The sequence below is a fragment of the Trichogramma pretiosum genome, unplaced genomic scaffold (genome assembly GCF_000599845.2).
Source record: "Trichogramma pretiosum strain Unisexual culture from Peru unplaced genomic scaffold, Tpre_2.0 scaffold63, whole genome shotgun sequence".
Lineage (NCBI taxonomy): Eukaryota > Metazoa > Arthropoda > Insecta > Hymenoptera > Trichogrammatidae > Trichogramma > Trichogramma pretiosum.
Genome location: NW_019640834.1, coordinates 1 through 59,363, shown reverse-complemented (window position 1 = coordinate 59,363; position 59,363 = coordinate 1). Strand labels below are relative to the sequence as shown.

General features: G+C 38.8%; 3 protein-coding genes across 4 annotated transcripts; 1 reads left to right on the top strand and 2 right to left on the bottom strand.

Moving 5' to 3' along the window:
• Nucleotides 1–30,235: 30,235 nt before the first annotated feature.
• LOC106655919 lies at nucleotides 30,236–43,378 on the bottom strand. Of its 2 annotated transcripts, XM_014376524.2 has the most exons (3): nucleotides 42,316–43,378; nucleotides 39,191–39,227; nucleotides 30,236–36,037 (listed from the first exon to the last, which is right to left on the bottom strand). In XM_014376524.2, exons 1-3 carry the CDS (start codon nucleotides 42,421–42,423, stop codon nucleotides 35,601–35,603), a joined length of 582 nt encoding a protein of 193 aa, XP_014232010.1. In that variant the 5' UTR covers nucleotides 42,424–43,378; the 3' UTR covers nucleotides 30,236–35,600. The 2 variants fall into 2 exon arrangements, with proteins under 2 accessions (XP_014232010.1, XP_014232011.1); XM_014376525.2 differs by lacking the exon at nucleotides 39,191–39,227 and having other exon boundaries at nucleotides 35,666–36,037.
• A 6,801-nt stretch (nucleotides 43,379–50,179) lies between these two features.
• On the top strand, nucleotides 50,180–56,177 carry LOC106655909 (UPF0605 protein GA14893-like). Its single transcript, XM_014376510.2, has 5 exons — nucleotides 50,180–50,644; nucleotides 53,765–53,840; nucleotides 53,912–54,065; nucleotides 54,375–54,596; nucleotides 55,307–56,177. The coding sequence occupies exons 1-5, from the start codon at nucleotides 50,571–50,573 to the stop codon at nucleotides 55,531–55,533; spliced, it is 753 nt and encodes a 250-aa protein (XP_014231996.1). The 5' UTR covers nucleotides 50,180–50,570; the 3' UTR covers nucleotides 55,534–56,177.
• A 190-nt stretch (nucleotides 56,178–56,367) lies between these two features.
• Nucleotides 56,368–59,186, bottom strand: LOC106655908 (mini-chromosome maintenance complex-binding protein). The gene is made up of 8 exons (XM_014376508.2): nucleotides 59,015–59,186; nucleotides 58,620–58,894; nucleotides 57,925–58,293; nucleotides 57,529–57,851; nucleotides 57,275–57,451; nucleotides 56,963–57,206; nucleotides 56,724–56,894; nucleotides 56,368–56,647 (listed from the first exon to the last, which is right to left on the bottom strand). The coding sequence occupies exons 1-8, from the start codon at nucleotides 59,016–59,018 to the stop codon at nucleotides 56,456–56,458; spliced, it is 1,755 nt and encodes a 584-aa protein (XP_014231994.1). The 5' UTR covers nucleotides 59,019–59,186; the 3' UTR covers nucleotides 56,368–56,455.
• Nucleotides 59,187–59,363: the final 177 nt, after the last annotated feature.

Sequence of the window (59,363 nt, the reverse complement as noted above, 5' to 3'; positions counted from 1 at the left end):
TAAATAGGTTTTATTACCCTCAAATTAAAGGTCTTGATCTCAACTTTGACGTGAATATATTTAAAATGATCGTTCATGCTTAGTTTTGCTGTAAAATATCGAAAAACCACGCCAACATGCTGTTTTTCTTCATTTTTTGAGTATATCGTGTGTGCAAAATCCAAAATTCTTTTCGGAGGGTTCTCGTAAGTATTGGTTACTCATTATGGGTGTACCAGGAAGTGAAAACCGTCGCTAAACCCAAGGTTTAGCGATTTTAAGTGGTTTAAAACTTCAATTTACATTTTTTTTAAATTTTCCCATGTTATTTAAATGGGAAAAAAGCTGACGCGTGTGGCACTATCTAGAGTTAATTAATCGCGGTCGGACAGTGATTTTCTTTCATTGTGAGCCAAATGATGAACTTTCAAGGGGTGAGAGCGAGGATTGGAGCAATTCGGGAAATAACGGACAGTCTAATGTATACGCTCGATAACGGTCAGTCCATTTTCTTTCGCAGATCATGGTCTTATGCACCCTTGAAGTACTTATTATTGTGCGCGTCGAAGCTTGCAATATACACACGGAGCCGTACACCTCTGTTAAAGCTGCTATAGATAGTGGTAGTTCCATTTTTCCTTCTTTCACCGAGTTCACACTTTCCGCGTGTAAACGTGTTTTTTGCTGCAAACGCATTTGAGTGCCAACTACACGTTTCCATCCCTTTCTCTCTTCCATGCTTACTTTTTTCCTTACAAATAATACAATTATTATATGTTTGAGGTTGCTAGCTACGAGGCAGATATCACTTGAAGGGCCCATTATATTATCTACCGCGCCTTTGTTGTTCGCCTCTCTGGGCAATAGTTGTGAGCTCACAAGCATAGTGCAAATATTTCTGTGGCATTGGCTTATGAACACAAACTCATTGCTCTATGAACAAGTGTATATGTGCGTGAACTTGTGCGTGGGTCTGTATGTACTACACTGAATCGATATCCAATATTTTTTGGTCAACGAGAGCTTTTTTAAATGAAAATATCGTCCCGAGTACACTCACCAAAATGTATGATAACCAATTCAGTTTATTGGAAATCTCGGTATAATTTGACAAGTAGACAATTGAATGCATGATAAATCTCTAGACGCAGATGTCGTTCTGTATCATTCGCTAACCGTATAATATTCGATGAAATACAAAATTGCGCCTCGTCAAATTATTGTGCTAAATTATTTTTCAATACTTTGTATCGTTTTCGGTGATTTTAATTTTAACGAAAATTTAACGTTAGTCCTCATGAAAAATTATCAAGCCAGATTGCAAGCATTCTTAAATAATGTAAAATTCTAATAACAAAAAAGGACAGTATTTTGTGCTGGCGTGGTGTATTTTTTTTTTTTTTTTGTTTTTTTTTTTATGGTAAGTTTGAAATTAGCAACAATTCCAACTTTTAATTGCAAGCAATTCAAGAACTCACCCATGTAAGCTACCAAATTTTATTTTCTTCTGGGACATGTATGTATAACGACAAACCCTTTAAATCTATAATATGAGGTTATAAAAAAGTCAACGTAGCGTAAAAACGACTAGTACTAGGTACAGCTTTTCAGAACACGACGATTCTCGAACTGCTTGCATCACCGCTAGTCGGGAAAATGCAGCGGGGTAAAATAAAACTACCCAGAGTATGCGTTTAACTGCATCGTGACGATAAATCGGTCATTTCGGCCAGGTTACGGAACACTTGTTCTCAAAAAATCATTGAAATACTTGCGAATTCCATCAAATAAATTTTAAAAAGCTCACGGAAAATTCAGGACCATGAAAATCAAGAGTAAATATAGAAAACGGAAACAGAAAGAGAGAGAAAGAGAGATTACATGTACAAGCCAATGGCTTTTTTACAAAGCGTGACTTTGAGCGTGGGTGTAGTTGCTGTACACGTTGCCCAAACGTGCGCAGTATACGCACTCATTGCATGAAAGAAATGCTCGGCTGGTGCACTCGGTCACTTTTAACCATTATGGCTCACCAAACATTCGTTAAAAACGAAAAAAAAAAAAATAATAATAATAATAAAACAAGCTTGTGCACAGTGACGTTGAGCAACGGAGCGGCTGCTTGCAGTGCTACTGCTGCTACAGAGCGAGCGGCCTTTGAAAAACGTCGAGTCAAAGAGAAAGAGCATTCCAAGTGGTAACTAACACACGAGTGTTGGCCTCGCGCGCGCGCTTATGGCGCGGCAGAAGCTAGTCTAAGTGTCGGTGTGCCAGTGCATACGTGTATGCTGGTAAGTGTGTATGTGAAAATGTGTTGCCAGGGCCAAAGTCTGCTGTTAGTTTATATCGTCTAGCTCGACTCGCAGCGTGGATAGCCACAAATTCCATGGGAGCTCGGCAGCGGCGTCGGCAGTAGCCATAAAACGGCGCGAAGAATGGGAAGCCGGCCAAAACAATCGAAATGTTCCTGCAGAGGTAGTAGCAAACTCTCTCTCTCTCTCTCTCTCTCTCTCTCTCTTGGCTATGTATATGTACACCCACACACAGAGCCACACTTACAGTCGGACTCGTATAACAAACGCACTTAACTTTCAACGTCGGGGCAAAGCAATGTCGCGAGTGCGAGTCTATACGCGCTCTTGTGCAGGCTACTGCAACACCGCACGCAGAGATAAAGACGCCGAGACGGGAAAAAGCACGAGCAAGCTTGCTCGAGTAATAGACATTTTTTTATTCGATTGCATTATTGCGCACCAGCAGGGGTGCTTTGCGCAAGCACAGACACATGCATTGCAAAGACCGAAGGCTTTCTTTTGCTCGCGGAAATGTATGACTCGCGTCAAGGATGTGCGCTTGAGCCCATTCGTATCACTGTTCTAAAATACCGTACCATAACATTTTTCAGGCAGCGTGCAAGCTTCGTAGGGCAAATATGGAAGGGAAATTCTTGCGATATTTCTGTATATAAGCCTACGACGCATAAAAAAATCATTTCTACACTCGAATAAACCTTAATAATAAATGTTTTTTTTTATACTATCTATTTTTAATCCTTGGCTATTGATATGAATGAGCTATAACCAAGATGAAAAAACAGTTCATGACTTTTTTCAAGAAATCTATAATCCATGGAAGTTTTGCAATTATCGACGACAAGTCGCATCAATTTTTAAAAGACTTTTTTCAAGCTGCCTCAAATGATCATTTGATCAAAATGACGCGATACATTCGTAAGCTTCTTAATGTTTTGACTATGTTCGGTACACGCAAGCACCACAACGAATACGTAAATCGAGTGTCAAAGTTTCCAATTAGACCCACTAATATGATATCGAACTTCTCTCCTCCTGTCCTTCTCTGCTGTGGTGGCCAATAAATCATTTGCATTATTGCATTCTCTTTGCATCGGCGTATTTTTTCTATAGCGAATGAAAATTGCTATGTATTACGATGCGTGTCACGTGCCCAAGCGCCACGTATGTGGTTGTAGGAGTGTGTATGTGTGTATCTCAGTGTGTACCCCGAGGCCATGAGCGCGTGTATATGTCCACGTCCTCGCATAGGGGCGCAACCGCCACACGTGCTTACAGCCACTCGCTTTCGGCCTCGGTGGACGAGAAATCAAATGATCGCTCCCGCTGACCAACCAACCGACCAACCACACTACCGCCAACTTCGATCCTTGGCGATAACGAACGGTATATAGTGATAGGGACACGGCTCGTTGCTGCCGGCATCGCAGCGCGACTAGCTCACCCCATCGTGCTCCCTCACTTTTCTCGTATCTGGCCAAAGTTAACCCTTAGCTTCGTGCCTCCGGCCTCGTATAACTTTCTCTACTTGGCTACTGCTGCCTCTGCTATACTACTTCTACTAGTGCCGCGGCTGCCACCGCTACCGCCTTCGTCGTCTTTTGCTACTGTTACAGCTTTTTTTCTCCCCCTACCCCTTGCTCACTCTCTCTCTCTCTCTCTCTCTCTCTCTCTCTCTCTCTCTCTCTCTCTCTCTCTCTCTCTCGTTTTGCTCACTCGGCTCTCTCCTTCTCTCGCGCGCGCGAGCTCTACAGACTGCCAATTTACATTGAGAACGCGTGGGAGCATACCATATAGATTTCCATTCTAACTCGATATAGAGCTCGGATTATCTCGACTCACTGGCCCGCAGTTACATAATTTTTCATTTTACGTGAGAATTTTCCTCAACACCCGGCAAAATCCGATTCACCGTTTGAAACTTAATTTTTGAATATCTGATTACGAAACTTACCTCCTTTACGGAGTGATTTTATAGCATCGTCAGCTCGAAATTAACTTACTTTGGGTTCTTACTCTTCAGATACATAAATAAATTAAAATTCCAAAAGACTGTATGAAGTAGAAAGTAGTACAGATCAATATATCGCCAGACAGTCTATTTTTGATCTCAAAACACACAAGTGCACATCATCCTCGCCATTTTTTCTATTATACTTATTCGTGAAACAGAATGAAATGATATTTTGCCGTAGAATAATGTAATGCCAAGCATGTAATATCGACGCCTATATGAATTTACATTATAATCATGCAGCGCAGTATAGTACGAGCGGTAGCGGCGTCGAGTGTTGGCGAGTATACCCAGCGGAGCTCCTGGAGTCGCGCGAGCGATAAAAAATAGCGGGTATGAGTATACAGGAGTGCGACGAAAGATATTTCCTCCTCTCTGCCACGGCGATGTGTATAGGACCACAAGACGAATACTCCGTCAGAATGCTGATCCCCAGGCAAGTTTTGGATCTCGGCCAAGCCAGTTATCTACGGCCGCCAAAAGCGAAGAAAGAGAAGAAGCGAACATGCGACGAGGAAAAAGGGGCCGAGGGTGCAGCACTGCTAGTAACGCTAGTAATAGTGGAGCTGTGCAGGCATATGTATGTACGTGCGCGAGCGGCGTATGCAGAAAGAAAGAGAGCGAAGAGAGCAGGAAAGAAGAGAGAAAAGACAACGCTCCAAATGAAAAAGGGCTGAATAAAAAACCCCCTCGGATGATGTGTGTACGCGCGAAAAATTAAAAGGAATGTGAACAGATTTTCGCTTTAAAATGAATTATTACCCGGGAATTTTTCTTATGCGCGATGTGCCGTATCGCGTATGTATAGGCATGTCTACAATTAAAATGTTTGCAAGAACCCGTTTTAATATTTAGGCTAGCTCATGAAAAAGCGATTTGTCTCTTTTTCTTCCAGCTGGAAATTTGCAAAATGAAAAGCGGATATATAAGGTATCCCGTGAAACAGGGAGAAAAATAGATGTTTCGATTAAGCCTCTAGTATTTTAATGACCCTTTAATTGTGCATTTAAAATTCAAACGAGTTAATTAATAACCAGCTAGAGTAATTAGTATTTTTTAAGAAAAAAAACTCGAGTCTCAAGCCAAGGTCCGGATAGGGCTGTGAGAGCGAGTACATATATCTAGGCTGAAAACAGAACTTGGCAGGCAAGTAGCCATGAAACATGGAATCCTCTTGCTTAATTATATATGAGATATAGCTTTTTGCAGCTTAGAGTGAAAACTCTGTAAATATAGTTTTCATATGCAGGCTATTCAAAAGCGTATCTTTTACATTTTCATTTCGTTTTTAACGTTTTCACTGCTCGTTTTCTCTCTCTCTCTCTCTCTCTCTCTCTCTCTCGCTTTCACAGCTGCACTGCACACACGTTGTGTATATATATTCACGTTTTCTTAGTCATACTTTTCCTCTAACGACGCCATTGTTTTTTCTCCATTTATCATTTCCATTGGCAATTTTTCCTAGATTATTCAAATTTTCGCTACTCTCTTATCTCGGCTTCTATAGTCTTCAGTCTCTCTCTCTCTCTCTCTCTCTTTCTCTCTCAAGCACCAGCATAGTTTTTCTATTCTCTCCTTTTTGTTTTATGCCATATACGCCCTGGTGCGTTCTTGCGTGCTCCATTGAGCTGAACCCCTTTGGGGCTCTCTTTTTCCTTCACGCGCGCCAGTCTCATTTTTTTCCTACCAAGAACTAAAATGTCACGAATTTTTACGAAGCAATGAGACACGGAGATAGCGCAAGCGAGCGCGGACGAGATGTGTCGCCCCGAGTACATAGATCGCGGCACGCGGCGTAAAAAAGTATATGTACGCATATACGGCGAGGAGCTTTCACGTTCATTGTCCTTTTGATACCGTGGCGCGAGCTCGGCTAGCTGGCAGCGAATAAAGTGTTAAAAGGATGCCACGCAGTGCCGCGACTGAGACGCGAGCAGCTCGCAGCCAGCAAAGTAGCTGCAGCTCGCCCGGCCCAAGTCTCTTTTGTAAAAGTGCGCGAATATTATGAGCTCGTTGCATTAACTCTCTCTCTCTCTCTCACTACGCAAAGGATTTCTGCGGCACTCTTGATAAAAAAAAAAGAAGGGAACCGGCTTGCGAGCACGTTATTATGGTTGCCAAGATAAAGAGCTGAAAAATCCGCCTTTAATGGAGCCCACTTGAAGCTCCACAATTATATTATTTTCATTTTCTCGAGGATAACTTTAAAAATAACATTTAAATATGTAAATATGGGACGAGCGCGCGAGATACAGCGTATAGAGCAAAGCGACACCGCGCACTTGAGAATTATTTTGCTCTGTGTACAATATTTTAATGAGAATTAATGCATTAGAAAAACAAGCAAGGCATTTGGGCGTGCGCCTCGTGCACTAGCGCGTCTTTTTACTGGCATGACCTAAATGACTTATATAGCGCAGTGCTACTGCCGCCACCGCCGCCGCTGAAGCTGCTCTCCGCGTGCGAACTGCAACTCGGGAAATGTGAGAAATCTGCTGCGCAAGAGTTGATACATCCTGTGGTCGCTTTTATGCTCAGCAAAATAGTGCAGCTTATGCACTGTGTTCCAAACTGATGGAAGTCACGTACACATGCTATACGTATATCTACACACATACGCAATGAGAGAGAGAGAGAGAGTCGAGATCTTGACTGTTTGTGTATGTGTCGTGCATATATGCACGGCCCAACTCGCCCTGCCCTCCGCATCTTTTGCACACGTAATAAATTTGAGTCATCTGTACGTTCATGTATACACGTAGCGGACGCCAGATAGCGTAGGTATATAAGAATTATGTCTACAAATCTTAAGCTTTTCATTTTTGTCACAGGAACATTAACAAAAGGGACGAGTCGAGTGGGCCATCGTCGAAAACGAGGCCTGTACAACGAACGAAATAATTCTCGGCGCGCCAAATCCTATTAAGACTTTTCTTGATGGAAATTCAAAAGCATAAAAGCTTAATAAAGACGGGGAAGATGCGCGATAGAGAGAGCTGAGTACAGCTGAAGTAGTGGTGTGAACTACATCGGTGTGCGGGAGAGGGAGCGCGCGCCATTGTACACCTCCTCCCCTTCCTCGTACACTCGCTTCGGTGGAAAATTTGTTTATGCAAATTTTAAATGCTATGAGAAACGTAACTTCTAATTTCTCCACAATTAATACAAATTAAGCTTCTGCCCAGACTAATGGAAAACACATTTTAACTCTCTCACACTCGCTTCCTCTCCAACTGCGCCTGGCCTACCCTTAATTGTCTTTCCCTCACTTTTCGGTCCTGTCTTTCTTTTTTACTAGCACAGCTTTTAAAGAGTTTAAGCTCTCCGGCCTCGTCAAGTTTTAAGCTCGCGCCGAAGCCTGGACTCGAAAAAAATGTTGTCTTGTCTGCGACAAACGCAGCGGATTTGCAAATTATTTATGGCATCGATTAACGAGAGCTTCCACGCTCATACGTACATTACTTGCACGCACGCAGCCATGAAATTCATATTTTTCAACGCGCCATCCTCGGCTCGCACATTCATACGTTTTTCTTAGCCATTACAATAATACATTGGCAATCTAGATAGATTTTAGTATGCGCAGCAGGTACAATTGCTACTCGCGCATGCATGCATGCATGCCATGCGTATGCACATGTTAAGCGCAGGCACATGCGGGCGCGGGCTTGTACTTGTATTTGTACGTATATATCCACCCTCGAACGTATAGGTGAACACATATATAGATGCAAGCTCGCTCGCGTATACATATAGGTTCGCTAGACCCAAACACGGGCAGCTGCGTGTGTATGCTCTATAACGCGAACTCGTGTGGCATTAGACTCGAGCGAGACAGCTGCATGGCTTTTTCCAACGACAGAAATGCCAGCCATATTCGCCACTGCAGCGCGAATAATGCGCACATGTGTTTATACGTAGGTATATAGAGAGATACAGGAGAGCGACGAAAGCCGCGCATACGTGCAAATTTTTTTCCCCAACTCCATATTGCAACAAATGGAAACAAATATCAAAGAGCGAGGCTGAGAGAGATCAAAAAACGGGAAGAGTCAGCTGAAACGGAACAATATTGCGATATGTACTTGAATGTATCAGAGGAAAAAAAAGCCCAGTAAGAAAGTCAGCGAATACAATATCGGCTCGAATAGCGCGCAGCAAAAAAAAACAGTGAAAATAGAGCGCAAATGTTTAATTCATCACACGGTCTCGGCCGTTTACACTTGTAACCCCCCGTTTCTAAAACAATTAGTTTTATCCCTCGCAACAGCTTCGGGCGTTGATGGCCACATATATTAATGTATATTCATGGCGTACATACACACATGACGCGCTAGTGACATTGGAGCTCACGGGCGTGTAGTTACCGCCGACGGACTTTAAAAGAGACGAAAGTATGTTCCGTCACGTCAAAAATTCTTCCGCATTTTTCCGCTGTTACTCGCATGCTTACAAGAAAGAGAAAGGAGAGACTTTCAAAAACTAAATTTAAGCAAACAAACTCCAGACCTAACGTGTTTGTACACGCACGAAAGTTCAAGTAGCTAAATATATTCTGCAGCACGCATTTTTCCACAATTCTCCGCCTTTTTTTACTTGCCTTTTACAATAGCCTATCACAAAGCACGCTAATACATGACAGAATAAAAATGAGGTTAACAAATTATACAAGTTGAGTGACAGCTTCGAAAATAAATAAAAAAATTATCTGATCATAGCCTCATAAAGATTTCATCAGCATTTTGCGTTTATCCAATTCATCAATTTAATTTCGCGGTATCTGCAATGTTACGTATATATAGATTGGTGAGAAACATAATAGCCAGAGCAAAATCACGATACCATTTAATTAATGTCTGTCGTACTAAAGGGAGGAATGGCTTCCAAGCGTGTGAAATTTATTGATCACGGCTTTTTTCAACAATCTTTACTTTTTCCCTAAAAGTCACCGCTGAGTTATGTGCGCACTAGGAAACTTTTGAACGGAACTAGAAATTGAGCCTAGAGCACAGATTACACTTTTATCTTGATATGTCCTTTTTTGTTAATTTCAATGTTAACGAAGAAAATCCCCGGTGTAGACCGACTGTACGTGTTCATTATAAAAAATAGATTTTTCGTTATATAAAGTTAAATTTATTAATGATTTGTAATTGTACTGATTTGTTTAATAAATGTTGTCATCCAATATTTACTAAGTATGACGTCATTAAAGCAGCATGTGAAAATATAAATTTTACGCACGCACACATGATAATAATAATAATAACAATAATAATTTTGTTATTAAAGAATAATGGTCAAATTACCCGCACGCGAGCTTTAACTACGCGGCAAAGCTCGTGTTTATATACACATATATATCCCTGGCGTAGCTGTTTATATGCCTGTACGTTGGAAGTCGCCAGCTTGTGTCTCGTTTTGCGCTTCTCTGTTCTTCAATGAATTTCGTCGCTCCCCGTCATCGTCGCAGTATATAGTAAAGTGACCAAGTCATTGTGTCACTGGGTCGAAGCTTCAAAAGTGGACCCTGCATGTATACACACGTGTATACATAATATATACGTATAAACGCCTATCTCGCACTAGCACAGCCTCTATACCTTTGGCTCTTTTGACGTGTGCAAGTGGAGCTTCTAGCTGTTAGTAGCTAGCAGCATTTCCTCGAGACTCGTTTTTTTTTGTATAATCTAGACGTGAATAAGGGAGAGGGAAAAGAGAGATTTCTTTCGTTCATATCACGCAGCTATACGTAAGCTACGTCTGTTTGTTCACCTGCGTATATGTATACATATACGTTCTACTATTCTCCGGAGAAACAATGCCAACTCGTACACTGGGGGCTGTTGCACTATGCGCTCTATATACTCCGCCACCACCGCCTCTGCCACTGACGCTTCTACTACTAATTTTAGTGTATAGTGTACCCGCATACATACAGCGACAATGTCGTTCCTGAATAGAAACTGGTAAACGTACGGTAGACCGATAAATAGAAATCTTACCAATTTCGCAAAAAAAAAGTATATAGATTAAATCTTTGACACAGTCGTGACATTTCTGCCGGTAACAAAAAGCTTTCTCATCGGAGCTGAATTACAATTTCAGTAGAATCTTAATTTATCACAAAATGGCATAGGTAGTTCCGATCGACTGTCATATTTGAGTGCAAGAAGAATAACAGCTGACATATCCACGAAGAAAAAAGTTGGGCTTGATATCTGCAGGCTCTGCCTGGCGCAAGCTTATACATACATATCGGAGACGGAGAAGACGAAGAAACTTTTTTAATAAAGATTCATTGGTAAAGAATGAATAAGTCCGCATCGCAGCTTGCTCGTATATATAGGATCTATTTGGGTAACGAAGCAAATGATCTTTCAATCGGAAGCTTAATATGAATATATTGACATTTTTACAATGAAGTTGAGAGGCGCGCGGATTCGCCGGATCGAGCCGGCCTCGAGAAACAATTAGCCGACTGCTGATTCAGTTGCGGGGCCGATCGATGAAGCGAGTTCAAGCTTGAAATCGCGTACGCTGCTGTCTGTCTGTACACAGAGGCAGCTATATAGCAGAGAGAGAGATCGAGAAAACAAAATATCTTACAAGGTGAAGAGCCCTCGGTGCAACGAGTCGGAAACAAGCTAGAATAAATACAACCTGTAGATGTGAACAAGCACACACACGATCTTGCTGTATTATACAGCGATTCTCTCCGCACGCGGCTTCGCTAACGCATTATACGTATACGTACAAGAACGAGAAGGATAGTTTCAACACGCATCTACGTGTGCTCTCTTGCTCCAGCATATTAATAATTCAAGCATGCACTTCGGGAAAATGCATCAAGTCTTCCCTCACTATCTCTATCTCTATCTCATTCTCTCTCTCTCTTCCTTCCGCGAAGGTAATATCAAGTATACAAAGTGCACGAGTCAAAGGATACCAGCCGCGTCTTTATTTATAAGATTAGCCCGATGGAAGCAGAGCCCTACTCACTCTATGATGCCACCCCATATTTCTTCGCGCTCGCGCGCGCGCGCGTTCCTCTGGGCTTTTCTGTCTAGCTTCTGCTACTGTTGCTGCTGCTGCTACTGCTTTCTTCTCTTGTGCCAAGCAGACGTTTGCCGCATATAAGCCACTACGTATCGTCTCTCCTCTCTCGCTCTCTCTCGCTCCTCCTCGTGTACGCACTGCGATATATACCGTATACGTGATGCTACTGCGTCAAACCCTTGCTGTGTGTGCGCGAGCGAGGAAAATGTTCAAAATCAACATTATCTTTTTCCCTTTTGAGAAAGAGAGAGAGAGAGAGGAAAAAGATGGGGCAAAAAATTCAACGGGAAATTTCGAGTATTTTTATCTCTTATATACCAAACATACTTGTGACTAAAAGCTATTTTATAATAGCTCGCGCAACAGATCTAAGTATTTTTTTTTGCCCTCCAGCTTTGACAATCGAAAAATCTGACACAAAGTTTTGAATTTGTCGTGCGAGCTTGTGCGTGAGCGCCATTCAGTTTAGCTTGCAATCAGGAAAATGAAAATAAAAATGTACGCAAATCGGATTGACTCAAACGTGCATTTAAACTAGAAGAGCTTTTCTTATTTACACTGTAAAAAGTCGAATAAAAAAACTGACAAGCTTATCGAAAACTTTTTGAGTTTTTCTGTAAAAACAAAAAATTATTTTCATAATATACATTGGTGTAAATCAAAAGACGAGTGCTTCAACGAACGTATAATATATTAAACTATAATATATTCAAAGTCTATAACTTTGAAATAAAAAAAAACGGCATAAAGCGATATTAATTTTTTGTTGAATCATACCAACAGATATAGATAACCGATATCCTAACGCTAAATTAATTTCAACTTATTTATTAAAAAAGGTTTTTTTCAAACGTTCAGGGAAAACTTTATTATAATTCATTATTGCCCTGATCGATGAACAAATAAATCGTATAAATAAAATAAAGTATAAGTATTGGTTTGATTAATAAAAGCCCTGGAAAAATAAATTTGCTCGGAAGCTCGAATGTATATTACGACGTGGATGAAGAATAATCACAGCTTTCAGTGAGTAACAGAGAGAAAAAAAAGAAAAGCGCGCATTGCCTCACAGGCGCAGCGTACTCGTTGTGTTATTTGAAGCACTTACACGTCAAAGGTCTCTCGCCGGTCGTATTTTTAATTCGCGACGTGCACTAGCTCTTTACATTATTCTTTGCGCAAAGACACACGCACGCGTACGCACACACGCTCTCTGACTTTATGAGTTCACCGAGTCATCGTATTTTCTACTCCCTTTCACGATACACAAAGCCCTTTTTTTTTGTTCCAAAGCTACTTCATAGCCAAGTCAGCCCCCCCGCAGTCCATATAGCCAACTATCATCTTACCTCGCAGCCGGGCTGACGATGACAGTTTGCACCTGCAAGTCGCACTTTGACCTGCATAATACAAGTCCGCTCAGGCGAGCTTTTACACATGGACAAAAAAGGCCGGCGGCCCTGGTATATCTGCGCCAGAGGGGCCGAGAGGCTGCTACCGTTGCATTACACGTTGATCATATTATACGCGCTCGGCACATAGTTCTATATACGATACTCGGAACCACACTCACAACTCAAGTAGCTCGAGTCGACGCGCGCGCGTACACCGCAGCTGCAGCAGTGGCGGTGCCGCTGCCGAGTAATTCAATAGTCGTGCTCGCGCGCGCACATGCGGCTCCTTTCATTTAAAGGCCTTTGTCGATTTCGAGCTTTAATTAAGAGAAATTAGCGGGAATCTTAACTATCTGGATGAAGTCGGACGCAACACGCGAAGCCCACGAGTACGCGCGAGCGGCGACATTGCGCGAGTTACGCTTATTATAAATGTGTACTGGCTGGCATATGAGTTAGCCCCGACCTCGTTGAATCTTCGGAATCCGCATGATAGAGCTTTGTTGCGGGGCAAAAATAACGAAAGGCACGATCGATCCGTATTGGTCGCTAGCACTGCCGAGTGCCCTCGGTTATTTTCAATTGTAACTTCATTTGGAGGGGTATCTTTATCTTGCGTATGGTCTCAATTAAACCATTACTCACTGTTCATCCATTAAAACTCGATTCGCAATTTTGTGCAGTAGCTGTGCGGCTTAATAATTGATAAAGTGGATATTCGATTAACGAAGCTTTCTGCAGTCATGGCGAGAGTAATCGTTATAGATACGGCAAATAATGTGTTTGTGCAATCATCGATGCTTGAGAAAGCTCCTCTTCTCGAATCATTATCTATATACTTGCACTCTTGAATCTCGTCTACCAACTCCATTGAATACTATAATTGTATGCGTGATAAAATTATAAGCAGTGCTGAAACTCCTAGATTGACTTCTGACGATTTTTTTTCCATAATTTATAATCAAATTTTCATTTTCACTTCCTTCAAATTCTATGAATAAGTAATTTTACTTATTTACTGCTGCTCCTTAATGGATGATTTACGGTAGAAATTGCAAGTTTTTAATTTTTTTTTGACAGGTAATGGCGTTTGAATGGGACCTCCTAAGCTAAATTACAAAAGGTATTAAGCTCATCAGCGTAAAACTTCATACAGGCACTAGGTGAAATTAAATTTAATTTTGCTTAACGTTTAGTGAAACGTATTCGTTCACTAATTATGCTGTTCGCCGCTCTTGTTATGAATATTAAGCTCTGTGAAGAAGAAAGACGTTGATATTTCACCTGACTCGAAATATCATAAATCGCTGTCATATTTTCACGTGTAAATTCGCATAAATGCATTTGTGATTCGTTGTGCAATAATCTCTGTCTTGTTTTTAAATTTGATTTAATTCTAGTTCGAATTTCATGACAGATATTACATACCAATCATTACACGGGATAGTTTAATATTAAATAGCATAAATAGCATTAGATATCAGGGTATTGAAAATCTATATTATGATAAATATTAATTCTCATCATATCATGTGAGTAAAAATATTGACATTAAAAAAAAGCTAAATACTGTGATAGTAAAGAACTCGGAATTTCTTACGTAACCCGTAACTCGTGTAATTTAACTACTCGACCATAAGCTACGACAAGGTTTTATGAGGAAGAAATAAAACCACCATTATTTTCTCTATCTATAGATAAACTTGCCTTAATTTATTGATGTAAGCCAGCATTTAAATTATGAAACTGTTCCTTCGCTTCATTAACTCCGAAATAGCAGACCAATAGAAAATCGTATCAGAAAAATGCCGAACACATCTATTAATTGTATCTGGAACTCATTTTATGAACACGGTTATTTCTTCATTACATGAAATTAAAAGAAAATTATTAAAGATATTAGGCATTAAAATTACTTGGTAAAGAAATATCTGTATAGTTTTTACATAATTACTAATTTCAAAGATTGTCACGTATCATTTTAAACTTGTGCAATATTCAATGAAAATCACCTTGTATTTTTATTAACCTGCAATCTATTTTACCTAATAGTAATTATACCAAACTTTTGAAAAATTCATTTTGTAATTTTTTTTTGATAAATTTATAAATTTAATCTTAAGACGGAAATGTATCGACTTTTGGTGCTGAAGATATCCATACTGCCACGGTTCGGTTACTTACCGACCATCGATAAGATACCTTCTAATGACAAATATTTATGGACATTAAAAAGACTAAAATAACTATGTACAAGAAAAATTTTTTTTAAAGACTTTTGACTTCGATGATAGATTTACGGCAGTCAGACGTGAAGAAATGTATGACAAAGCTGAATCACTCGTGGTATGATTCTTTGCTTATGATTAAGTTATTAGTAGGTAATCTGTGTAACGGTAATTGTTATGATACACGCCTCATTCGAGGCTCCGTGTAATCAAAAAACGCAGAGATCTCTCTTCTTTTATCGCGTCGCCTGTACGCATCGTATGCATTACATAAATGTCGAAGGACGGCGCCGAGTTAATAATAGCATTTTGTACGTAAGTGCATACGCGAGAAGTCGTCTTGATCACGACGACGCACGTACATAAGCACGCTTGCATGTATGGGTAAGTCAGTCGTGCTGCACGTCTATGGATAATGCTCCGTGCGTGTTACTGTGCGTTTTTTCTCAACGCTTATGATTCTATACTCATTGAGTTTCCAACTGTGTATCGTTTTCATCGAGTCCGAGTGGCTAATACATGTGTACGACCGTCTGGTATCATTAATCCAGTTATGTGCACCTTGGGGGTCGCGATAATTTTCCAAAATCATTGCCGAACATCGTATTCGTCCAAAAGGCTGAGAGGCACGTAATGGCGAAGTGGATATACCCATTGCGTAACGCATTCGCTCCCGCGAGGGTATGTGGGGGCGTTCGGAGTTCTGACTCCTGAAGTGATTCACGTATTCCAGTAGTTTTCCTCCCCTACGGCTCGTGCTCTAATATTCTGATTGATTTTCTCAATCGCATTGGCCTCCATCGAATTATCGTTGCGTTGAAAATTTAATTAAACTCGCATTGAAATGCTCGGCACACTTCAATCAGTGGAACAAGCGAACATGCACGTTGATTTTTTCTTAATAATATCCACCCGTATGTGGTTTAACGTACGTGTAAAACGCTTAATCATAGTGTAGATATTTTGATATTTCCATCGGTAGAAGTTCATTAGCTTAACTAATGTAAATTCAATCGATTGAAAGATTTTTCTATTTCGCCAATTTTTACGAATAGTCGCTTTTACGAGCAAGCTCGACTGTAAATACATATGTTGAGACAATAGCTGTGACACATATAATCGGGCAGTGTCAAGGCTTCTGTCTTCCTCATATGAGGATAGTGGAAGAGCAAATAATACACTCGATATTACTTTCTATGAATGAGAAAAATTCTGATTGAAAACGAGGAGGCAGTCGATGATTTGCGCTCGCGTGGGAGCAAAGAAAAAGGAGAGAATCGATATCGAGTACGATTCGTTCGCGACCATATAGATTCGTCGCGGCAAGTAAGAAATGCCTACAGCGACTTTTGCAAGCGAACGCAAGTGCACGTGCAGATTTTGCGACGTGGCGGAAAAAAGAAAAAGTACGCATATATATATACAGGACGGAGAGAGAAAGAGAAAAAGAGAGATGGAGTGCAGCACGGCTGCACATGGGGTAGGGCAGTGGAAATTTCCACTGTCGCCCGCGCGCACGGATACCATGTGAAACGGTCAATACTCTCTTTCGCGCGTGCTGATGTCTGTACGCGCAATTCTTGCCCCCCTCTCCATGTCTCTCTCTCTCTTTTTATCTTTGCATCCTCCATCTACTTCTCCTCCCCTTCTCCTCGTCCCAATGATCCTCATTACATTGGGATTCGAGCTTCAAAATTGTATTTTACTTTTTCCTAGGAAGTTTGTGTAAATAATCGTAATTGTTACTATATCTAGTGTAGATCGAAGAGTAATTATTTTAAGAAAAACTGGAACGTTGCCTTGAGTCGCATTCAAGTTTTTTGTTAATCATGACGCAAAGAATTTATTCATCAAGAGAATACCATTTTTACTTCAATTGATTTTTATTGTAAAAGAGTATGCGTATAAGACCAGACACTGTGTTAAGATTGAGTCTCCAAACTGTCTTTTGTTACAAATACCACAATTTTCATATATAGCTCATAATATCTTTTGTGAATTTGCAAAAAGACACTTTTCTTTGTCAGCAACGTTTATCAACGTTTTCTCGCATATCGCTATTAAATTTCATTCGTCAGAGTTATAAAACGCGACTTTGATGCGATTATGTAAAACTTTTTTATTCATTCGAAATGCCAGAAATAGGCACTTTTATGTACAATAATCTTTATAGTAGCCTTAACGAGGAACATACACATAGCTGTTGTGACCATGCAAAATATCGAACGATTGTACCAGTAAGAAAAATCGCATTTTCTATGCTACTGTTTCTATATACCCGATTGTGAATCATTTTTTCTTATCAATTAATGCCTTCAATGTAAAATCTAGAGTAGAAGCTAGAATACAAATTTGCCAAACAATTAATCAATAAAAAGCAATATAATTTTAATTTTGAAAATAAGTAATCAAAATTTTATGAAAATATGATGAATTATAAATTTTATTTGTAAAGTTGACGAACAATAATTTTAACTTTTTTATCGTATGATTGAATAAAATTACATTTAATAAGTTCGTTAGTTTAATTTTGTTCAATTCAAACAATGGTTTCATAGCTGATAATTGCATAATCTTAATTATCTCAATGTTACAAGTAAAAGTACTAGACTTTTTTATCATAAGACGCTTGAATAAATTTTCATATCAGTTTGAAAAACTAAAATAGCTCTGTACATCGTAACAGCAGCTATGAAGATAGACATATTGTAATATATCCATTCATAACTTTTGAAAAAAATTGTTTGTTTTGTTCACTTAGATCAATGCAGTTACAAAATCTCATCCATAATCAAGCTCTAGATCTGTCACAAATCTGATAAATTAATCCATTGCATTAATAAAATGTGAATCATTTTATCAAACAATACGTACACAACTCAACTTGACATCAATGCAACTTAACTTGAAACTTTTTTAAATTGTTATTGTTAAATAAAATGTAGACCATCAATTCATTTTTTTCTGTGAATTGGTTAGAAGTTATATGAAAATTATGTCTAAAATTGAATTTTGACATAACTTTTCTCTAGTATTCAATGACTATGCATAATACATAATATTTTTCAATCAAAAATAACTATGTTTATGATAAATTTTCCTTATTTACGAATGCTGTTTTTTCTTCTCATTAAATTTTCCAATTTCTTAAAAATATATAACTTGCAAGGAGACTACCCGGGTCATGGATTTGCTCCAAAACTTTTTTGGGGTCTCCTGGTGCCCAATAATGAAGGTCTCTGTGTTTAGTTTAAACTCATTTTTTGTTCTTTGCATTTTTTTTGTTTAGGTGCTTCTAAATCGATATAGAAAATAACAACGACTTTTTTTATAGGAAAAATCTTTTGAGAAATGGGCCCTAAGGCCCATGAGATTAAACTAAACACAGAGAGCTTCATTATTGGGCACCAGGAGACCCCAAAAAATTTTGGAGCAAATCCATGACCCGGAGTTGGGGTGGTCTCCTTGTTACTTAATTAAGTTTTCATTTTGTCAGTTATTTTAACTGCAACTTTTAAATCCTTTGCAGCGAATTATCATCCGCTTCGATCGAACAATTTTGTCATTTCATTTGTACTAAAATAAAAGCATAATGATTAGTTTAACCTTATGACGATCTGTTTCAACAGTAATAAAAATGAGCTTTCGTTCATTTAATAATAAATACTTAATTCAATTACAGTTAGACAAGACTCAAGAGAAATAGAGGTTGCATTCTAAAAAAATTAAATACTGTAAATTTTTACACAATTAAATAGAAATGAAAAATTTTTAAAATAATTTCATTGGTTTTACAAAATCTTGTTAATGTTTTTGAATATGCAACATTTTACCGTGTGCGAATTTGAGCGCTCAAACAATCCGTCTGCTATCGATTGGTGTTGGTAAAGCAGATCGTATACACCGAGCTAGTATCATGTACAGAATTCATAATACAAATCACAGCTTGGCTCTGCAGATGTCAATGCTTTTCAAAATGCCACTTTGTTTACAAAATTCAAACCTGACATGTGTTTTCCATGCTTTCTGATTCTGATTCATTCATAATCTAGAATAAAATCGCTTAAAAAATGCCAAGATAAATGCGTCGAGTTTCAACTGTTTACGAATTTTCGTTTCATGCAACGCGAGCGGTGAGCTCAAATAGTTGAAATTTTACCTCATCGAGCGATCTAAAAAGATTCCTAAAATCTCTCAACCTCAAAAAATAGGATACTTAGTTCAAAATTTATTATGAGGTCAATGTCTTCTTTTTCTCAAGCAAACGTGGACAGATGAGTTTGAACTTTGAAATGAGTTTTGAAGATCTGCTTACGAAAAGTGAAGTCTCAAAGAGTCACCTGAATAATAACAAGTACATCATTACTTTGAATGTTGCTCACTTGAGCACGAGTCAGACGAAACAATAAAACATCGCAACGTCAGGTGTGACGTTGTAAACTTTGGCTCGCGGAATCGAGCTAACGTGTTTTCCTCCGAAACCGTACATAAAGTACAAGTCGAGCAATAAAAGCACGTGCATGAGGTAATTCCGAAGCCATGCGCGTGCAGCAGCCGACGCATCAGAGCCCGAGTCCTTTGAAAATTAGGTATTAAACGCGTCTGGCACACACAGACACAGACGTCTAAATATTTGAGTTATACATATATGTATATAAATAAAATTCCGAATAGACGATTGGGCCGCGTATTAAAAAGAAGGTCACGGCGCAGTAGCCCATTTCTGTTTTTACGTAGTGCGCGGCACCCGATATATACATAGTACTTACACACAGCAGCGGGTCTCGCAGCTCACGGACGCGAAGGGAGTATATATTATCGATTCTACCCTGCGAAGATTCTAACCACTGTTGCCTTCGCTTCTGCCCAGCGTCTGCCTGCCTTTAGGTGCTGTGCACTTGCAATCCTCGTTACTTATATATTATATATAAGCACACGCATCTGTAATATACGTCAGTCGAGGTATATAGCTATTGGAACTTTATCTTCGGCCGTCAGCCGTATACACGTCTTGTTTTTTTAACTATAGTCGCAACGAGACACGTACGTAGTTTCAGCCGATGCTTTTGCAAAAACGTAGTATTTATATCTGCTGTTAGCGCGTCGAATTGGCTTAACAAGTACGTGCTTTGCCGGGGAATCCCTAGACGCTTTTGATTCAACTGAATCGACTGAGTAAATATGCGTTGGAGCAAATTATTATATATCCTTTGACTGAATAATCAAAGGATCGACATAATAGTGGTGATATAAATTTTAACATGATCTCTCTAATTTATCTGATATTTTCCTACAAAGATATTATGACAAGCTGATATACAAGTACTCCAAGTTACGTTTATAAGTGAAATGATGTTTGAAAAAGCCAAGCATATCCAATGAGTTTCCACAATTACAAAGTTATAGGAACTTGATATTTGAATTGAAGCAAAGTTTTTTCTAAAGTCAAAAATATTACTAGTATCATAAATTTGTTACGTTCAGCTTGAAACTGAAAAGCTCTCTATTAATGCAGTTTTCGAACAAAATAAAGTCACAATATGAACGACGCGCAGACATGCCAAAAGCAGATCTACTTTTCATACTGCGACTTAATTATATGATATATCGCGATTGCATGATTTACATCACTCATCGTCCCCATCTCGTGTCAAGAAGGTCAAAAGCACAACTGTGACATTATGTTATACCTATGAGCTCGTGTGGTCAACCGCTACCACCGCTGTCGCTGCAAGGAATCTCGTGCAAAATTATAATAATATTAGCTGCAGCCACAGTCAGAAGCCCTGAAGCAGCAAACTAAACGACGCATATTGTAAAGATATTATATTATATGTGCAGAAAACAGGCACACGTGTTAAACATACAATTTTTCCGTATCATTATCTTGTCATCTGTTACGCAAATTCGACATGAATCGGTCAGCATGTTTTCTTCTTTTTTTCCTCAATACTCGATACATCGTCTTGAAAAAGTTACAACTTGCCGCAATTTATGCTAAAAAATAGTAATGCAAAACGTATCTAGCCAATGATAGTTGAGATAATCAACTTTACTATGCAATCGCACACTACGCGCTAGATTTTCATAAAAGCTCGAGTGACATCTACGTTCGATCGGATAACGGTCGTGACTTTGCAAATGAGTTACGCTTGAGTCCGAAAAATTCGAATGAATCGCGTGAATCTTGATTACGAAAATATTGTGCAATCTCGTGATCGCGAGGAAGCTTTGTGCGTCGTTCGACAAACCACCGACTCGTTGATGACAATTACAACGACCGGCTTCCTAGCAGCAGCTTAGAAAAAGTATTCGCAATGAATCATAAAAGTAATGCGATAGACATTTGTATGGAAATTTTAATTTGCAATATTTTTAGCTCATCAGCGTATAAAAGTCTCGGTGAGAAAAAAAATACTGCAATATGTCAATTATTTGACTGATTTGTTGAAGTAATAGACGGGCACGTGATGCACAGTTAATGCATAGCACAACATTTTTATAAATAAGATGTTATTCGCTTTTAAGACTTGTGAAATTGTAAAAATAACAACGATGTCACAAGACTTTTGTCACGTATGAGACTATATTATAGTAACAGTGAATCATAATATAGAGTATCAATAATCATGAAAATTCGATCGTTGACGTTGGTGAATGTTGATATTATATCACTATGATTTTCAATAGGCTCGCTCGTAACTTATTTTTGTGAAAGAAAAAGAAATTGGTTGAGAGAGTCGTGAAGCTTCCTCTCAATGACTTATCCATCGCCGATAATTGCAATCATATAAACCATGACAAATGTTCCAATTATTCGACGCGGTCGATATACAAGTGAAATATAGGAAAAGACATAAAACTCGAGTTGGCGACGTCGGTGCGTAGTTGAACGTAATGTGTGCCACAGACAAACAGCGACGATGTGTACTAACGTCGCCATCGCACACCTATATTTTCCGGCTCTGCCAGTCATGGTACATTGCAGGCTCTCCTCTCCAACGTTGGGTGTATGCCGCGCCGCGCAGAAATTATAACCAGCTACTTGGAGACGTGCCCGCGCGCAGGTATTAATTTTCTTGAATAGACACACGCGCTTGTGCGTGGCGCGCAGCCGTGTCCAACGAAGCTCGTCAACGGACGACGCCACCAGCGGCCACGCGGACTCTGTATATAAACGCGCTTTAATGATTATACTGCATCGTCTTCGGGGGAAATGGCGCCACCGAGTTAGCTCGATTCGATGCGAGCTGCAGCACGCGGCTCTTCATGCGCGAATGCACCCACACGCGCATTGTGACTCAAGCGGTCCGTCGGAGCTCTATAGAACGCCAAGCTGTAACAAAAATTCCTTGGCACGGCCGAGCTACATCGAAAATAAACTTTTGTCTCGCTCTCGGGCTTGAGCGTCGAATAAGCTATGCTATCGCTAGTGGCGGCGGCGCTGCAAGCCTAACAGCACAAGTACGTGTATTTTTCGTTATTTTTTTCCGCTCAAGCTCGCAACGGAGCGGGCGATCGTCTCGATTTATTGTTACACGCGACGCAAATATCTATAAAAGGCGGCACGAACGACGACGATGTATCGCGCACTTGGCAAAGTGGATATTTTTTGCGCTAATTGTTCGCGTGTGTTTACCAGAGCTTTCAACGAGATATGTGCGCGTCGCGCGAATAAAGTTCGCTGCTACTATGTTCGCCACGGGGTAAAATTAATTTCAGTTTGTTTTTGTCACAGCAAATTGTAAATACAGAGTCGATGCAGGAACGGGATCTTTTTCGAAACTCCGCCGAGGGAGAGAGAGTTCGATAACAAGTTATCACGTGCATTGATAAATATAGTTTTTGCAAGTTGGCAAGTCGTAGACGAGCTTTTACTACCGCAACTAAACGAATCAACGGTAATAATAACAAAACGTGAAATAAATTCCCGATTCGATGCTTCGATCGATATTTCCAGTGGGATCATTTTCCCGAAGAAATTGTACACCTTCTCGATATGATTCCATACGCAAGACAACGAATGCCTCAAGCAGCTAATTGATACTCCAAAGTGTCGGCTTGATTTACAAAAGCATCATCGTATCTTTAGATTTCATTATAGTAATCAGCTGCGTAAATGTTCCTTGTCTACGATATCGTTTAAAAGTCATCACTTTGATGGAGTAGCAATGTTTGTGAACGTGTGAGAAATTCGTTCATTGAGTACGAGTGTATATAAGGAACACAACAGCGGAGCAATCTTATTACGGCTGACGCGAACGCTGAAAATTCGCTGCCTCTCAAATTTAACTCGCTCTCGAGTTGAGAATAGATCTCGAGTTATAAATAGATGATTGTCTCTGTTTGATGTTACGGTAGAAGGATATTGCGTCTCATTCTGTATGCCCTTGTTTCGCGGCGCTTTCGGCAACGCGCTATATGCGGAGTGTGCATCCGCGCGCTCAGGTGCATCGCCCTCGTTGGCCGTGCCGAATGTTTTCAAAACACGCCGCTCGCTTATCGCACATGACTAACAGATCACGCACCATTTGGCCAAGTCGAGAGTTAGAATAAAACAAACTCGAGCACTCGAATTGTTTCGAACAATTAACATGACTAGTCGATGATGCTGTGCCGTTGAAATCAACATTGGAGTCCTCGAGTAGATATAACCGACAGGAAACAATCGAACTTACTTGACTCGACAACGCTCGAGGAAAATAATTCATTCGCGTGATTTATCTAGAGATGCCACCTTGTATCGGTTTTACCTGCGCAAGCGATCAAAATTCAATATTTGTCAAATTAATTATCGCATCGTGTGACGTCAACGATCACCTGAATTGACTTTGGTTATTAAGATTTTTGCCTTCGCTCGTCGAATTCGTCATTATAATAGTTAGAAGCACAATTAAATTTCAACTTCTTGGGGTTAATTTTGAATCACTTTCAATGTCTATTCATAAAAGCAAGAGGAGAATGAAACAAAGTAAAAATTTCTTCAAAGAGGGGCGAATTAGCAAATGAGACAACAAACTTGGCTCGAATCTATCCAGCTGAATACTATCATAAATGCATACAAAGTCGCAAAAAAGACAAACGGAATCAGTTGTTTCCGTTAATTTTCTGAGAAATACTGGATCGATGAATCACGTGATGAGAACTGCTCGAGCTTTTTCGTACGCAGGTTTGTATTTAAGGCGTACACACCAACGCACACACAAACATATGTGCGTGAATGCATAAATTGCATTGCTATAACGGAGGCATCTGGACGCACATAGCGAGCATACCGGCATGAAAATTTTGTCCGTCGCCACCGAGTCGCAGCTTATTTTATTTTGGTTCGCGCCTGGCCGGCAGCCTTCTGCACTCACTTGGCTCATGTCGCATGTATGCATATTGAGCGTGTGTATTGCGTATCCATACATTGTGTTTGTGTGTGTGTGTGTGTGTGTGTGTGTGTGTGTGTGTGTGTGCGCACTCAAAGGTGGCAGTGCCTATTTATATAGGTTGAGTGTTGTCGCGGAGTTAACGCATGGTTAACGCATTCATCCCGCACCAGCTGACCTTGGCTTGCGATCGCGAGGGGATCATGAAACTGACTTTATATTTTACCGCAGCCACTCGATAACGACTCGCTGCTCGATCGGATCTTATAAATGTGTTTGTGCCGGATTTTCGTTTAGCCTACAAAGCCTCGCTGCGCTTGTGCACGCTCTGCGGCGCAGTAAACGCTCGTGATCGCGTCCGCAGCTGTTGGCTCTTCAGGGGCTATGTGAGAGAACGCGCTTACCTGCGCAGAAAAATCAATACAACCCCGATACCTTGACTCAAAGTATTGCCAACTTTTATTCAGCTTTAAGTTGAATAATCATTTGGCTCTCTGAACAATAGGCACATCGTAAAAACGATTACACATTTACAAATGACTTGCTTGCTTAATTTAATTACATTTCAATATGAACATAATTGATCTTTGATTTAAAAAATATGTCATCAAATGTACATTATCATCCTTTTTATTAAAATAGTCTCTTCAATTGTATTGCAGATTCGCCAATTCAAAAGTTTGCTTCCGAATGACCAAAAAAGTTATATTTGACAATTAAAATTAAATGCATTTGAAGAAAAAAGAGGCTCGTTACAAAATTGAATTATTGGAACCAGTTGTCGCGTACGTCTCATTTCCTTTTTCATACTGGGCCGCTGTAAGGGGCTATGCAGAGTGCTGTTAAAAGCACGTACGTCAGTCGGGACTGGGCAAAAGCCATCGGTCGGTCGCGCTCGCTCAAACTTATCGCCGGAATGAGAAAGCATGGCTTTCGCGCGCCATACACGCGTACATATCGAGCCGCGCGCATCGGCACGCAGTCGGTGGCATGAGAGATGTTCTATTTTTAAACCGCTCGCTACATTTTCGCGCTAATAAGTCATACTGCTGCTGCTGCTGCTGCAGTCGCGAGTGGCCGGACTGCAGTCTCTTTCTCTTTTGCGCGCCGCTGCTGCGGGCAACGACGACGGTGGCGGCGAGTGGCGGCGGTGCAGCCGAGCCACCTTATATATCTATACAAGCTGGCGAGAACACTTGGCGTCTCCGACGACGACGAGTGGAAATTTCCATTCGCGAAAAGGCATTGGTGCAAGCTACTCGGCGCGCTCTTCTAAGAATCGCGATCGGCACATATGTGATCGCAACACTTATACTTGCATACATCCATACGAGACGAGCGCCGTATCGCGAGGTGACGATGTGTGTATTGTCGCCGTCGAGCACTCGCATATTATGCCTACAGGAATATACAATTACGCTTGTTTAATCCATTGTCATGAACTCGTGCTTGCGCGACTGCTGCTGGCCACGCAGTCCACATGCTACATCCATGCTAAATCATAGACTAGTTCCAGCATGAAAATCAGAAGCGCGATTGATTAAATATTTCGCCCTTTTTCCATTTTTAAAAGGCATTTTTGTTTCTATCATTTTTATTATTGATTTTTAAAATGTCATTCAACATGATAAAGCAGTTTTCTTCACAGAAAAATTACTTGTCCATAGCATTGGGTTATATAGAGATTATTTTTAAGGAGAAAAGCAGGACTTTTTAAAATAAATGAAAAAAGACAAGTACTTTTTAGCATACGATTTTTCAACAGCGGTGCATTTTTAGGATAAATAAGGCATGAAATTTAAAAATGTTCAACCATTCTTTCAAAGCACAAGATAGATAGGCACATTTGAACGCGATGAATGGTTTTCACAGTAAAAAGGAGGAATAAAAAATTGACGGTCAGTGATGCAAGCTCCGTCGTCGCGAAAGCATGAATAGTTTACCAGAATGAATGGATAATGACCCGCGCGTTTCCAGCTCACACGGAGCACTCCTCGCCTTGTACTAGGTCGGTTACTGCACTCGTGTCGCTCGAAACGGCTCATGCTTGTCAGCTCAGTTGTAAGTGTGCGTGAGAGCTCGCACACATGCACCGATCGCAGTACTTACGTGTATGCAGCAGCAGCATGGGTGTACGATGTGCCACGGCCAATCAATGAGCGACACGTGTGTCGCTCTATTTCGTATCTGAGAGCTATCTATATTTGCATCGAAGCGAATCGTTCAAGTAGCGACCGAGCGTCAAGTAAAAAGTAACTGACTTAAGGGGACCGACCTGTGTTAAACGCTTAGATTCAAAAAATAGCTATATAAATCGAAATAGTGGAAATTTTTTTTTTGTAATCGTAAAATATGTTTATTAGACACCTGATTGACCAAAAAAAAATTCTATCCAAGCTCTGAAATGCCAATTACGCTTATTTTTTCATAATACTTAATATTATAATAGGATTCACTTGCCACGCGATTCTGACGTGAGCTTTTCATCAATATTGATCTATGGGGTTTCAAAATCTTCAGAAAAGTACCCTCATCCACTTAAGCGGAGCAGAATTTGAAAAAAAAAGTTTGTTTTTCTTCCAAAAGCTTTAATATGGCTTCTAGTGTTGATAAAATACTAATTTTCTCAAAAATTGGCACATTTTGACGTGTATATAAAGTTGTACGCAATTTTTCAAAATTCTGCTCCGCTTAGGTGGACGAGAGTACTTTTCTGAAGATTTTGAGACCCCATAGATCAATATTGATGAAAAACTCTTTTCAAGATCGTGCGGCAAGTGATTTATAACACAACATTTCGTCTTATGAAAAAAGTGATGTAATTGGTATTTCAGATCTTGGGTAGAAGTTGTTTTAGGTCAATCTGGTGTAGAATGAACATATTTTACTATCACAAAAAAAAAATTTCCACTATTTCGATTCATATAACTATTTTTAGCTGAAGCTGAATTTAAGCTTTTAACACAGGTTGGTCCCCTTAAGCAGTCCAACGTATGAATAATCTATTATTAATAGAACCATGCAACTTTTTATGCGCGTGGCTGGATGATGAATATTTATAAAGAGTGACAGATCGACCGGCGTTCTCGTGGCAAGCGGAAATGATTACTCCAACCAATGCAATCGATTCTGTAAAGTACTCAAATTATACTATTTTTCAACATCAATTTGAAATTTTTTTGGAAATAATATATATCATGGGATAGGACAAGAAAAAGGGTAATAATAAAATTCAAAGATGTAAGATCGAAAATCATCTATATTGAAACAATCCAAAAAAATCAGTACAACAGAATTTTTTGAGTTATCGTTGGAAATTTTTAATAATTTTGTCATCTTCTTTTATTTTCTATCTTCGTTTATGACGATCCAATAAAGATGTTGCAGACAAATTAACTTGCTTGTTTTAATAGTGTATTACTTTTTCAATCATAATTTTGTTAAAAGATTATTTCATTTTTTTCTTCGTCTTCTCACAATATCAAACGCTAATAAATTACATTTTAGGTACGCATATCATATACTTAATAAACATGGAATGTGCTCGTATCGCATCGCTCGCTCGCTAACTTTTTATTTTCAACTATTTTCGCTTTCCCTCAACTCGTGCGTGAATGCCCATCATTATCCATGCAGATATGTATAGGCACACTCTTTTTTATTATACTGAGAAAATAATCTCACAATGCACACTTCGTGGCGCTTCATTTAGCAATAGCTCAAAATTTAGATATAACAAAATAGGGGATCCGCCTATGCTAGCCCGTATACTACTGTCATTATTGCCGCTTTCTTTAACACAATGGTCTCCCCAATTACGCTAGATTTTTATTTTGAGCCATGCAGAGTTAAACGCCTCTTAGTGTTTATTATACATGGACGCGCAAAATTTGAATACTCCGCACGCATTACGCAATCAATACTGTTTGATACTCGAGGAGCACAGCTTCTCGAAATATTTATTCTCATTTTACTTATAAATAGTATTAATTATACGAAGTGTATACTTAAAAGCTAATGTTTCTATAAGAAAATGATTTGCTTGGTAGATGAATCAACGTAACTTTTTGAATAATTTTTGTACGTGACAAATAACGAATTATATTAAAACTCGACGATGATAAGAAACGACGGATCAAATTAGTATTAGTATTGCAGACTTGTGAGTGTGTTCAACGACAATGTAATGACTCCCTGATACGCTACACGTAAGAGTTTCACTATGCAATTTATATAATATTCATACATATAAACATAGATAGAGTATGTTTAACGATAAAACACAGGGTGAGCTGAACGAGCGACGCGATGTACATTGCAAATATTATATACTATATTTATGTCTAGACACTAATTGTTCTTTTCTATTTCTGCCGAAAAAAAAATAGAAAAAAATAAGAATCAACTATATCATATACAAAAATGCGCCTCTTGAACGAAGCACTCATACACGGGGCTGCGACTGCTCCTTCGCGGCTAGCCTACAAGGTCCTGATGGCCTTTTGGCAGTGAAATTCAAACATAACGAATGAAGAGAAAGAAAAACGTTTACCATTTCTTTACTATTTCTGATCGATTTTGAATGACAGTTGAATTTTTGTTTATTGTTCTCTTTATGAAGATAACTTCAAAATTAGGCATGAATATTTTTTACGACAGTTGGCTGTTACGTCCGTCCAAAATGTTTGATATCTCAAAAGTTTTGGCAGTTTTTCTTAAAAACTTAGGCGCAAAATGCTACTAAAATTCACTAAATGCCATTGGTTGTTGAATTATTTTTTTGGTTCAAATTTCAACGTTCATCTCCTCTTCACTCATTCTCAATAAAAATCAGCTCAAATGACCCGAAATTTTTCTTCTCGCTAAGAATAATGTTTATCATGTGAACAATTAAACACTGTGATCAAAACATCATTCGCGGCAATGAAATATATAAAGATCGAATTATAAAACATATCATTAATTTATATTTTTTTAATAAATTGAAACTTACGACAAAACTTTTGAAAATTGCAAATTGAGGAACATGCAGTGGTCATCAATGTATTTTGAACGAGTAATTACAGATAATAGCATCTATTGCTTTGGTATTTCATTTCTATATAAAAACAGCACAGCTGTTTTCGTAAAATATTTTTCTGTAAAAAGTATAGACGAATAAAATTTAAAACTGTCTTGCGTTATTTTATTGTTTTATAGCAATATAAGTCGTCTCATTCATCAATTTTCAAAACTGAATTGTTGGTTAAAATAAATACACAGTGCATCCCTTTTTTCTTTTGCGTATCCCGCTTTGAATCGTTAAGAATACATTTTCACTGGTGCAAACTTTCAAACGAGACCATATCGAGCTTTTCAGTAATTCGAAAAAAAAGTTGGCGATTACAAATGATATTTGAATACATTTTTAAATGAATGTATGTTTGAAAACTCAAGCATTACTTAAGGATAAAAAACAAAATTTCAGAACTTTTTTATTAAATTGAATTTGGCGTTGAAACATAATTTTTTTGTCAGAAATTTCAATGGCTTTCAAAAGTTTGCTCCAATAAAAACGCATTAATTTGACGATTATTCATACCATCCCACTTATCAAACTTTTCGTTTTTTTAAGCAGTCTTTTTTTACTAATAAAGCCATATGAGCTACCGACGAACGGCCTTAAACATAATATCCGACGACACGCGGAAGCGCTCAGTTATTGATAATAGTTTTATTCTTATGTACATCTAATCAATTTGTAACAAATTGCCAATAATTTTCTACTTTGCCTAATTTATGAGTAGTCACAGGAATTTTGATCGCTTTGTACAAGCTGAAAGACGCTTTCAAAGGAATCTTCATGTATCAATACAAGTTATTTATCCGAATAAAATTTTGATATTAATTTTTGCGTTTCTTCGCTTTCTTTATTTTTGCCATATATTACCGTATAAGTCATTTTGCACCAAGAAAAAAATTATTTATTAACTTTTTTTAAATTTTTTCTAAATTAATTTTCATAATAAAAAAAAGATACAATTTTTTCCATTGCTTTATTAAACGTATCAATTACCGTATCAATAACTTACTTTAGCGTTAACCTTGAATAATTATTTAAAAGATCGTACGTTGTAAATAGAGATTCTCACATTTATTCAATAAAATAATTAGTATCACAATTTGAATTTAAAAAATATTTCTTTCTCAGTGCAGACACAACTCTAGCTGTTCGAAGTTTTCTGCATCTCGTTACTTTTTCTTATAGTGTTTGATTAATGCAAAATAATTCTATCTTATCGCTTATGATATCACAGAGTTATACACGTACAGTATTCATTTATATCAATTAATATTTGTTGCTTTCAAGATTTTAAAAGATTTATTTTTTGCATTTTCGTAAAGCTCAAACGTCTCTTTTCTTTTTTCTCATATAATATTTGTCGATTGTTCGAAGAGTAGAAAAAAATTATTTTACCGAAAGGAAAAGCCAGCGGCAGGTGATGTGTCAAAGCTTACTATTTTTGCCGGTCGAATTTCCTCTGAAAAAAAATCAAAGTGGTTTTGACGTTCGAAACCGCTGTGTGCAATGTACGTTGAGCATTGCGTGAGCGAGCTGCTGCAAATTTAAGAATTTCTATTAAATATTTACATGTAAGGCGAACACTCGAACCCAGAGCTCGATGCCGATTCATAATTCGGCCTTTTCCAAATATTGCCGCGTCAACAACAATTGCCGAAAAAGACGTGCGAAATAAATGATAGCCAAAAGCCTCGAGTTCGAAGTGTTTGCCTTCGTTAAAAAAGTTCATCAAATCAAATTTTTTATAAAAATATTACTTTTAAAAAATTTTACAAAACTTTAAGGAGACGACAGAGCTGATCTTCACCGATCGATTGATAAGTCCGTCAAAAGTCGTTCATCTCGCCACGTTTATCGGGATAGAGCTAAATACTTAACCCTTTCGATTGGTCGTTTGTAAAATTTCCGAGAGCCTATTCGAGCTTTCGAGCTTTTCGCCCAAGACAAGTATGGTGCTCTGCAGTGATTGCTACAGCTCCATCATACTCATCACGGAATAAAGCAAAGCCTTGGAATAAACTGGAACTTTGCAAAAGAATCAAATGGCAAAAGTATTTCAAACTGTCACAACAAACACACAAGCAAACGATTTGACGGAAAACTACTCAATAGGCGAAGGTCCATCTCCTACCTCTCCTTAATTCTTTTCTTATGTCTCTTTCAAATCATGAGAAAATAGTTACTTATTGTTAAACTCTGATCGTCAGAAAAAATGACCTTAAATTTTGCCAAAGCGGAACGTCAAAGCGGAAATGTTCGAACGAGTCAGCGTTATATTTGGAGCTTTTTCGAGGGACAATCGAGGGGTGAGTCGCTAATTCGTTCGAGTGCATTGATTAAATGAGTCTGGCCGCGATTTCTAATCACCTGTCCGTTTCGCTCGACTTTTAGCCATACTAATAATCGACTAATAGCACGCATTCTTGAATAAATAGCTAAATAAGTGTATGTAGGCGAATTAAAAGTATTCGAAAAAATTCACTCTGCGACGAGTGCGAGATCGAACAGTTCTATACGCAATAATACGCTGTTTTTTTCCTCTCTTTTCACCTGCAATAGTTGACGCAACAAATCACCGACGTTGTTGCGCAATTCTCAGTTGCGAAGATTTTCGTACTGGAAAATGTGACGATTTCGAACTCGAGCGCGGACAAACTCGTTTGTGACTTTTTTTTCTCTTCTTTGTGCTCGTTATTTATCACAATTGCTAGAAACGAATCCGTTCGGCGAAACGTCGGTGCCACCGCGACGATGTGCGCTCACGTAAGCCGGTGGCGGCGCGCGCGTGACTCAAAAGATCCACGAATAATAACAATCGCGGCAATACCATTTGCCGAACAATCGCGAACGCAAAACTGTTACCTTGCATAAAAGAGACTAATGCGTAACCGAGTCCACCAACAATGACAGTTATTGATGCGTCAAATATCGCATGAGCTTCTTCCAAATCCGCATACATGTACGATTTCTCTTATCAGAGCAGCTCGGCTATTAATTTTTTGTTAACTCCTTTGTTTCGTTCCTTTTTTTTCTTTTTTCGACATTCGCTTTCCCGCGCCTTTCTTTTCTTCTCCATGCGGCGGAGAAAGAAAGAAAGAGCGCCAATTGATGTGAAATCGAGCTGCGCTGCTCGGCTCTCAGGCTCGGAGAAGCCAAGAAAAGATACGATTTTCGGCGCGCAAACGAATGTATATTCACGTCCCAATACACACACACTCTCGCATAAGACTGCTCTCACCTACGTAACTGCTCTCGTACAAAAAGCACTCACAAGCAGAGGACGTCTTCGTCAAGCTGTCAAAAAAATTCACCGTACAATCACGTTTCTAGCGAGTGCGCATCGCGTGCTCCGAGCAACGATAAGATGACTAATACGTCTTTTATCGATAAACGATGTTCGAAGCTGCTGTCTCAAGACTGAGTCGAATTGATGATGTGCAAGTTGAATTCGTCTGATTGACTGTTTCACGCTCAGAGACCGTAATAAAAGCGACTCGGTGCACATTTTTAATGTACACTTCAAAATTTAAGATAGGTTTGAAATTTTCATGTACGAGTGAGTGATTTTTGTACGATTTGGTCATTCGTATACATACATTTAATTCATACACATATATAAGTACTTGAAAGCACGAAACGCTGCTTATGAATACTTAGATAAGTCTCTATCTGTCTATAATTAAGCAGGCTCTAGTTTCATAGGATCGCGTCACTTTGTTAATGCCTAACTGATTCCTTCGAAACATTCTCTCATTCTAAACTAAAAGTTTAATAGTTCTTTATGATTTTTTCTAATAAATAAATTTTTTTCAGTCTCGCGTCTTAATCAATACTTGCGCGATCTTCAATACTATGAAAATCCCATAATGAAAAAAAAATAAAACAAAATTCAGTTGATAGGCAAGCAGATTTATTTAACTTTTTTGAAAAATCTGATTCTCCTACGCTAAATTAGTTCGCTTACATCGCATTTTACCTTGAACTTTAATAACATCACTCTAGAACTTGTCAATAGAAACAGCTGCCAGTACATATGCGTGTATTTGAAAATATTGCTCAATTTATTGAGATGCTCATTGAAAACTCATGAAAAAACAAATGTACTTTTTTCATAAAAATTGATCGGTGATGCTGGTAAGGTTCAAGCTAGTGAGATTGTGTAACTTTTTTTTGTATCATCGCAACACTCCTTCATTCCAACGTCCCTTAGATTATCGCAACGACAACTGCGACTGAGAATCCATTTGAAGCTAGTTCATCTTATCCGAGAAAACTAGTTATGTGAAATTGTCTTAGCCTTAAATTACTTGCTTTATTATTTCAGAAATAAGTACATCTAAAAGACCCAAGTACACCGAACGAACGAACAAACATTTTACATATCTGCATTAATATCTAAAGCTTAGTTGAAATTTGTTCAGTAAAACGGATGATTATAACATTTATCATTATTGAATCGTCCACATATTACGTTTAAGTATAATATGTGCCTGTATTACGCATACTTAACTATGTTGATTAATATTTTTTACGAACAATTTTTCCGTGTAAGTTAACGCCCCTAAGTGTCACTGAACTACGTCTCGGATGAATTCTCAGTCGGTTACTTAGATATAGACGCCTAGATCATTCGCATATTTATGTAACAACGCTCTATATTTCGTTATATATACGTCTGCAAAGTTGCGTATTTAGATGTGGGCAGAAAATATCGCCACTACAGGAGAGACTGCGTGCGTGCATTAGAAAAAACACGTACTGAGGTGTTTGAACCAGATGTTATTCTTTTTTTTGACGATGAAGCACTTTCAGGAAACGGCGATATCGGCACTCTGCGGCGAGAAAATCGTTGATAATAGGCTTTTAATACTGCGCGTACGAGAAGAGATAATAGTGCTTGGATATCGTGGACGAGAGCCTTTGTCGAAGTGCCATTTGAATTTTGTCGTTGCTCTCGCCTGAACACAGACCAAATGTGCAACCGAAGACAATTCGATCGATCGTTGGATCGATGCGAGCGAAAGTCGCGAGAGGAATATGCGATTATCGATCGATTTAAGCTCGGTGCTCTTCTCGGTTGCTGGTATATCTGAGAATTTGACGAGAAGAAACACGCACACCTAAACACACACGCTTTCAGCTCGTAGTGTGGAATTTGTCCTTTGTCGGCCTAGCTGATATTGCTACCAAGTTGGACATTGGACGTCCTGACCTAGCGTCGAATGTTGTTGGGTTTTTGTTTTTGCTTCGCTTTGTTCGATCTAGCAAACGACCTGACAGCTAAACGACGGAAGGACAAAAACGGCGTGACTTTGTGCATAAACCTATGGTTCGACGCGGCCTCGCTCGCGAATCAAATTGGGACTGTGGCTGTGGTGGTGGTTGGTGATGGTTGGTTGAACATTGGTTGTAGTGGTTGCGGTTAACGGCGGTAGTTGGTCTGACGATAGTTAGATGCGTCCCCAAGCCAAAAGAAAAATTTGGGAGCGACAGACACAGAGACACCTGAACCCTCTCGTTTTGCCCGTCGGATGGTGGAGAACCATTTTTATATCTCTCATCGACGGTCTTTCTTCTTAGTGATGTATCATCCAGACAGTATTGAGTGAAGGAAGCATCATTACCTTTGCTCCAGCGCGTGGCGTCCTCAATGCGTGCAGTGCGTGATTTAACAAGACCGTGGGCGATCCGGCGTGCACGAGGTCGCGCGATCGCAGCGCGCTCTCATCCGCGAGGCAGACGGACAGGCACAGACTTTTCACTGTTTTGCCACTCGTTCGGTCAGCCGACGCCGTTTTTGCGTCGCACCAGGATGGCCTTGACGCGCGCGAGAGAGAGAAACGGAGAGAGAGCGGAGAGGCCCACGAGCCAAGGACGCCATCGACGAGGCGTCTTTGCGGGGCAGCCGCCTCGGGAGGAGACCGAGCGCGAAACGAGCTCTCGGAAGCCTCGTTGACTAGCAGCGAGCGGATCAGGCTACCGCTGCCAAACGCTTTTGTTGCTGTCGTTGTTGTTGCGACGCTTCGGATCGATGTCGATGGCGAGCTTCTCTAGGTAAGCGCGACTGAGGCCGCTGTAAGCCTCGTCGTCCACCGGCACGTCGTCGACGTCGTCGACATAGTCGTCCAAGTCGACTTCGTCGTCGTCGACCTGGTCCACCTCGTCGTCCTCCTGCTCGTCATCGGCGCTCGTACTGATAGCGGCGGCGCGACTCGACGCTGCGCTGCTCGAGATCGGCTGCGGTGCCGAGGTGCGCCTGGCCGTCGCGACGTCCAGCGGTTTCGAGCCGTACGGGGGCGGTCGGCCCAAAACCCCTTGATTTTTTCACGACAGGTTGCGCTGGTCGTCGGAGCTGTCCTCGGCCCGCCTCAGCGAGCGCTTGAGCTTGTCCACGAGCCGGTTGTGAAACTTGTTTAACGAGCCCGAGCTGCCGGTCTTTGGTGGCGAGGAGCCAGTACTTTTGCTCGGCGATTGGAGCGAGTTCTGGGACGCGCGAGACGAAGTTCTTGATATGCGGCTGTTTATGGGCACCGACCGGTGCGCCGGTGACGTTAGAAAATCCGAACCCGGCGATGTTGACAACGACGGGCCTTCCGACTTGGAGCACTCCGAAATCTGTAACAGAAAATCAGCAAAGCACATGCCACGTGTTAGTGTCTCTTCCCAACTTACTCAGCTCTTAACTTATCAATACAACATGTATAATTAGAGCAAGCCATATCGATTCTGCTATTCTCAGTCAATTAAACTAATAAAGCAACATTGTACGCGATATCGGGTCACGAGCGGCTGCAGCCAACCTGACACACAACATTGACACTGCACGCTATTGCATTCGGTCGAAACACCTATGATACGCATGTTTACTCTGTCGACGTTAACAAACAAAGCCTCGTGAGTATGCGGAGCTAATAATAAAGCGATGCATTAATTTAAAAAGCATCGTTTTTATTTATTTCTTCTGCGAATGGAAACTAATTTTAGATCAGAGAACGCGAAGGTTAAACTTTTCAATCGAATGGCTTCAAAGTAATGAAAAAATACGGTTTTATAAGAACATTTATTTTTGCAAATTTTTCAAGATCAGTCGAAAGCACAAGTCGACGGGTTTGTCCAACCGCAGGAAAGTAACACACTATCGGTCGACCTTTATCGCAGAAATGTGAATAAATTATCTCGAGGAGCAACAAGGAAAAGACGGAATGATTTTTGCTTGAAAAATGCCGCGCTCGCAAGGATTATGATTTCTCTGCGTTAGCATTCAGGAGAATGCGACGTGAGGCTAAAGCATCGAACTGCGTCGCGCGCACGGATCTTGACGCATACAACTCGTTCGCTTGTTTTTCATTTCATTAGCCGTGTGATTAATTTTATGCTGCGAGTATACTATCCTCTATATCCATTCATCCGAGGCGTGCACGAGTAGATCTCGGAGTGTAAACAAATTACACATCGAAAATAGCTCTCGACACTTGTGTTTGCGGCTAAAAATAGCCTTTAATGTCGCTGCACGTAGTCTATCTACGCGTAATAATACCGACAAAATGTGTGCGAGTGTATGCGCGCGCACTGAGTATATACATAAACGCATACATTCGCAATCGGCGTAATTGAACTCCCACCGGATATGACTCGTTTAGCGAGTAAAAACTGTGGGCTCGCGTACGCCTTAGATTATATTACTGCTGTAAATATACACAGACGTGAAACTGTTCCTTTGCACATAGTCTGCAATCAAACCGATACTCGTAAAGATTTTGGTTTATCGCGTTTTCGTATTGTAGCGTATCGATACGTACTTATAATATGCGTTTGCGAATACAACGATGGGTACAGTCTCGTCAAGGCCGAATCGAGCTGTGTAAACATTATACGGATTACATTATACGGAGCTTATAGTTTCTGCAGTTGGAAACTAGAACAGCTTTTATTGTAGCGCTCGGAGGATCGATAGGTTTAAATTTTTCCCGACGTGCTATTATTACTCGGGGTTGCACGAATTTGTATGATTTACATACTGGTGACAATTGTTCTCGATCCTGAAAAGCTAATGCAACAAATTTTAAGGCCAACGTAGAGTTAATACGTAAACATACTAAAAACTATAGCTTCTTTGTTTAAGGAAATCGTCGGTATTTTTAGGAAAAATTTATTTCGAGCAGGGAATAATCATAAATAAGGAATCCAGCGCCAAGACTGCAGAAACTTGTAGGAGCCACAAGCCCATAACACGTGTCTGGTTCATCGTCATTGTTATTATTGCTTTCTCGCTCTTTTTACCGGCTTTATTCGTTCGATGTAAGTGTGAGAGCGCGCGCGTCTCCGCCTGTATATGTGCGTATGTGTGCGAGACACGCACGTAAAAGTGTCTGCATACGACTCTCCCCCTTCTATTATACATAACGTGCACTTTTTGCCAGCCTGTCTGGCGATATAATGCCGCTGCAGCTGAGCTCCAGACAAGGCCGATAAGTTGAGCCGATTATACGCGAGCTGCTTTAATTCGTACGAAAAATGCGCGCGGCGACTTTTCGGGAGTCTGCGCGAGATGGGAACTTCCCATGTGCGAACACGCAAGTTCGATCGACTGCACGTGCGCCTTCTTTGGAACACTTTCGACTGGCTTAACGTCCATATTCTACTCCTTTTTTTTTCTTGTCTGAAAGTTCGGATTTAATGATTTCGAGCAACCATAATCGCCGCCATAATCGTAATCATTTTTATTTTATGAAAAACTTAATGATCTCTGAACATGAACTATTAATCGACTGCTTCTTAATTTTTTTCTCTTGTACCACTCACTCAGAAAAAGTCTTTTTTTGCATATGGATAGCTGTTAGAAGCGTGAGTCAAAAAACAACTAAAATCAGCGCAGAAAGACTCGTGGCTTTTAGCTAAAAAATAGGAATTAAATAGTCAAGTAGCGAACGCGCGTAACGCGCAGCACACAATTTCACATCACGAATGTGCATTACCCTACTCGATAAGAGCTCGTACAACGACGAGTTCGTTACAAGTTCACCCTTGAGAGTTTGCTTTTGCTTTCGTGTTTTAGAGAGAACCCTGAAAACTTTTAATCGCGAGTACGCGCGTACGAATTGCGAAATGCTGATGTCCCGTCGACGTCACCGAAGGATTTAATTTTATCATTCCGCAGCCGAGTTAAAAATAAAAAGTGTCGACCGATGGAATCGCTAATTACGATATATAAAAAGTATTATTATGATTTGAAAATAAATGCGTGTGCGCTGCACATTGACTTTAGAAGCACATACATACATACAAACAGGAGTCATTAAAAATCAGTGCAATGTATTAATAAAATCAAATCAATCGCTCCTTAATTCGTTCTCGTTTTGATTACGTAAATCGCATGGCAAGTTGTCTCGGCGCAATTTATCGATCCGCTCTGACGCGCCAACATTAAGAGGTCATTCTAAATGCGAATTATTTACTGCAGTTAGGCGGCTGTCATAAGCCCGTATTTGCCGACGTAATATATTTTTTTATATGTATAAAAAAGTCACGCGCACATAACGGATAAGTCGCACAAACAAACGAAAGCTCGCGGAAAGATTTCAATGAATGAGCTCTAGGTCGGATTTGAGCGACAGTGGCAGCATGAATGACTGTCTCGGTACGGTCTCGCGGGTCACACGCGGTTACGAGGGCACCCCTACTTTTCATACAACCCGTAAAAATTTCATTCTAATTCTATTGTGAGTTATAATAAATTATTTTTACTTGAAACTTGGTAGTCGTACATACGTGTTAGCACATGACCCGAGGTCAAAATCACATTAGTCTGAAAATCAAATATGAATGGCTAGCATCAATAGATCGATAAAGTGGACATAATTTTTATTTATGTACTAACTATTTTAACAATTTTCCAAATGAAACCCAGTAAACTTGGTTAAGACGTGAACTTGCAATCCCGATCTCCACATAAGTTTTGGTTAAATAAGATATAAATCAAATATGGAGATGAGTTAATCGATTTTACACAGCAACTATTTTCGCGAGATTTTACTCGATTATAGAAATGCATTTGTTGACGAGCGCCTTTATTATTGCTGCACAACATGCCACCAAATTATTTGTTCATGATGCCACCAGAGCTAATTTTAGAAACCACTCTGATAAAGAAAATCATTCGCATAAGCTTGTGATTGTGTTGGTCGATTAATTTATTATAAAAAACCGGCACGGGGCATGGTAAATATTTTCGTCATCGCGTGTTATTCTATATGTAACGAGCCGCGACCACCAGGGCCGATCACGAAGGATACGGATAAGATTTAAACTCAGCGAACATGAAAATCGGAGCTATTTGTTAGACTACATAACGAGGCGCAATCGGATGACCAAGCAAGGCGATATTTTCTTAATGTTTCGTTGAAATGAAATAATGATGTAGTTATTGCACTATAATATGGCGCATAAATTCGCGTTCATTCAAGGTCCAGTCATAAGCGGGATAATAACGGATTTTCTTTATGTTAAACTTGGCTGACAAAAAAGAATACTTTTATGCGTTTTTGTGATACGTCAATGCTGGAGCGTTTAAATAGTTTACGCAAGTGCGTCTGTGAATGCGTGTCAAGTCGCCCCCAGACCGTTGAAGGCACGAGGAAGCTACACACACGTTACTCACTCGCATGTCTTCGATCCGATGAAGAATATTTAGCAAATGAGTAATAATTCCAAAGTGCTAACTCGATAAACATTTTCCTCGCACGCATAGAACTCAAGTATAATCTCTCGCGGTCTTCCTTTGACTTCGGAATGAAAAGTTAGATGCGTATCTGTATGTATCATATGATGCAATGTCACGTGCAATTGTGTATTTACACACAAACACAGGTATACGACTTTTGCGAGTCAATAGCACCGCTATGCATGAATCACGTGACAGCTCACCTATACTTGTATAGGCTTATGCAGCGGTGGGCTTGTTAGTTTACACACACATGCATATACTCGAGCTCGTAACAAAAGTCATTGCGAAAAACTAGTAAGGATATGGATAAGCAAGTTCGTTGTACGATTCTTGTATGAACCTCGCGTCGCATACGTTAATCGATCGTTTTCTGTTATCTGCGTCTCTCGTTTACTGAAGCGTAAAAATGAAAAGAGGCTTGCGTTATAAACAAAACAGGTATCATGTAATTTGTCCCTAAAATATTCATAACATTTCGAATTAAAAAAAAAAGCGAAAACGGATGACTCCAGAAGTGGAAAATGCGGGAAAAACTAAAATTTTCAGTGTCGCGGCACTTTTGAAGAGATGTCCAAACCCCAGTGTATACCTATGTAAACGGCGAAAAATTTTAGTTTTATCATTGCGTTAAATGACGTGTTTGTTTCTAAAAATATCGGCGTCTCAATAGATTATCCAAATTTGAATTTTAAATAGCTCTGTGACGTTCAAAAATATCTTTGCGTCTTTCCTTTTTTTATTTTTCCTTTTTTTATTTTTCCCACTCGATGCAATGAATTTTTCCTTATTTGTGCGCCGAGTGTTTACAAATTTCCAAATAACTAAATAATCGTTGCACGTCGATGTCGGCTATATGTCAATTGGCCCCATTCTTTATGCCTTTTTTCCTCGCTCCTATGCTGCGTCGATAATAATCAACTCGCTCTAATTAGTTCAATTTCAGCTACGAAGGTTAACGTTCACATTTTCACTAAAAATAACATAAAAACGCTCAGGAATTACAAGTGGAGAAATGTAGAGCGTCGTTGCGTTCATTAAGTATACAAGAATCCCCGAGACGTACGCGAGCGCTATATTTAAATGCGTCTGCTCCGACTGCAGTAAAAGTAATGCGTACTACATGAAAGTGCATATGCGCTTACATCGAGCTCGAAATTCAAAGAAGCGTGCAAGACTAATACTTATCGATTTGCAATTATATCGCGTGCAAAGAGAACACAATACGTTTTGTATTGTGCGTGCTAGAAAAAGAAGCAGGTCCGGTAGAAAAAAAACTTTTTTTTCGAAGAACAGTCATTGGAAAGCTTCGCAATTTTGTAATTCGACACTACTTGCACGATCGTTTCGAAAATTTATTATGCGTAAAGAGGGGCAATGTTTGCTTAGCTGAGTTGTGCATGTTATCGTATTTCCGGAATAAGGCAGAGACCTCGCAACGGGTCTCGTGAGACCTCGAATTTTAATCCACGCTCGACGCTCTTTCGCCACCGAATGAAAATATTTTTATTATTCGATTCGCTGTCGATGACTTTTACACGAAACGGTGCGCAAACGTACGGGCGATTTTGCATCGTTATATCACTGACACTTTCTGTGGCGTCGTTTGGTCATTCGATTATTTTCGTGTACGTGAACTCACTGAACGAATCGTGAGACGTCAAAAAGACCAACTAGTGCAACAATTTTTTATCGGTGCTGTCGTTGATACTGAATAGGCATGAATCGATATGGCTCTATAAATATATGAGAGGGTCGAAGCGCTTAACGCTAGGCGAGAGGCGTTTTAACATGCACATTAGTAAACATCTATGATTCGCACGGGTAAATTATCCACACACTCGAATCAATTGAAATTTTAAAAATCGAACTGCACATTTTCACGAGGCAAATTTGAAAATGCATGCGAGGTAAAGAACCCAAACGACGCCGACTACGAAAGGCATCGATCCGCACAGTTGATAAACAAAACTGACAGTCAAGGCCTCACACTATCGGAGCCATGGCAACTCGCGAACTCTTGAGCACTTGTATACGTCGCGATGCCTTTCGCGACGGCCGTCAATTTTTTCCATACACAACACTTTCACATGCTTGGGTACATGCACAGTCTGTTATAGAAGGCGGCATAGAAATGTCGTGGATTTTGAATAATTTGTCGAATTGAACTCACCTTTCTGCTTCGACACGCCTGAGGATTCGAACACTCGGACGAGCGCCTGCTACGGTTGGTCTTGTAGATATCCCACTCGTTCTTGACCACTGGCATCATGAACGCCATCTCGACTTGTTCGATTTAACCGTCGCCGGCGAGTACTGCACTGAACTTATGGGAAATGAACGCGTACAGTAGACGTTAGAGCAACGTCCGCTCGATTCGTGTCCGATGACTAGGCAATAACAAGTCCTCGATGCAAGCCTGACGAAGTGGCCTAAGAGCCGGCAGTTGGAGGTCGATCGCGTTTGGTCACCGACTCTTGAATACCGGCACTTGGACTGTCCAACTCCTAGTGCTGCCGCTGTAGCTGCAGATCTGGCTGGGCCTTGTCGCTCCAGCGCACGATGGCGCTTCGTTTCGTCGATCCGTTTTGTGGCGCCCAAGCGTACCCCGCAGAGACGACGATGCCTTGCTAGCCGTGGCCGTAGTTGCTGCTTCTCTCGCTCGCTCTCCGTGTGCTAGATATCGGCTCTAGCAGTGCGAGCTCTAGGCTGCGCGCACACAAAACCAAGTAATCCAAGTGTCGTTGTTACAGCAGTAGTTCCGTAAACACAAGCGCGCTGCAGCCAACTGCTCAATTTGACTTTTTGTTTCTCTCTCGATCTTTCTCCCTCTCGCTTTCGCGTCAAATCGAGAACTCTCTCACACTAGTCTGGCCTCCAAAGTGCTATAGCTGCTGCTGCGGCTTTGACTGCGTCTGCTGTTGCTGATGCTGCTGCTGCTGCTGCTGCTACTGCTACTATTTTATACACACTCGTTTTCTGCGTTCGCGTTTGCGAATGAATCAGAAAGCCCACACTGGAAGAGAAACCACATAGACGAGCTATTTTCCACCTACTTGCAATGTGACAGATCAACGTGCGCGTTGGATAGTATGCGGAAAATCGCCTCGTCAATAGCTTCCTGCTTTATTTCGCAATGTGATACGCAATCGCAGAGAGACGTTAAAATATGTTTTATTTATTTTGGCTTTAGCTCTGTTCTCGCTATTATATATGTATATATATCGTGATGACAATCCAATATATATAGATATACGTATGACAATTTGATATTTATGTGCAATATATATCTATATATATGTGTGTGTAATAATTTTAATATATATATATTTATATAACGTATCGAGAATGTCAATTGTAGTTGTCGCGCGTGTGCGAGCCGTACGATCGCTTGATCGGAAATGAGCACGCTGCCTGGTGTACGCGCTACGCCAAGCGTAAACCCGTTCGTGCGCGCGCGCATAGGGTCGAGGTAACGTTGGCTGCTGCACAGCCTGGCGCCTAACTGCGCAGTGGGGTCGCCGAAACTCGGCCCGGGTGGGGATATTCTCCTCGGCATTGGACAGACACGAGGCGGGACGCAGACGTCATCGGCCGCCGCGGCTCGGCCAACACACCATTGATTTTCTCGATGTTCGTACACGCACCAACACTTGTACGGAGCTGCCTCGCACGCGTCCCGTTCTGTGTCTGTGTACACGCACACTTGTCAGCTTGGCACATACACACGATACACAGGCAGATGTGCGTGTATCTGTGGCTTTTGTGCATGTGTGCGTGGACTGTCATTGCGATGCGCTCGGGCTCGTGTGTGGGTATACGTGCACACTGGCACGCAGTCCAATATGCAGCTCGGCGTTTCACGATCACCGACAAACGCACACGATTCAAAGGCGCAGTCGAGTAGTCGTACGTGCGCACTCATACATCCATGCATAAACTTGGTAGAGCGCGTCCGAGCCGTCGCGCAGATATAGATTACGTTGGTGGCTGCGAGCGAGTTCCAAAAGCTATGCAGTATTTATATATACCTCTATATATTGCACAGCTGCACGGATATATGTATACTTCGTTGTACGTAACTGCAGCGCGCGAATTCGTCCGTGTGTATGCGAATGTATAGGCGAGTGGAGGCGAGAGTGACGTAGCTGCAAAGACAGGAGCGAGCATTGATTTTTCCCTCCCCAGCACCTCGGATCCGCGCCCTCGTACGAATCTCGTTTCCTTATCCTTCTACCGCTTTTCTTTTTTCTTGCTTCTTTCTTTTTTTCTTTCGATCTCTGCTTTTGGGGCGATAGATCGCGAATATTGCAGCGCAGTATCCTCGCGTGATCCTTAATCATTTCCGTGACCGCCTAGTTATGTGGCTTTTACATTTGCCAACTCTATAGCTACTTTGCCATTTCTATATTTCATTCTCTTGCTTCCTCTACTTTACGAATGTATGCGCGTCTTGCTGCCCCTGGCGTCGGCTTATAATGTAAGTCGACCATCTGAAGACGGGCTATCTTTGGAGTATCCAACTTGTTTTTTAAACTTCATTTTGCTTTTTCTCAATAAACCATGTACAATCGACGGACCGATGATTTTTTCGATAGGTTTCTGCCTTACCAGCTCCAGATAGTAACTTACCAATTTATGAACATTTCTAGAGAATTGTTTATTCCATCTTTATTATTGGCCTTTAAAATTTCAGACCCTTTGTGTTGGTTAATATCGATATAATTTGAATGCTTTGACTTCGGGTACACAAGGCTCGAGTATTGACTCTTGAAAAGCTCGTATATGCAAATTAAGCGGTATAAATATCAAAGCGGCATTAGCCAGGACTCGATCTCGTAAAAAAAAGAGTAGTCGATATATGTATACGCAAGTGTCGGTGCTATACGAATTGGAAAGAAAAGTGCGCCGCTCGGCAAGTGTACTCGTATGCGAGCCTCGAAGAAGGTTACTACGTTCTGACCCCAATAAAGCTCGCAGTGCGGAGTTCATGAGCATACATGTATATGGATAAATATGTGTGAGTGCACGCGTGTGTGTGTGTGTGTGTGTGTAAACGCCGCAAGGCGCAACGAATGCAAGGACAAACGTACAATTGTGCATGTACACTCGGTACTGCCTCCAGATATATAAAGAGGCATGTACACGAACGTATACCTGAATCGAGTACTCGATTCTTGTTTACGGCATCAGCACACGGGTCGAACGCAATTCGATGGTATTATTCAAGCTCCTCGACGATGCCATTCGATAACACGTGCACTCGAATCTCTTGATTACCATAATGGCTTTTCCCGGTCTACGCATCGATCGAACGCAATTCCGATAAGGAGCTCGTCACTTGCAATCCGCGTGCTTCTAAAGGAGTGCACAAAGAAGACGAATTACATTTTTCAGAGTGTAGTCGTTTCGTGAATTTACAACCAGTTTCCTAATTCCCGATACTAAAATACTCGAGTGATTCAATGATCCGCTTTTCCATGTACGAGCTTTCGCAGATTGTTTTTTTATATTATTTTCGCTCAAAAATATCAGTTGAAATGAAAACATGCACGAATGCGTAAAAAAAAATCTGGTTTAATTATAATAACGTTTTCATGTCATCAGCGATCTGCAAAACGTCCGAGTAAACATAATGCCTTTTATTTCTTGATTCAATACACTCATTTATCGATCTTATAATTCATGCAACGATACAAATCCCAACGCATAATACTTCCTAACGTTTCAATAAGTTTCAAATCGCAGAAATCCATTGTTTCGGATGACAGATACTTACAGCTACTCGTTTGGAAACAACATATCTCATATACTTTCGTTCAATTTTTCTCTTTTTTTTTGTTTTTGTTAGATCTGTTGTTATCATTGAGGTTTTTTTTACGCATTTATTTCATCGCATTATTATTGAGGATTGTAAAAAGTCGCTCGAATTAACCAAATTCTTTTTTATAAATTCAATTTTAATGAGAAGAAAAACACGAAAATTGTTATATTACAGTGTTTCATGTGTCACATAGAAATTGTAATTAAATATAAATAAAACTATGCGACAAAGAGTTAAATCGTCATCGATTTTAATGCCCAGTAGATGGTTCGAGAAAACGACACTTTTATCACTCATTTATTTGTCATTATCACTCCGATAACTGAATTGATATTGTGTAATAAGGATTCATGATGCTTTAAGTAATCAACAAACAAGTATATAAACTGTTTATATAAATGCTGTGAATTAGAGCTAGATAATTGCTGAATAAATTCATTCATTGATAAGTTAATTTTAAAATAACGTTTTTGTGATTGCGTTAGTCGTTTAATCTTTCACAAAATTGATTTTGATTTCACTAATTCGTATTTAATTAAAAATTGATGAGAGATAATCGTTGCGAGCCACTAGACGGTAAGTATCGAGTCGAGTGCTCAAAATATTTTATCAAATTAATCAACTGACATTAACGAGTCGACAGCAGCTTGGACAAATTTTTTTCCTCCATATTACAATTGCAAAACATAATGAACGGTTTGTAATGATCGATACTATCGCACTCGCGCATTTCACCTCCGTATCTTTCGATTCCCAGTTTTGCAGCTAAGGTTAGCTCATAAAAATTATAGTGTGCAACAGTCAGGTTGCTCTTCCGCAAACGACCTTCATGAGCTACGGCAGAATATAGAGCTACACTGTAGCCGCAGCTTATAGAAACTGCGAGGGCGTAAGCTTGACCTCGACCCTCTTCTCGAGTGGCGCGCGTAATGAAAAACTCCTGGAAATCCTGGAATTATTCATATACCTACGTGTGCGCGTGCATCGATGCGCTACCGCGTGACGATACAATTTGGCTCGTGCAAGCTATATGGAAGGAACACAAAAAAAAAGGCAAAAGCTCGGGTCAACATTACAAGTGCAGACGCAATTATGGGCGACCGGGGGCGCGCATGTGCGAGCTTGCGATCGAGAGAAAAGTCGCGCATCATAAATTACGCAGTTCACACATACGACAATGCCTACGCGCATGTATACATGACTGCAAACTCTTCGATATAGGCGCATCTGAAGGTCGGGCATCATGAATGAGCCCTCCGGCTTGATGAGCTTTTATTATAATGTACATATCACGCGAGTCGCGCGACAAATTGAAAGCGCATAAAGTGCGAAAAGCTCGTGCAAAGGGTGTGATATTCAATCGTCCAGGACGTCGAGACTGAAAATATCCAATAATGCGACGTAAAAGACGTGGGTTGCGTGCAAAAATATACGTATGCCATAATACGCAACGCGAAATCAGATAAGGTAGAGACTCGCATGTACATGGCCATTTGTAATAGAACATCATCGTTTGACGTGTTAAATAGGAGGATGAACAACAGGTGCTAACGATTCAAAGCACCACCGATGTTATATGTGTTTTCTAGTTGATACTGTCGCTGCAATGATTCATTGGACATTACTCGCGCGTCATACATGCGAAGCAGTTGAACAGTCCACGAGTCTAAATTAACTTCGCTGTTTACAACCTTAACGCATGTATCAACTATAATTTATTTTTGCAACATTAATTGAAAATCAACTCGAATGATAACAGTATGCTGATTCATTTACGCTAGAGCGAATTAATTTTTTTATATCCCTTTATATTAATAACTGTACATAATTATGCAATTTAATGACAACGAATGAACATTTGTTAACGTTTCATCGCTGTTTATTTATGAATGGCATAAGTATGGAAGTAGCACGTGATGCTCAAAATTGTAAATATTACCGCGATTAGATGATATTAACCAAAAATTATATGTTTAAATTAAACTGAATATTCATTCATCAAAATTGAATTAAATTTTCAGTCTTCATATTGACAAAAAAAGTAGATCAAATGCGCAATGGAAAATTTTAATTTTAACCTTCAAATGATAATGAAAAAGGTAAAATAATACAATTAGTCGTAAGTAATCAATTTTGAAGGTGATGCCAAGCGTTTTTAGAAATAATTAACGACCCATGCATATTCCCTGAAATGGATATCTATGTAATAAAAAAATTTGTATCAAGATGAAAAATACTTTATCTTCTCGTGTCATGCCCATAATCAAATTTTCAGATATTAAAAAAATCGCTGTACTTATATCGAAGTTTAATACAAGTCAAAATTTCTGAATTATTTTTTGTTGGTAATATTACCATTTTAAGATACTGTCATCATTACCAATTATTTATCTACAATTTTGTTACCTATCATCGGCAAAGGAGTTTTCAAACACGAGAAAATTATATAATTACGGAATTATTTTGTTTTTACCAAGAAATCTATGTATAAATATTAGTATTTTCGATTGAAGTAAATTCGAGACTTCTGAAAACTGTCCCCTTCAGTTAATTCAAAAATATTGTGGAACATGCATAGAGTAAATTTTCTTTCTTGGAAATTACAAAAGTCGCGTTCAGAATTATATGCGAGATTCGTAAGTACAGAAAAATCATTTCAAGGAACAAGCACAGTATTCAACATAGACTTCCATAACCACGTTACAACTGGGCTAGTATAAAATATATTGTATTTCTTTTCAAAACGTTTTGGAGATATGAGAAGAACAGAAGTACTAGTTACAATTCGTTTTAATATATTTATAAAAAAATTAAATAAATGTTCGTTAATTTTTACCTCATTCAATCTGACATTTAATTAACACGCCAAAATAAGATTCCCTGTATAAATAATTATCTTGCTCATAAAATCTTGTCATTTTCAAGTCTGCAAAAAAAATAGGCCACCTATACGGTTTATTCAACCAATAACAACATTTCCGACAAAGTGCAAAATAAACAATAATTTATAAACTTAAAAGTTTTATGATAATTTTCATGAAATTAACTTCCATAATGTTAAATTGGGTGCAGCAAATAGCAATATCCAATGATGTCGTGCATATTCGTGAGAATCCAATTGTTAATTAAAAAATACCTCGAATCTATTTTGATCTTGGATATATATTTAATATCAAACCAAGACATTGAATATCTAACAGTGTGGGTAAAATGATAAAACTTTGTAAAATGTTTAAAATTTAGCTAAATGAATTCATCATCTTCTTGTTTTAACAAGTTAAAACTGATTTTAAAGTAGGTGACAGTGGAAAGATCATTGAAAATCTTCGTTCATTCAAATACATTAGAGCTCATCAAATAATAAGATTTATCGATTAAGTTTAATGTTAATTACAATAAGTTGAAAACATATAGGTTTGATTGATAAGCATTATTACTCTATTACATGAAAATAAATTACTGATAAGATCTCATATTGAGCGACATAGTCCATCAAAAAGTTGCAACAAACGAGAAAAATTAAAATCGTTATAGTGTTTTTATTCATAATTCATAGTAAAAATTACTATAACTCTAGTAATATTCAGTGTAATGTCTCACATGTCAAGAATGCAGTTACTTTCCCAAAAAATATAGTAAACATTTATGTATAGGGTATGCAGGCTTATGAAGTAATTTTTACCTTATCAGATTTCTCAGTGTATTTATACTTTCTACAAGTATTTTTAAATTGTACTCTAATTGAAAAAGAGTAAGAATTCTGTTTCATATTATAAAAAAAGAATTTTAAAAAAATTAGGGAAAAATTTGACGCATTATAAAAATAGTTTCCTGAACTATCTTAAATAAATTGCTCACCCAGTTAAAAAAAAAAGTATATAATTATATGCAATCGAACTAATCGAACCAAATAGTCGATTCGTTATTGTCAATAAAAATATTTACAACCTTCAAAGTTGAAAACAATAATGCACTAAATGAATCCTATCAATAATTTTATAAACAATGAGCAACCATGGCCTATGGTAAAACTATTCGAGTTCAGCACTGCAAGTTGAGGAAAAAAAGGCAAAAATTTGGCCCGTCCGAACGAACTCGGCAGCTATACCACTGCGAGCGTGAGTCGAATGCGCGCACACGCTGTTTGTTCGAAGTGCCAATGGCTCGGCGGCGCGCGGCAAACAACAGCGACTTTAGTCGTGCAAGTGCGCTTGGTCGCACTGGATTCAACGTCCTATACATCAAGTGTACATTCGTAGCTTTTCACGACTTGGGCTCGCGCACGTCTGCGTGCATAAATACGTTCGTATACATGCACCACATATAAGTGCAGTGCCGCCTCGTGGCACGGAAGCTTTTGCCCAGCAGCGGGAAAAATCGAAGAGAAACTGTTTGCTGTGGTTTCCAAGGAATACGCGAGCTGCGCGACTTGTGTACGAGTTTTTGCGGGCGTCGCGGCGGGACTCGCTTGTGTCAACGACATGTGTTGCGAGTAATTTTTCGCGATTCCGGTCACGCGCATCGTACTCGCGCTCGTGATCGCAATTGTGGTCCATCGGGACGAAGCTTTGCTCCGTTTTTCTTGATTTTTTTCGAGCGTCAAAATGGTCTTCGAAGCCGTAAGCGAGGAGCAGAGGCAGCAATTTTTTCGCCAGGGCTGCAACGCGCATCTTCCCGGGTGAGCTACATCAATTGATTCAAATACTATATCGATCGATAAGCTAAGCTCTTGTAGCTTTCTGTTGTTTCAAAACATACAAGTACAATTATTATTATTTATTTACACGCAAAAAATCAAAAAAGAAACTAAATCACGATAAAATCGTATTGATAATTCAAGATATCGATAAGATACATGAAAGTATTGTTACAGCTGATGTAATCGTAAAAAAGCCAATTAATTGCATTGCACTGAAATGTTGTATAAGTCGAGACAGGTATTGCCCAAAATTATTTTCAACGAGCGTCATATATAATTTCATAGAGACAAATGTCTGATTCAGGATAATTTCACAACGTAATTACGTTCCACATACTGACGTGCTTGTTTTATTCGCTCGATGCGAGACAGACGTGACACACTTGGCTCTATCTTTGCTCAAAGTTTTGGAAAGCAAAAAATAGGCTGGTCAGGTGCGCGCAAAAAACTAGACCGGACAAACATTCGCATCGAAGCACGCGCTTACAATAAGGATAACATTGGTCAGGTGGCAATAGTGTCCGAGCAGACAAGCAGCGGCGCGCAAAGCTTCGTTGAACTCTACAGTATACGTCGAGTTTTCCGAGTGTGCAAGCAGGCCTCTATATATGTACGAGCATCGATTATGCCGCTCGATGCTAACTCGGAGCTTCTTCAAGCGTGAACGATCTTTTTTTTTTTTAATGCGCGCCCATTTATGAGTAGCGTAACGAAGATGCGCTGCAAGTCATAAACAAAACAGTGATTTTTGTTTCAAGGCGGCGATCATCGATGACATGAGCAAAAAATTCAACAGCTCGATCGGGATCGCGAGCTACTGCGATACAAACGAAAGAACCACGACTGAAGTGTATGGATTTTTTTACTGTCAACGACTTGCCCTTAACCTTTTTTTGCCGGTAAAGTGCGCGATATCAAATTATGGAACTAGCTCGCATTGCTGACCATACGTATATATTCAACTAAAAGTAGAACCCCTGAACACCTTCAAGTAGACCAGGTCGATGCAGCGAAAAACGAAACGATCTATACACTCACACACACACGTTTATTATCAAATCATATGTGAGACAATTAGTGAAAGCAATATTTTATTAATAAATTATTCTATGTCGTTTACTAACTGCTAGAGAAAGTATTTTTTTTTCTGTAGTTCGCAGAATCTTCGCTCGACAGTTATTTTATTACGATTCAGTGATTTTGATAATAACATGCGAAAAGCTGATTTTATAAGGCCTTCATTTTCGACGATCAATACATGAATCTCATTTTTGTGTTCGCGATTTCGCGTTTCGGCATGCGGCGCAACGACTACCAATCATCACAACTTTCTTTGCCTTAAATGTTTCATATCGAATCAAAGTCAGGAAATTACTTTTCAACCAAAGTTTTAGCTACTTCTAACTGGCAAAAAGAGAGTTTAAATGAATTAAATATCGTACAGTAAACCAAAACATTTTACATGGTAAGTGGCTTTTAGTTTTCGCAAGACTGCAGCGAAAAAGTTTGGTAATAAAGATTCTCGGAGGACGATAAGCATGACGAAAAGAATATGAAAAATAAGCAGGTCAACGACTTTACCATGTCACACGTCAACAGGTTGAGAGTTTAAAAAGCGTTAAAATACGTGAATTATTGTAAATTACGGGGCCTTTTTTTCTCAGGTATTAACAAAAATCACGAAACACGCGCAGCGAAACTCGGCAGAAAACTTTACAAAATATAGCGAAATAAGCGTGATCATAAATCTCATTCCGATATTCATTTCTGCATATCCTCATCCGCACATATCTATATGCTACAGCAATGAAGGCACACGTATATAGCTGCATAAGGAGAAACGAAAGCTCGCTGGAAACGACGATGCGCCATGCAAGCTCCGCATCGCATGCCCTCCGCAGCGAGCTCCGATGATGCGAAGCTCGCGCGCCACGCGAGACTTTTAATCACGCACAAAGTTGCGCGCCCGCTTATATATATTATACGTGTGTATGCGGAGACGACTGCAGAGTAGGATCACGAATCGCACTACATACGTTCTCTGTGTGGCTCATTCGGGTCTTATTGATTGGCCAAATAAACTTTCTTCGGTCCTTGACTGTATCGACGCTTGCTTATTTTGTTAACAACTACCAGCAGCTGCTGTATTATGCACTGATTCTCTTTGATTTCGGATTATATGAAGAATATATACATTATAGTTAATCGGGACAGCGATGCAAGCTCGATATCTGTTCAACGACTATCGATGAAACTCGCATGCCTCTCGGTCAAATTAACTCATCTGAAACAAATTGCTTTGAAGAATGAAATTGCTTGAGAGAACATTAAAACTTCCGACACTGACGAGTTCCAAGGTAAATAACGAAGCTCCAATCGAAGCTCAAATTCTAATCGACGAGAAAAAAAAATAAAACAGCTGTGTAAAATAATTTACTTATGTCAAGATGAGTAACGAAATGATCTAATCACGTGTGCAATTTAACGTATGAAAATAATGCAATTGTTCCACTGAACTAATTGCTTGCAACACTGCGTATTATTCGATCAATCAGATTTTTTATGAACAAAACAAAGAAATTGCTCGGCGCTTCGTTTTAAACGATGCGGTTAACTCAAACTTATCGATCAACGATGGGACATTGACATTTGGATGCGGAGAACAATAGGAGGTTTAGAAAAAAAAATTCCTGACAATCCGGTCGATGCCATGCGGTGTAAAATCGACCACTGAGCCATGACCGTCCCAGCGAACCGATTTCTTTTAGCCGTAATGTCGGTTCGTGTGTATATGCATGGTGTAAACGTATAAATATCACCAGTCACCAAGTATGGCCCAGTTCGCCTAGACTCCTATTGAGAACCTTAAATCTTTCGCCTGGCGGCGTACGTCACGGGATCATGCCCTCGTGTGCTACATAATAGATTATGTTTACTTTGCTGCTCTTCAGCTCGTGCACGTGCTGTATACTTAATGGCATACATTATCTTTTGATACACAATTTTTTTGTTCCATTTCAGAGAATCGATGCGGGCGATCAAACTCGATCGAAATAGTTTTTGAAAACAATAATGAAAAATAGATTACTCTCTTTACAGGTACACAGGGCACTGTCCGACCTTGAAGTTTCGAGTTGGCAAGCGATACGGAGCATGTACTCAAGAAATTATTAAAGTAAGCCAGTCGTAATTAAGCTATGATTTGCCACTAGAAGCATTGAAGACGATAATATTTTGCCATTGCAGGAGCTCGTGGAGAAAAAGATTTTAAAAACGGAACCTTACAGGCCGAGCATGAACAAGGAAAATCTAGTCCCAATTCGACGAGAGAATATTAGAAAGGATTTGAAAAGGGACACATGCGTATACAGAACACCACCCTACATATTGGGCTACACAGGTGAGAGGCAGTTTCTCCATGGAATTTTTAAAAAATTATTCTTATCGCGCATTCATGGAAAAAATCGGTTCCAAATGAAAAATACACTGCAGCAAGATGTATTGAAATCGGTTCCAATTCAAATAAAACGAACCCAAATAAAAAACAATGAAATATATTGGAAAATATTTTTAATTTTGAATCGAAATCAGTTATAAGTAATATTACGTGGTAACAGAATGAAAATTGAGTCATTTAAGAAGCCCATAAAATTGAATGGCAATTCTGTTAGTCATGAAAATTTTAATTGAATGTTTACTTTCTGCTTAGGCTATATTCCAGGTTACAAGAGTAGATATGGCCTCACGTTTATGCGAGCTGTGGAGGAGGGTGCTACGGAGTGGCGGGAGACCCAAAGCAAATTGCGGGCGCGCAGGGATACAATGAGGGCACAAATTGAGATGCAAGACCCACGGAATTTGCTTTCGCGCGTAAGACACGACAACGTCGATATTGTGATCGATCACGGCCACGGCAAGCGGCAATATTTTGGTAAGGAAAACTAGTCAGAGCCTAGTGTAGATTTTCTGACTCGGTTTACCGTGAATATTTTTACGAGCACTGAGCAATTCATTGGTTTCCCTCGCGATTGTTCTCGTCGAGGACAAAAACGTTTAGTTTTTCATCTTGTACACAATTCAAATACTCAAAAATCACAAAGCTTCTGCGTTTTATTTTACTTTGAAAAAAGAACTTGCATAATTTTTATATGAATAAACCGCAGAAACCGGTCGATAAAATTTATTTTTTATCAATTTTACAAAAGTAAACATTGCAATGTACCAATGGTAGTTATCACCACGTAAACTGAAAACATTTCTCCACGTGATATTTATACCTCGGTTTATAGATTATGTAATACGTAGCATATGTATAAGTAATTATCAATAAAATTAAATTAACCAACATTTATCACTATAAAATACCCAAAGATCTGGTTAATTCAACCACAACAATATGATGTAATTTGGCTTACAGATTATAATCGCAAAAATCATTGGACAAAAAGAAAAAATAAATTCCTTAAAACGGCAAAGCAAAAGTACTGAAACGCTTATTTTGAAAATTGCTTTTATTCATACGTAGCATTATCGTAGGTAAACGATTGATAATTTCTAAATGTTATTACGTGTCAATGATAAACAGTTCGATGCAAGTTATAATACTTGGTTAATTTGCAAACTTCACTTCAATTCTAACAGATAATCAAGTGTCGGCGGAAAGTCCACCGATCGTTGGCTACACGGGTCACATACCCGGAGCAAGAGGACAAGTCGATCTGTCGAAGCGTTACGCGCAGGCAGCCAAACGTGGTCTTGAACTTCACGAGCAGGGACGTCGTTCGAGACTCGGTCAGCACGACGAGGCCGCTATTCAGAGAGTTCTCGATGTGGCCTGTGTCGACGAAACGGGACATTCAAAGCCTTAGTCGTCCATCTGATGATAGAATCATAATTCACTCACGTGATATCATGTAAAATATTGATTGTAGATTTTAATGTAGAAAACCTTTCTCTTCTTTCAACTTCAAAAATTCCTTGTATTTTCAATGCATCGATAGATTTCATGTAATATGCTTGCTCTCAAGTTCATACTTTTAGTCTATTTTATGAAAGTTTCTATATTAAGAATGCTTCAACTTTTAATGTAAATTTGTTCGAAAATGTATCTTTTTAAAATTAATTAATTTAAAAAAAACGAAACTTTTGACAATATAGAGTAATTCTTTGAAAAACACTGTATTTATAATGTGGTGGCATCTGTAATATTTTCTATTCGATTGCTCATGAACATTATAAAATATTTTTGTATGGAATAGTATAATTGGAACTTGTAAAATATAAGCATCACTACCAAAATATCATTTATTAAAAATTTAGCTCAAAGATCAAAAGAAAAAGTACTCTTGCAGTAAAAGATATTATATGAAATAAAATTTAAACTGCAATTAGAAAATCGAAATTAATCGATTAGATCAGAGTCTAAAAACTAATGTGGTTTAGTTAATTTAAATAAAAAATGTTATAATTTTGATATATACTTTTTTGAAATGGGTCACGAAAAAATTTCAACTTGAAAATTTTTCGATTTGGCTCTTAACGAGATATCGTTTTTATCAAAGCTATTTTCATCTTTATTGAATGAAAAATGAAAAATAGCTTTGCGTAAGTTTATTTCTTAAATTATTCATTATATAAATTGTAAATAAATAGCTCAAAGTTGTATGTACTGTTTAGGTTCGGAATTAAAAATGTCTTAAAACTTAGGATTGTTGTTTTCATTAAGTTCAAGGTATCAAAAATACAATACAAAACTAATACTTAAGTTTACAAAATATATGTAATAATGTCCTATGGATGTTTTGACAGCCGACTCAATCTTTCTTTTTCCATTTGTTTACTCCTCTTCCACAATTCGGGTTTCAGTGCATTATGGCCATGAGAAATAGACATTAATCTAGAGAGTACCATTAGCCAATTCAAATCATTTGCAGAAATATTTTTATTGGCTTGTCTCATTTCAACAAAATCTTCTTGAATAAGCTGTGAAATTGATTGCAATTTTTAATTGAAAAATTATTTCAAAATGATATTTTAAGAGTGAATTTTGCAATTCTACCTTCACTGTGTCTTCTGAAAATTCAAATTGAACATTTTTCAAAGAATTAACATACTGCCTTATATCACTTAATTTGTTTTCATCTTTCAAATATTGCTTTGCTGCTTCAAGGACTTGAGGATAACATTTAACTGTATCTGGATCAGGTTGCAATTTGATTTGTATGTGACACTGGAAATAATTTTTTATAAAATTGTTATATTATTTATTATTTATATACTAAAAATTTTAAAACTTACAGGAATAAATGATTTCACATCAGATAAAATTAAAATCGGTATATCTGTGTCATATTCCATATTGTAAAATTTAAAATCATATGCCAGTCTTTGAAACTGCATGATTTCATTTATGGCATTGTAATTCTGTCTCCCAGTAGCTGTGATTTCTCCAGTTGTTAAATTAGTTTCATCTAGAATCAAATGTGTATTTTTACTGAGTTGCAGCAAACCACTGGTTAATCTGTTACAATCATAATCTTTCCTAAAATACCATATGTTCATGATTAGCTTTTTGTCACAAATTTCAAATATTTTGCATTTTCTACTTACTTTGGTATCAGACTCGTATCATTGAGACTTTCTAAAGTTATCTCAAATAAATGACTTTTTATAAGTATTTCTTTTAAAATATCATAAAAATCTTGTTTGAAGTTCATGAATTGTTCAGGAAAGTGAGATATATTTATTGGGTAAGTTCCAAGGCACATGCACTCTTTTCTTACATATCTGCAAAATTGTGTTTGAAAAAAAAAATTATAAAGTACGTTCATATAGTTATATAATCTGTAAAAATGAAATCTTACACTGAGGAAATCAAATGACAAATAAGATAATCAGCAGCAACTTCATCACCAAAGAGCAATGGACTAAGCAATATTTTCAAGTCCCCTCTAATTTTTTCTGCTTTTGGGAGTATATGTACAGGATTAACAATAAATTTATTAATTTCATCAACTATTTTAATAGCATGTAATCGTGGAACAATTGTTGCTGGTGGATGTAATGTTTGTCTTTCTATATCTAACATTCCTTCATCATCATTAACGCTACTCAGATCCGGATCCAAAGATAAAAAACCAACAATATGAATTACTTGATTAAGTTTATATGAAGAATCATTGTACACCTGTATAAATTGCATTAAATTTTATAAGTATATTTAACATTTAAAATATTTCTAAATTCAAATTTTTACCAACTTTTACAATGCAAGCTTTTCCATCTTTACTTGGAATCGGCATATTTAATAGATGATCTTTCGAAACAAGTTTTGCAGTTTCATTTTTTATATCAATTTCTGTAGAATGAGATGGACCAGCTCCTTCAGTATTTTCATGTTTTTTTTCTTTTTTTTTAACAGAATCAGAGCAATCCATTGATTCAAAAGCTTCTTCTAAAGGTCTCTTAATTGACTTACTTATTGCCATTGGTTCATCGATAACTTGGCTGGAACTGTATGTATGCTTATCCTTAGCCCAATCATTTAATCCAGGAATGGAAACAACTATCCAAGTTTGTCTTTCAGCATTTTCATTACTTTCATCATCAAATAAAATATTTTCATTCATCTATGAAAAATTTATGATTTATTTTGATTTGAATTTTAAAAAGTAAGAAATAAATGAATTCTAATATTTATTGTAAGCTACAGCATACATGAAATTAACAATTCTTGAAGTTTTTCACACCTGGTGCAGCTTTTAATTTTTTTATAGGTCTTGCACAAACTAGGCATCAAAAATTCAATGCTAGTTTAGCAATCATTAATGAGGAGAGTATTTTTCTGAGAAAAAAACTTCTCATCAATAAAAACTAATTCTTGAAAGTGCTTTAAGAAGACCGTGTATTTTTTTTAGGTAATAATGAAAAAATATGATATTTAATGAATATTTACCTCACATTTTGCTTCATCACTATACATACCACTTTTAGTGGTATTTTCACCAGTTTTCTTATTGGTAATTTTGTATTTTTTGAAAAAAAACTCCGGATTACGCATATCTTGAATCATTCCTTGAAATCTGACAAGTTGACCATTTTTGAAATTATCCAAAGATCCATTATTTAGTGAAGGAATTTCAAACAAAGTATCGATGTTTTCTAAAATTTTTTCACATTCACTTTCGTTTGAAAGAAAATATTCTATCGTCCAGTCTTTTGGATTTATTTCTGCAATTACAGGCATTGATGATTAAAGATAATGTATCGTTTGTGTGAACAACACAATATACAAATTAAATTTTCAATGATTTTATAACCTATTAGATTCGCGTTTACACAAATACTCACTCATTTTTAGGAGTAAAATGGATTATTTTTTAAAAATTTATTCTTTCACGAATTTACAAGGACGATAATAATTATCTAGATAACAAGAACAAATCAGTTGATAAGCAATAGCAGTACAGGATAACGAAAATTCAAACAATCGCTCAGCAGGCAAGACTATAAAAGTAAACAGTTAATAATGAGCGGGAAAAAGAAGTCAACAATGGCACATGCAGCGCCACAAGTTTTTGCAAGTTGTTGATGTTTCAAAGTTTTTTTACTGTCAGCGCTCTGCGCTTTGGTTTCAGGCTCAGTCAGAAGCCGCGATGCCAAAAGCAGCAGAGAAAAAAAATCTGACGGTCGCCGAACC

Excerpts from the sequence above, each read along its gene's own strand:
- LOC106655919 (XM_014376524.2), bottom strand. The coding sequence starts at position 42,423 with ATGGCGTTCATGATGCCAGTGGTCAAGAACGAGTGGGATATCTACAAG. Across the intron at positions 39,228-42,315 it reads AGGCGTGTCGAAGCAGAAAG|ACTAATGTGATTTTGACCTC; the intron begins GTGAGTTCAATT and ends TTTGATTTTCAG. Across the intron at positions 36,038-39,190 it reads CTCGGGTCATGTGCTAACAC|ATTTCGGAGTGCTCCAAGTC; the intron begins GTATGTACGACT and ends TTTCTGTTACAG.
- LOC106655909 (XM_014376510.2), top strand. The coding sequence starts at position 50,571 with ATGGTCTTCGAAGCCGTAAGCGAGGAGCAGAGGCAGCAATTTTTTCGC. Across the intron at positions 50,645-53,764 it reads TGCAACGCGCATCTTCCCGG|GTACACAGGGCACTGTCCGA; the intron begins GTGAGCTACATC and ends CTCTCTTTACAG. Across the intron at positions 54,597-55,306 it reads CGGCAAGCGGCAATATTTTG|ATAATCAAGTGTCGGCGGAA; the intron begins GTAAGGAAAACT and ends CAATTCTAACAG.
- LOC106655908 (XM_014376508.2), bottom strand. Across the intron at positions 58,294-58,619 it reads GTGATGAAGCAAAATGTGAG|ATGAATGAAAATATTTTATT; the intron begins GTAAATATTCAT and ends AATTTTTCATAG. Across the intron at positions 57,207-57,274 it reads GATACGAGTCTGATACCAAA|GAAAGATTATGATTGTAACA; the intron begins GTAAGTAGAAAA and ends ATGGTATTTTAG.